The 70,082-nt window shown below is 42.4% G+C and overlaps 5 protein-coding genes and 1 long non-coding RNA gene across 10 annotated transcripts; 5 read left to right on the top strand and 1 right to left on the bottom strand.

The window, feature by feature from the left end:
* Positions 1 to 5,588: 5,588 nt before the first annotated feature.
* On the top strand, positions 5,589 to 16,440 carry LOC124011198 (sestrin-3-like). 2 transcript variants are annotated; one of them, XM_046324311.1, is made up of 9 exons: positions 5,589 to 5,789; positions 11,176 to 11,376; positions 11,656 to 11,838; positions 12,147 to 12,392; positions 12,513 to 12,627; positions 12,747 to 12,871; positions 13,102 to 13,268; positions 13,467 to 13,611; positions 13,792 to 16,440. In XM_046324311.1, the coding sequence occupies exons 1-9, from the start codon at positions 5,724 to 5,726 to the stop codon at positions 13,879 to 13,881; spliced, it is 1,338 nt and encodes a 445-aa protein (XP_046180267.1). In that variant the 5' UTR covers positions 5,589 to 5,723; the 3' UTR covers positions 13,882 to 16,440. The 2 variants fall into 2 exon arrangements, with proteins under 2 accessions (XP_046180267.1, XP_046180268.1); XM_046324312.1 differs by lacking the exon at positions 5,589 to 5,789 and adding an exon at positions 7,603 to 7,737.
* A 3,176-nt stretch (positions 16,441 to 19,616) lies between these two features.
* On the bottom strand, positions 19,617 to 28,992 carry LOC124011197 (forkhead box protein O4-like). The gene is made up of 3 exons (XM_046324310.1): positions 26,595 to 28,992; positions 24,521 to 25,987; positions 19,617 to 24,432 (listed from the first exon to the last, which is right to left on the bottom strand). The coding sequence occupies exons 1-2, from the start codon at positions 27,024 to 27,026 to the stop codon at positions 24,551 to 24,553; spliced, it is 1,869 nt and encodes a 622-aa protein (XP_046180266.1). The 5' UTR covers positions 27,027 to 28,992; the 3' UTR covers positions 19,617 to 24,432; positions 24,521 to 24,550.
* Positions 28,993 to 30,231: 1,239 nt separating this feature from the next.
* On the top strand, positions 30,232 to 36,517 carry LOC124010752 (sorting nexin-12-like). Of its 3 annotated transcripts, none has more exons than XM_046323396.1 (6): positions 30,232 to 30,629; positions 31,684 to 31,779; positions 31,908 to 32,032; positions 32,190 to 32,280; positions 34,240 to 34,250; positions 35,266 to 36,517. In XM_046323396.1, the coding sequence occupies exons 1-5, from the start codon at positions 30,465 to 30,467 to the stop codon at positions 34,243 to 34,245; spliced, it is 483 nt and encodes a 160-aa protein (XP_046179352.1). In that variant the 5' UTR covers positions 30,232 to 30,464; the 3' UTR covers positions 34,246 to 34,250; positions 35,266 to 36,517. The 3 variants fall into 3 exon arrangements, with proteins under 3 accessions (XP_046179352.1, XP_046179351.1, XP_046179350.1); XM_046323395.1 differs by having other exon boundaries at positions 35,263 to 36,517; XM_046323394.1 differs by lacking the exon at positions 34,240 to 34,250 and having other exon boundaries at positions 35,263 to 36,517.
* A 150-nt stretch (positions 36,518 to 36,667) lies between these two features.
* On the top strand, positions 36,668 to 49,446 carry LOC124010751 (cationic amino acid transporter 3-like). 2 transcript variants are annotated; one of them, XM_046323393.1, is made up of 12 exons: positions 36,668 to 37,038; positions 43,004 to 43,421; positions 43,839 to 44,000; positions 44,202 to 44,373; positions 44,666 to 44,784; positions 45,294 to 45,516; positions 45,870 to 46,009; positions 46,130 to 46,232; positions 47,903 to 48,138; positions 48,324 to 48,490; positions 48,745 to 48,853; positions 49,033 to 49,446. In XM_046323393.1, the coding sequence occupies exons 2-12, from the start codon at positions 43,055 to 43,057 to the stop codon at positions 49,173 to 49,175; spliced, it is 1,941 nt and encodes a 646-aa protein (XP_046179349.1). In that variant the 5' UTR covers positions 36,668 to 37,038; positions 43,004 to 43,054; the 3' UTR covers positions 49,176 to 49,446. The 2 variants fall into 2 exon arrangements, with proteins under 2 accessions (XP_046179349.1, XP_046179348.1); XM_046323392.1 differs by having other exon boundaries at positions 43,000 to 43,421.
* Positions 49,447 to 50,525: 1,079 nt separating this feature from the next.
* LOC124011020 lies at positions 50,526 to 52,867 on the top strand. The gene is made up of 2 exons (XR_006834535.1): positions 50,526 to 52,358; positions 52,403 to 52,867. It is a non-coding gene; the product is annotated as an uncharacterized LOC124011020 (long non-coding RNA).
* A 185-nt stretch (positions 52,868 to 53,052) lies between these two features.
* LOC124011128 (ubiquitin-like protein 3) lies at positions 53,053 to 61,385 on the top strand. Its single transcript, XM_046324187.1, has 5 exons — positions 53,053 to 53,984; positions 56,719 to 56,827; positions 57,187 to 57,273; positions 57,974 to 58,051; positions 59,424 to 61,385. Exons 1-5 carry the CDS (start codon positions 53,958 to 53,960, stop codon positions 59,474 to 59,476), a joined length of 354 nt encoding a protein of 117 aa, XP_046180143.1. The 5' UTR covers positions 53,053 to 53,957; the 3' UTR covers positions 59,477 to 61,385.
* Positions 61,386 to 70,082: the final 8,697 nt, after the last annotated feature.

Here is a 70,082-nt window from a genome sequence, read left to right as displayed (position 1 = left end):
CCGGACCACTTAAAACACGTCTTGACAGAAGTAAGAGCTGTGAGAGGGGCAGCAACTTGACCGAAATTACGAATGAAACGCCGATAGAAATTAGCGAAACCTAGAAAGCGCTGCAACTCGACACGTGACCTAGGAACGGGCCACTCACTGACAGCTTGGACCTTAGCGGGATCCATCTGAATGCCTTCAGCGGAAATAACAGAACCGAGAAAAGTAACGGAGGAGACATGAAAAGAGCACTTCTCTGCCTTTCACGTAGAGACAATTCTCTAAAAGGCGCTGGAGTACACGTCGAACGTGCTGAACATGAATCTCGAGTGACGGTGAAAAAATCAGGATATCGTCAAGGTAGACAAAAACAAAGATGTTCAGCATGTCTCTCAGAACATCATTAACTAATGCCTGAAAAACAGCTGGCGCATTGGCGAGACCAAACGGCAGAACCCGGTACTCAAAATGCCCTAACGGAGTGTTAAACGCCGTTTTCCACTCGTCCCCCTCTCTGATGCGCACGAGATGGTAAGCGTTACGAAGGTCCAACTTAGTAAAGCACCTGGCTCCCTGCAGAATCTCGAAGGCTGATGACATAAGGGGAAGCGGATAACGATTCTTAACCGTTATGTCATTCAGCCCTCGATAATCCACGCAGGGGCGCAGAGTACCGTCCTTCTTCTTAACAAAAAAACCCCGCCCCGGCCGGAGAGGAAGAAGGCACTACGGTACCGGCGTCAAGAGACACAGACAAATAATCCTCGAGAGCCTTACGTTCGGGAGCCGACAGAGAGTATAGTCTACCCCGAGGAGGAGTGGTCCCCGGAAGGAGATCAATACTACAATCATACGACCGGTGAGGAGGAAGGGAGTTGGCTCGGGACCGACTGAAGACCGTGCGCAGATCATGATATTCCTCCGGCACTCCTGTCAAATCGCCAGGTTCCTCCTGAGAAGTGGGGACAGAAGAAACGGGAGGGATAGCAGACATTAAACACTTCACATGACAAGAAACGTTCCAGGATAGGATAGAATTACTAGACCAATTAATAGAAGGATTATGACATACTAGCCAGGGATGACCCAAAACAACAGGTGTAAAAGGTGAACGAAAAATCAAAAAGGAAATAGTCTCACTGTGGTTACCAGATACTGTGAGGGTTAAAGGTAGTGTCTCATATCTGATACTGGGGAGATGACTACCATCTAAGGCGAACATGGGCGTAGGCTTCTCTAACTGTCTGAAAGGAATGTCATGTTTCCGAGCCCATGCTTCGTCCATAAAACAACCCTCAGCCCCAGAGTCTATCAAGGCACTGCATGTAGCACCCGAACCGGTCCAGCGTAGATGGACCGACATAGTAGTACAGGATCTTGATGGAGAGACCTGAGTAGTAGCGCTCACCAGTAGCGCTCCGCTTACTGATGAGCTCTGGCTTTTACTGGACATGAATTGACAAAATGTCCAGCAAGTCCTCAATAGAGGCACAGGCGGTTGGTGATCCTCCGTTCCCTCTCCTTAGTCGAGATGCGAATACCTCCCAGCTGCATGGGCTCAGTCTCTGAGCCAGAGGAGGGAGATGGTTGCGATGCGGAGCGGGGAAACACCGTTAACGCGAACTCTCTTCCACGAGCTTGGTGACGAAGATCTACCCGTCGTTCTATGCGGATGGCGAGAGCAATCAAAGAGTCCACACTGGAAGGAACCTCCCGGGAGAGAATCTCATCTTTAACCTCTGCGTGGAGTCCCTCCAGAAAACGAGCGAGGAGCGCCGGCTCGTTCCAGTCACTAGAGGCAGCAAGAGTGCGAAACTCTATAGAGTAATCCGTTATGGATCGATCACCTTGACATAGGGAAGCCAGGGCCCTAGAAGCCTCCCTACCAAAAACTGAACGGTCAAAAACCCGAATCATCTCCTCTTTAAAGTTCTGGTAATTGTTAGAACAATCAGCCCTTGCCTCCCAGATAGCTGTGCCCCACTCTCGAGCCCGGCCAGTAAGGAGTGATATGACGTAAGCAACCCGAGCTCTCTCTCTAGAGTATGTGTTGGGTTGGAGAGAGAACACAATATCACACTGGGTGAGAAAGGAGCGGCACTCCGTGGGCTGCCCGGAGTAACAAGGTGGGTTATTAACCCTAGGTTCCGGAGGCTCGGCAGTCCAGGAAGTAACAGGTGGCACGAGACGAAGACTCTGGAACTGTCCAGAGAGGTCGGAAACCTGAGCGGCCAGGTTCTCCACGGCATGACGAGCAGCAGACAATTCCTGCTCGTGTCTGCCGAGCATGGCTCCTTGGATCTCGACGGCAGTGTTACGAGCGTCTGTAGTCGCTGGGTCCATTCTTTGGTCGGATCCTTCTGTTATGCAGGTGAATGAGGACCCAAAAGCAACTTGGCGAAAACAGAGTCTTTATTCCAGTAAAGGAAATATGCAATACTCCTAGAGAAAACGGAGCGGTAAACAAAGCATAAAAAACTAATTCCACTCGTAGTGACGAGGACAGACTGGAGACTCGACCATAAACTGTAGGTTGCCTCGGGAAGGCACCGACCGTAGCAGACTCAGACACCTGCTCACACGCAGCATCTGAGGGAAACACGACACGACAGGGCGAGACAAAGACACAGCACGGTGAACAATATACAAGGATCCGACAGGACAGAAACGGAAAACAAGGGGAGAAATAGGGACTCTAATCAGAGGACAAGATAGGGAACAGGTGTGAAAAGATTCGATGATTGATTAGGGGAATAGGAACAGCTGGGAGCGGGAACGGAACGATAGAGAGAAGAGAGAGAGGGAGGGAGAGAGAAAAAAGGGAACGAACCTAATAAGACCAGCAGGGGGAAAACGAACAGAAGGGAAAGTAAAATGACAAGACAATATAAGACAAAACATGACAAGAAAGGCAGGGTAGGATAGATATAGGTCTGTAGCAGTTTGGGTCAAGAGTGTCCGCCCCTTTGAAGAGGGGGATGACCGCAGCTGCTTTCCAATCTTTGGGAATCTCAGATGACACGAAAGAGAGGTTGAACAGGCTAGTAATAGGGGTGGCAACAATTTCGGCAGATCATTTTAGAAAGAAAGGGTCCAGATTGTCTAGCCCGGCTGATTTGTAGGGGTCCAGATTTTGCAGCTCTTTGAGAACATCAGCTGACTGGATTTGGGAGAAGGAGAAATGGGGAATGCTTGGACGAGTTGCTGTGGGGGGTGCAGTGCTGTTGACCGGGGTAGGGGTAGCCAGGTGGAAAGCATGGCCAACCGTAGAAAAATGCTTATTGAAATTCTCAATTATAGTGGATTTATCAGTGGTGACAGTGTTTCCTATCTTCAGTGCAGTGGGCAGCTGGGAGGAGGTGTTTTTATTCTCCATGGTGTCCCAGAACTCTTTTGAGTTAGTGTTGCAGGAAGCAAATTTCTGCTTGATAAAGCTAGCCTTGGCTTTTCTAACTGCCTGTGTATAATGGTTTCTAGCTTCCCTGAAAAGCTGCATATCACGGGGGCTGTGCGATGCTAATGCAGAACGCCATAGGATGTTTTTTGTGTTGGTTAAGGGCAGTCAGGTCTGGGGAAAACCAAGGGCTATATCTGTTCCTGGTTCTAAATTTCTTAAATGGGGCATGCTTATTTAAGATGGTTAAGAAGGCATTTAAAAAAAATAACCAGGCATCCTCTAATGACGGGATGAGATCAATATCCTTCCAGGATACCCCGGCCAGGTTGATTAGAAAGGCCTGCTCGCTGAAGTGTTTCAGGGAGCATTTGACAGTTGTTGCGTTAGGAATAGCCACGTAGATTGGAGAGGAGGCAGCACACACGTTAAACTTTTCTGAATAAACTAGGCCTGCCTGGAGCGTATGTGGCCACATTATTATAGGACGATCTGGGAGAAGGATGATCTACAAAAGACATCTCAGTATCAGAAGTTAAAACAATACACAGACTGGTCTACTACAGTGCCTTTCTAGACTGTATAAACTGTCGAGAGTAGATCCACAACTGATCCAAATTGAATTAAACATTTAAATCACAGGGAATTTGCGCCGTTATTCAAAAGACAGTTTCACTACAGCCTAGAGTAGAATTTTGTACTCGCTTGAAAATAATAATGCAATTATTCATTGCATTTTGGTGTTGTAGGCTAGTCTAGGTAATTGTATTTTCACTAAACAATATCAATAGGGGAGTTTGTTGAGCAGCGTGTCTCATGTCTTCACTGTTCTTTCATGCACAATGATGCACCTGGCCTCTCCGCTCCCTATCAGCTATTCCTATGTGTTCTTGTGGATTCATATTTAAAAATGATGCAGTTTTGAATTATTTTATGTGTGGTATGATTGTTAGTTAGCCTATTGCAGACCTGGACAAACGATCTACCTACCACTATTGTCACTATGAATGGTGGATAGTGGACAGTTAGACTGGTAGACTATATCGACCTGTGATATAGTAAAAGTTAGCTCTCAGAAAAGCACAGTGCAACTGGCTGGTAAAACATGCCTGGACATGTTTTACCAAAGTAAAATATATGAATAAGTATAGAGAGAAGAAAAGTGTTTTAGCTCAAATTTCTTTGAGCCCATTCAATTTTAACATAGTAATAGTCTAAGAAGACAAGTTAACATGTAAAAGAAAGTAGTGGAGAAATTGATAATGCCTGTCATTGTACTTTTCTTACGGAATTTCAGGTTAATTGAACTTTTCTATGATATCTGATGCATGCAAATGTTCCTTTTTTATGACAATCTTCTGTTCCCTCTATTTCGTGCCCCATATCCACTGAGTGGAGGCTGCTGAGGGGAGGATTAATGGCATATTAATGGCTGTAATAGAGCAAATGGAATGGCATGAAACACATGTAAACCATGTGTTTCATACCATTCCATTAATTCCAGTCCAGCCATTACTAGGAGCCCGTCCTTCCCAATTAAGGTGCCACCAACCTCCTGTGATACTACTATGAATCGTGTATCTGGAGTGAAATATAGGGAATGTTATCTAGTGGAGGCTGCTGAGGGGAGGACGGCTGATAATAATGGCTGTAATAGAGCTAATGGAATGGCATGAAACACATATAAACCATGTGTTTGATACCATTCCATGAACTCCGGTTCAGTCATTACCACGAGCCCATCCTTTCCAAATAAGGTGCCACCAACCTCCTGAGATACTAGTGCATATAGGGAATGTGTATCTGGATTGACATATAAGGAATGTTATCTAGTTCCTCAACACTATCACCTGCACACATACACAATCTATTGTTCTCTATTGCGTGCTCTTTCTCTTGCGTGCTCTTTCTCTCTCATATACCAACCTATAAACACACCTGCTGATGCCCTGCTGGGTATGCATATATGGATTGTGTAATAAAGAAAAATACACTGCAAATTGACTTAAAAGTTGAATAGATCAACAATAACAAAATCCACCATATCATAGCAGTGACTGACTTTCATATCAACCTTTCAGTCAAAGCATTGAAGCCTAAAATGCCATCTCTGTAAGTTGATTGGTCTTTAGAATTTGCACAGCCTCTTTACTCCGCCCCCATATTCTTTGATTGGGCACACTGTTACTGGAGCAGTTGGCAATGTACTGCAAGTTTTTTTTTTTACCTCTAGCTAAATGCCCAGACATGTAGCTTGATTTTGTAGCGGATCCGCATTGTTAACTGGGTAGGTGAACATCAAGAGAGATAGAGCCGTATCCATGCACTAACTTGTTGGAAAATGATCATCTGTACGAAAAAAATGGATTACCCCCTCGGAACCCAATGTCAGCGCGTCCAGAACCAGGTATTTTTCTTGCTACTAAAAAGCCAGTCAACATTCAAATGTACGATTAGCTAGCTGGCTAGTAATGAAGTTAAGTCGACTGTGTCGTTCATTCATTTGCCCAGAAAAAAACTTGAGGCAGATATTGTCTCCTTTCACGAAACTAATGTACAACTAACGTTAACTACAATAGTACGTTAGATGGCTGCAGTCAGAACCCCTTCATATGGTGTTGGTTTTATGCTCGAGCTAAACTTTTACTTTATCTAGCTGGCTAGCGGTAATTATTTAAATTTCCTAGATGACTGTCTTGCTAACCCAGAAAACTGAATTGATAACTAACGATAGATGACAGTTGACCAGGGGCAGGTGAGCAGCTAACTATCTAGTGGCTCGTATTTTAGCTAGTCTGCCAATTAATATGAGCGAGGTATTAACTTTGCTCTAGTTTACTACTAACGTTACCTAGTGACTTATTGTTTCTCGTCTCTGAAATAACATAGCTAAGGTAGTTAACAATGGCCATACATTGTCAGTATGGCTAGGTAACTAGCTTACTTGAGGGAAATATACGATTTTAAAAATGTTCTCAGTCAATGAATGGGAAGTTGCTGTTGACAAATGGTTTAGTCAAAAAGCTTGCTAATCAGTTAAGCGAAATGTCAACATTATGTGGACAGGACATACCCATTCAACTAAATTTAATGGGATTGAGTGGTTACCTAGAATGTAGCTAGCCAAAATGGATTGGCAACTAACATCTGTTAATACGCTAACTATAATACCCTTCATCCTGATTTCTTTGCATTATAATCGTATTTTTCCAGGCCAGGTTTGATATGCAGTGCTATCAGCCGCCTACTCTTTTTCTCTTTTTGTGGAAGAACGTGATAATGACATTATCTCTAGAGCTTTGCTCGTGCAGAAAAGTGTCTGCTAATACAATGTCATTCTATAATTATGGCGTCAGTCTCTTATGACGGTTTACAAAGAATCTCGCTAGCTAACGAACAAAGGTTGTCGTTGACAATCAGAATTCGAGGAGCTGATTTTTCTGTTGTTTCAATCGGCCTAATGCATTGTCCTCTGCCGTAATGTAACACGTTTGGTAAATATATTTGTTTTGTGTGTCTTTTTTTTCACTAAGATGTTGACTTCTTTGTGCGCTGTGATGCTGGGTGCACTGCCAATCAAATTTGTTTTTCTCTTTTCCATGCTGTTTTTACCATGTACAGCCGAAAGGGGGCAGTGCGGATAGGATAACTTGTTTACTGCAATTCAACATTCAGAAGTTGCTAGAACAATAGAGGAATGTGATCAGTGACATGAATTCCTTAATATTTGATATGAAGATAAACTTGACCAATACCTATGCTTTGTCTACAAGTGCACTTGCAAGTAGGGGTTTAAAGAACTATGTTCAATGCAATTCATGTACATGTCAGGTGCATCACTTTTATGTCCTGCAGCAAACCTGTCTTAATTTTTTTTTTAAATTATGATAAATACCTTAAGAGATTTGTACAAGGCGTTTGCAGATTTGACTAGACAGGAGCAATATGCTGATCATGTTTATGTGAGGTGTATATATCTCATTTGAATAAATAAGATGTTTACAGTTTGGACATTTGTTGCCGCACTGGTGAAAAAACAACCGGCATATTGTTGCACCATGTATTTGGGTGTTCTCTCTTTGCGCAGAATCAAAAACATCACATCATAAATAAGCTTGCTGCAAAGTGCGCACACTGGCCCAAAGTAGGGTCCCCTTCTAGACTTGCTCCCCTTATCTCCTCTCAATTAAAGTGCCACAGATAAATGGCAGGTGGCGAAAACGGTCTTATCTGCTGCCATGCATATGCATTGGCCATTCTTAGGCATGGTTTTAGTTTGAAAAAGAAGCAAGTCGGAGAGAGGGTTGAAAGGGGGGGATTATGAATGTGTACCTAACCAGGTTACAACAGATAAAGTAAGTAAAGTAACCTGATATTCTCAAATACCTTGTGTGCATTAGGACTTGTGTTTCTAGTCTTTATTTTCAGCTCTATGTAGGTTGGCAAGAGTACAGGTTTGTTTGTGTTTGTTATCCTGTCTTTTTATGTAGGCACCATATAATCTTGCTTTACCTGTCTGTCGCCTTTATCTGAAGTTTTGTTTTGTTATACAAGTTTGCCTGTGTCTCCATATGAATTCTGGCATGTTTGTGTTGGTGGTCTATGGCTGCTGTCCTGCCCAGCTCCCCCCTCCTCTCCCCCTACGGGCTGCAGCTGGCTGTTTTGCACTCCTCCCTGGGTTCAGGTTGCAGAGCCAAAAACAGGTCTCGCCGTTTGTGTTTCTGGTGAAGAGGGACGAGTCTGTTAAAGGCAGGCAGCTGGGACACTAGCAGAGCAGCACATGACAAGGACGGACCCCTTCAGCCTCACTCAGAATGCAGATTGAATATCCACTCTCTCCTCCTCCATCTGCAGCTGACCCCCTCCCCTGTAGCCCCCTGCACTACCTCATCCGCTCCCTCACTCCCTCCCTCTCACATTTACCCTTGGAACGACTACTGGCATAATTTTTCTACTCGTCTTTGTTCTCATCTCTGCATACCTCTCATTTCCTCATTCGTACTCAACAATTTATAGGCCATTGTTGTCTGTTTCCTTAACCCCTTTTCCCATCTTTGTTTGTTTCTTCTACATCTTTCCCTCCCACCCCCTCACCACTGACACTTTCATGTTCATCTTGTTTATACCCTGTGATGTTCTCTTATCAGTAAACAAATGTATGGATGTATGTAGAACTGACGTAAATTGTAATTTCCTGTCTGGGACTGATGCTGTTTCAATTTGAATAGGCAACTTTTTTATATTGGAACATGTCCAAACATGTTGGAGATTAATATCCCTATTAGAGCATACCTAAATGTTCAATTAATCTACCCAGCCCTTATAGAAAATGTAGGCCAAATGTATGCCGGTGTGATAGTTTGAAGTATCTGGGATTTTTCTGGTCTGGTTTGATTCATTAGTGACCCATTTTTAAATAATGCCGACAACAATGAACAGAAAGACTAGTTCCATGTCTTCAGAATCAGACCACTCATCGTGCCTTTTAAATGGTGACTGACCTGTTGAGCGTGCCTAACGTATTTGTCTTGACTGCGGCTCTGGGAGCCTGTTTTTCTGGGTCAGCCGCGAGGTGGGGTGTCGTCAGGCTTGGTTATCAGGCCCTGCTGAAATGGGATATATTTACAGGGGGAGTGGGGCATGGAGTCTCAAGCTCAGAGCGTCTTGGTTTGGAATGGGGTTCTATCTGGGACACTGACTGGTCTGGAGCTTTGTCATTCCAGCTTTAACGCAACGATTGGACATAGAATATTAATAAAACACATTAATATGGTGTCATGGCCACAGCACCATGGCAGGGTTTATAAAGCCTGGGGAGAGCCCTGCCACGATTCCCCACCCACTGAAATTAAACTCGGAAGTGTTTTATTCGCTTGTATGGAACTTGATTCTCAGAAAGTTCCTCAATCTTCTTGGAGGCTTGGTTGGAGTTCTTCGTGGGAGTTTCTTGAGGCTTGTTTATTGATGCCTGTTGAAGCCAGAGAGAACCCCATCAAGGAGTGTGGGGCCACAAATCAGTTGTGTGCACGTGCGCAGACGCATGTCTGTAGGGTTGTGAGTAACAAACGCCTGTGCCAGAGATATTGGTATTAGACAGGCGAGGCCACAGTCAGAGTTGAGTTCCCATTTTACTTGAAAGCGGGTCGGGGTCCAAGTCAGCGTGTCAGAGCTTTCACTCCTGTTTGCTATGCTCTCCGTCACTGAATCTCCTCATCTTCTCGCTCTCCAAAGGCCTCCACACATCCATACCGTGCATGCTCTATATAGGCCTACCATCAGATTGCCAGGCAATAGCTGTTGCGTTGTGAACGAGCACTCATACTTGAAGGACATGGAATACAACATTTAATCATTGAGGCAATGAATTCCATGGACTGATTAAACCCCCTATGCCTACCTGTTCCCCCTCTTGACATCCACCAGCATGTTGTATTCAGTTTATATTGGAAGGCTTTGTACCTAATGCTGGAGGAAGAGCAGCGCCACCTGCTGGTTATGGCACAAAGTGTTATTTATATTTTTTATATGAAACTGCGAAGCCAGTGAGATATGTTAACATGATGGTCAAATGCCAAGGAGTTATTCCATAAGGCAGTGGAACTAAATAACGACTACTGATATAGCTTTGGTATGACAGGGGTCATAACTCTCCACAGTGGTGGGTTACTGAAAACACTAGGCTCTGCCAGCAGAGGTTGCTGAGCCACTTGGCCCCTAGGTAAGCTGGCCTGGCCTCTCACATTTCACACACTGGGGAACAGACTCAAGACCTGTTCTCGCTCTCTCTCGCTCTCTCTCTCTCGCTCTCTCTCGCTCTCTCTCGCTCTCTCTCGCTCTCTCTCGCTCTCTCTCGCTCTCTCTCGCTCTCTCTCGCTCTCTCTCGCTCTCTCTCGCTCTCTCTCTCTCGCTCTCTCTCGCTCTCTCTCTCTCGCTCTCTCTCGCTCTCTCTCGCTCTCTCTCTCCCAAGCGCTAACAACTTTTCCTAGAAGCTGTTGTGTGTGAGAGAGGTAATAAATGTCTTTAGCCTTTACAAAACCAGGCCCGTCCAGTCCATATTTCTCTTGGCCGATGTCTCTCCTCCCCAGCCAGTCTCTCGCTCTTTATTCCTCCTTCATTGCTGTGTTTCTTCCCTCATTGAGGCCTCATCCAGTTCCAGTCTGGTAATTTCCCCATACACCCGAGTTCCTCTGCTCTAATCTACTCAGGTTATCAGCTCCTCTCAATTTAAAATGGAGGGTTTTGAGCACTTTTGGCATTATTCAGGGTACCACTTTTAATTCACTGTAGTCTCTTTGCATCCTCCTATGACTATTGATCTGTTTGTCTTTTGGTATATCCTCCCTGGTACTGTGAATGTGTGGGATGCCGGGCTCTTTTTTTCCTTTACCGGCAGGTCTTTCTCTGCCTGAAAAGTGTGCAGAGTGGCCTTGTTTGTGTTTTGCAGGGGAATATTGTGAGGAATGTCTAGTGGTACAAAATCTCTGCTGCTGTTACAAGAAGGCTCCTGTCGATGGATTGATTCAAAGTTCATAACCCACAGCTCAGTCCTGACGTGCCTGAGATGCACAGACTGAGTGTAGGTTGACACCACAGGGACCTTCAAAACAGAGGCTGTCAGCCTGCTTGTGAAAAATCCTGCCATTTTTTTATTTTCCATCTTGTTATCAACATTGATTTTGACCTGGCAAGGAGGAAGATGCATAGACCTTGTTGGCACTTGCTGTGTGCGTTCAGTCGGTGACATATTGTCTCTGCCACCTGTCTCACCATCCTATTCCTCTGGTCCTGTCCAGGTGATGAAGGTGAACGCCGAGAAGGAGCGGGCGTCGCTGCGGTGCATGAAGGCTCTGGCCAGCAGGGGGTGTGTGGACGCCGTGTCCCAGCAGATGGCCTCTCACCCCCAGTACCTGGAGAGCTTCCTCCGTACCCAGCACTACATCCTCCACATGGACGGCCCCCTGCCCCTGCAGTACCGCCACTACATCGCCATCATGGTGAGGCCATTGGAACCACGCATGATGCACAGAAATGCATCTTGTATCTGCACCAATCATGCACACCCACACGTAGTTGCATACACTTGCACAGACATGTAAACACCTCATTCCGCCCACACTCAAGGACACCAAAGCACTTTCATATACATAAACAGTCACCCGTACTCGGCTTGGCCCACCCACGCACAATGACAGAAACACTGTCAACATGCTGGAGACGAGGCTGTTACTGTTCTAGATGTACTTGTATTTAAGTCCTCTCCCCATCTCTCCCAGGCTGCAGCACGGCATCACTGTGGCTACCTGGTGTCTCTGCACTCTGCCCATTTCCTCAGGGTGGGGGGCGACCCGCTGTGGCTACAGGGGCTGGAGGCCGTCCCTCCTCGCCTACAACACCTTGACCAACTCAACAAGGTTCTTGCCCACCAACCCTGGCTCACCGCCCACTCACACATACAGGTACCACAGGAACCAGCTATTATAAAGAATATGTAACATTCCTACAGATCAGATATTTGGATGTCAGCTTTGTGCTTTTAGTGTTATATCCCTGATCAGTACACTTACATTCTAGTCATTTAGCAGACACTCTTATCCAGAGCAACTTACATCAGTAATTTAGGGTTAAGTGCCTTGCTCACGGGCACATCAGCAGATTTTCACCTAGTCTGCTTTGGGATTCGAACCAGCAACCTTACGGTTACTGGACCAACACTGTCTAATCTCCACCATGAGGCCTACTCTCTGCTGTGTCCTTCCCCCACCAGGCGTTGCTGAAGACGGGAGAGCAGTGCTGGTCTCTGGCTGAGCTGGTTCAGGCTGTAGTGCTCCTGGCCCACTGCCACTCCCTCTGTAGCTTTGTTTTTGGCTCGGGCACTGACACCGACCCCGTCCCCCTACCCAGAGCCCCCAACGGCACCCCCCCGGGCTACTGCCTCTGTGACGCTGCCAACGGCAACGTTAGCGTGCCACAGCCTCTCACCTCACCCTCAGACCACACAACACGACGACGGGTAAGTGTTGTGTGCCGTATCAGACTGAATATGACGTCCGAGCTATTCCACAACAGATCGTTGCCTGAAACCACAGTCACATGTCTCTTCACTCTATTGTCTCTCTCCTTCTCTTGGCAGTCTCTGGACTCCAGTTGTGAGATGGTGTGTTTGAAAGAGAGGATCCAGAAATCCCAGGAGGAGAAAGAGAGGAGGGGGGAGCATCTTTTACACACCCAGACACTGCAGCACACAGGTACACTGTTCCCCCTCACGTTCACACCCGATGCTGTGAGAGCTAAACTCATGGGTGAACATTGAGTGACGGATCCCTCCTCAACTATGTTTATTAACCCTCTCACTGTCACCTCCCAGATGTGGAAGATGAGGAGGAGATTACCTACTCTGCAGACCCCTCTCGTTTCATAACAGACCCTGAGTTTGGCTACCAGGAGTTTGCCCGTAGAGAGGAAGACCACTTCCAAGTGTTCCGGGTGCAGGTAAGTACACAGCTGATATTATATACGGCTTATATTCTATGTTGGAATATGTGACACCCTTCTGGGAGGCGACAGGTGTCCATGTCAGTAAAGTAGTGAATCAGCCCTCATAGAATATGAGTACAATATACTGTCTCATATGTCTATGGGTCTATAGTTAGATGAGGTGTAACAGGAACCATGTGAGTATTTCAGGTTTGTTTGACTGTGTGTGTTTTCTGTCTGGAAAGGACTACTCCTGGGAGGACCACGGCTTCTCCCTGGTCAACCGGCTGTACTCGGACATCGGGCACCTGCTGGACGACCGTTTCCGCAGCGTCACGGCCCTCCCCTCGTCCCACGGGCCTGACCTGAAGAGAGCCACCTGGAACTACATCCATTGCATGTTGGGGATTAGGTGAGATCACGCTACCAGTCTGCACACACACACAAGCGCACGTCAGACATACACACACAGCATTCACAGAGAGTTATTGTAAAGTGAGATGCTATCGTAATCAAATGCATTGCAGCCAGGTTGGTCCTAGGATTCAATGTTTGTGATTCGCTGCAAAGGACCCGCTTGATTCTCATTCACGTTTGTGTGTGCGCGCAGGTATGACGATTATGACTATGGGGAGGTAAACCAGTTGCTGGAGAAGGAGCTGAAGCTTTATATCAAGTCTGTGGCCTGCTTCCCTGATGCCACCAAGACCCCACTGTGTCCCCTGCCCTGGGCACCACTCAAACCTTCTGAGAGGGTACGCACCCCAACTCATACCAATACACCCTGCGTCCATATACAGCTGAACTATATACTGGAAGTAAATCTACCGCATCAAATGCAAAGCGGTAGTTTGTGTTCTCTGTTTCACCCTCCACCACATTCCGTCTCTTCCAGCTCTCTAATGATATGATCCTCTTTTTTTTCTCTCTCTTAGATCCATGTGAACTTGCTTATAATGGAGGCTCGGTTACAGGCTGAGCTTCTGTATGCTCTGAGAGCCATCACCCAGTATATGATAGCTTAGGTCAGTTGGTGAGAGGGAGAGGCACAAAGTTACAATCACCAACGGTACAGAAAGACCCAGTTAGGAGGCCTCAGGGTTGGGAACCACTTTACAGCAGGCAGGGATATGGGGAAGAGACTGGCAATTATGAGGGAGAAAGAGCAGCATGCAATGCAGCCATATCCTGCAAATGTGCGACTCTGTCCTATTTCGCAGTAAAAACTAGGGAAATATATATAATGCAATCATTTAAGCTCTATTTGCGCGATATGCACACTGCAGTGGAAAGCTCTTTGCCAAAGTCGAAGCAATCCTTCTCTTCCCCTCTCTCTGCCTTCTCATTTTCCATTCTGCGGGGTTGGTCTGTCCACTTCATTTGATGTATTTTCCTCTTATCAAACATATCTGCTCTTGATGGTTAATGTGCAATTATATTACTATTATAATAGATATTCATTATTTTCATTTTTAGTAATGTATTGTTTAGCTATGTCTCGATTATGATGACTGTGATGAAAGCAGATGGTTGGTTCTGCAGTGTAGCAAGGAGATGTGTACCCATGGCCAACACAATACCCTCTTTCTTGGTTTGGGATTATTTTTGTCTTTTCAACATTGCATTTGTTCAAAACCAATTGTTTATCCTTTTTTATTGGATTGAGTGAATGTTTTGGTGAGATATTGCCATAGTTTGTCTTGTTACAGTCCTTGTTGGTGTAGGTAGGTGGTAAAGGTGATGGACAATTGTTCATCGTAGCTCCCTTAACGTTTCACATTTTTACTGAAGGTTCAAGAACAAAACCCAAACACTGCAAGATGATATCAAACAACTATAGTTCCTTTTTTTAAAAGCACTTTTTAGATATATAGATATATATTGTAGGTAGCGCAGAGATGGAGATCCATGTTGGTCTGTCTTTTCTTTCCACTGTATGGTGTCTAATAATAATTATAAACTGGGCGGTTCGAGCCCTAAAATGCTGATTGGCTGACAGCTGTGGTATATCAGACCATATACCACAGGTATGACAAAACATTTATTTTCACTGCTCTAATCACATTGGTAACCAGCTTATAATAGCAATAAGAACAGCCCTTAGCCATGGTATATTGGCCATATACCACATCCCCTTGGGCCTCATTGCTTAATGATCCTGAGGCTGCTTCTTGGGTCCCTCTGTGTTCTGATCAGCTGATCTCCACTCCTAGTCACCCTGTAACCCTAGTCGTCTTGTGTATGTGGAGTAGTGCAGGGACTCACGTGGTCCTGACAGGAGATCAGAACTCACTTCAGTATCTTCGATAAATCTGCAATCGCTACGATTATTTAAACATATTTTAACTTTAAGAAACGCAAAGAGGTGGCTAAAGTAATGTTTTGTAGAGTGAAAAATAAGCTCAGCCATATGAATGTCAATTTTTATATTGATGTGCTCTGGCATAGATCAAATGAAGGAATCTCCATTTCAAAGAAAACCATCTCTAAAACTGCATTGATGCATTTAAGTGGTTGTTGAAGGTCTGTAGAACTCTGAACTGGAATATTGCAACATAAAAGTCCCTGCAAGTGACCTGCATTGAGTTTGAATTGATGTTAAGCATACTCTACTATGCTACAGAAGATGTAGACTAAGGATAAAATGTCATCAATGGTCTGTGTACGATCTTATGCATGTGAAAAGTAGGTCTGTCTTTTTCAATTATTTATTTGGCAAGCTTTATGACCTAAATTAAAAATGCTGATTCATGGTACAATTTGCAGAACAGCGTGGGTAGGTACTGCAAACTAGATTTTTAAAATGCAATTATATCCTTTTTTTGTTTTACACTTTTTTTGTCAACTTTGCATTACAGTACTATAATTGTTGAGTTCTTGATGTTGCTTCTGGGTTCGCTGCTATATCCTGCCTGTTGCGCTGCATCCTGAATATTTTAGAGGCAGCAGGGTGGAAGACCCTTTTCAATAGGCTCGACCGTTTTGAAACGACAGGAGAGAAGAGAAAAGTGCATATCAACAGAAGTGCTTTTTAGTGCAGGTGCCTTTAGGCCAAACTGGACTGGTGCTTGAGTGGGCAGACATGACTACTCTGGGCTAAGTGAGAGCCTTGCTAGATAGAGCAGACTGCCCCGACGGCTCCTCAGGAACAGTGTTCTGTGGCCCATATAGAACGGCCAGTGCCATAACCACTGGATACAAGTATGCACAGTGGCTCGTCTGCTACCCACCTTTTTGCGGGAAAATGCATTGAAATGAGTTGACGTAGATGTACTGTAGCGCAAAAGAGCACTACAGTCCTCATTGGCTGCTCGTCAACACCTCTATGACATCGTTATGGCTCCAAATGCAGGAGCGAAAGAGTCTGTTCCTGTCTGAAGCTTCCGACCACCAGGCCAAGGAACCAAAACGATAAGAGCCACTGACACAGAGATGGATGTTACAGTTGTTCAATATTTACCACGTAAATGAATGGACAATAAAATAAACAAAAAAATGGTTAAACATAAGTAAAAAAAAAAAAAAAAAAAAACTGTTTTTGAAAATGTGAAGACTTATTTTTTCTATAAAGATGTTCTATCAAGCGAGTGTGTCCACTTCTTTTCTTTTTACTGGGGTTACCTAATTGTGATTTCACATTTGCCATATGCTGCACTCCTCTCATATTCAAATCTAAATCAACAGTGTACAACTGAAGGACTCGACTACAGTAGTACCTCAGGGAAACCAGTTTAGTCATACCATTCACAGTACTATTGTAATAAGATACATTCAGAAATGTAAACAGCACATATTTCCCAAAAATATAATACAACGCGGGAGTCCTTACAGTTAAAAGGATGGTTGTCTTAGATCATTGAGGAGGAGTAAGGATGAGGCAAGCCTGGATCCATAACAGAATCTGAGACAGACTGCATCATGATTTGAGCATGCCTGAAATCAACTCAACACGCATTCCCAACCATTGGCCGAGTTCCCTTCTGATCCCTCACCCCTGTGATCATCTTTACTGAGAAATCCACATCTAACCTATCATGATGATGTGCAATAAGGAACAACCACACAGTTGTGCTCATATTGCTAACAGTTGATATGTCTGTCACTAACATCGGCAAAGTCAGTGACATCTGCACATTGATCTGATACTAGTACTCCCTGTATATAGCTTCGTTCTTGTTACCATTTGTCATTTTTAACGGCTTTGTTGATTTGATTGCTTTTGAGGGACTAACTGATGCCGGTTTTAAGTGACAGGATGAAAGATGAATGAACTTGGTTCAGCTCTTTTCTTATTCTATTCTCCATTCCACTCACACCAGTGTCCTCACATGCTCCTATTTTCTGATTCTCGGAAACAAAGGCCAACAGGTTGCTACAGAGGCCTGAATGAATTCATATGGTAATTTCCTACATATATTTGAAAGACCTCCATCCCTTGTGACAACATGATTAAACCATGGCAGTTTATTGGATAACGTCAGAACATGTTAATGCATTAGTAGTTCCTCAGAAATGTGGGGATGGAGGTGCACCGGAGAAAACTTTTCTATACACTTAGACCCTCTAGTGGAAGATATTAAGCATTGTGCATTAATGTTAAAGGCCCAGTGCAGTCAAAAACGTGATTTCCTTTGTTTTATAAATCAAATTAAAGTTTATTGGTTGCGTACACAGTTTAGCAGATGTTATAGCGGGTGCAGTGAAATGCTTGCATTACTAGCGCCTAACAGTGCAGTAAAATGCTACTCTGGGAGTAGACCAATAAGAGCGTTCCAATAACAGTTTTCAGTTTTCCCCTCCCCACTCAAACCACTCCCAGACAGTCTAAGCAACATTCTTCTTGAGAAATTGCTCTTTGCTAAGAATCTATTTTTGTTTCTTTGTAACCATTTTCAAACAGTCACAGTAACCTTAATTGTTACCCAGAAAATATTTGATATTGAGATAAAAATGGCTGTATTGGACCTTTAAAACGTGAAAAACATCCCACTGTTATATTCGTTGATATCATGAAGTTCATGAACAATATAAATGTGAATACTGGTGAGCCAATAAAATAATAAAGAACGATTTGGCTAATATGGTTAAACAGATTACGTTTATTTCCACTTTCCAGAACTGTTTCCAATGCCGTCTTTGGCTGACTTTAAAATATGTAAAGTAAGATTGAGAGAGAAATAAGACAAAAAGTATCAAAATAAAGTAATTAACACATATTGGCTAGGCACAACTCATCAACCCCTCTGATAACCCCCACCCCTTCTAAAAACCAAACAAAAATATTTACTGTCCACATACTAAAATACTGTATTATCAAAGTGGGCCATTTAAAAAAATAAAGTTTTTAAAGGAGATTACTAACAGCTACTTTTATCATGAGAAAATTAGTATTAAAGAAATTGAAGAAAAATATTAAGAAAGGAAATGTTACTGGGACTAGGGGATAAAAAGTCAAAAGACCACAATTGTAGTTGACAGTGGGGGGAAACTCCAGCAGATTATTCAAGGTCAAGGACCCAGCAAATACAGCCTATGGGAAGGATGTCCCCTATACACTGTGCTTTTAAACACGGCCATCACACTTTCAGTCAACACTTAAAACAGTTACACCACTGTCCAACAATGACACATTCCCTTTCATTCGGTCACTCCTATCAAACACTCACACCTACCCTAAGATGCATAAGGAGAGGACATCTCTCAAAGACCCAGCCAATAATATTAATAGTATGACCATATAAATAGAATGGGCTTGGAACCTCTAACCCTGGCAATTTGACATTGGTACACTCGCAACAGCTGCCTGGTATTGTGATGCAATATTTTCCATGGTAATGTATTTTTTCTAATGTCAGTTAAGTTGAATCAACAAATTACAGCACATATTGATTTACTTCCTGCATGGCTCCTATGTGTACACACAATGGCTGCCAGTCCACCCATTATGCCATCATTGACTTGAGTATCACTGCAGAATCCATCACAGCAACCAAAATTATTTGCTGTTTATCAATGGGACTTTCATACATGCTTATTAAAATACCTCAAACTACACGGTATTCACTTTTATTTCAAATCTATTTAAGTGACAAAGTTTGGGGATCACTATATATATATATATATATATATATATATATATATAAAACAAAAATAATAATAAAGGTTTGTTTCTTTAAAGGCCCAGTGCAGTAAATAACTAATAAGATTTGTACCTTGTCAGCTCGGGTGGTTTGAACTTGCAACCTTCCGGTTACTAGTCCAATGTTTTATAAATATTTCTACACTATGAGGTTGTGATATACCCTTTCAGTGTAAAAGCTGTTTGAAAATATTTGAATGACTGCCTCTTGGTGGGATGGGGTTTTGGCCTGCCTGGTGACATTAGTATACACCAATAAGAAAGAGAGTTCCAAACTCAAACTCTGCCAATAACAGCTAGTTTTCCCCTCCCCACCACTCACAGATGGTCCTGGCAAAATTCTTGCTTGAGAAATTGCTCTTTGCTAAGAAGCTATTTTTGTACATTTTTTTGTACATTTTTTACTGTTTTCATTGAAAAGAAAATAATCACAGTAAGGTACTTAATTGTAAATGGCTGCATTGGACCTTTAACTAATCAATACCTTTATACTCACTCAAGATCTGTGTGATGCATACAAATGATTCAAGGCCCTAAAGTGATCTAAACATGCACCCATTACATTATGGCCCTCTTAAGGTATGTCATAAATTACAACTAGCACTGATCAATAGGAACATCTTTGTGAGAAAAGGGTGCTTTATAAAAATGAAATAAAAGCTAATGTATTCACATGGTTACAGTGACATTATTAACAATCATGTAAAACTCCATCTGGGATGCATTTCAGATGAAAAACTGGTCAACACAACAACAAAAAACTTTACAATAAACGAAAACATTTTTTCTGACATGAACAAAGAATTAAATACAAACTTCCGCCTAACACAAAACACATCTTCAAAAGGAAAGACAAAAATGTGGAAAATTACATGGTGCAACTTGCTATTGAGTAACATGTTCTAGTGTTCAATATTGGCAGTTTAACAACCTCGAACGAGACTATGATTATGATATACGACCAAAGATATCTTGTGTACTTCCGTCTGACAGTAAAATTAGAATTTCTATTTTAAAGTGTTAAATTGAAAGTGGCTTGAATCCAAGACACTTGTGTCAAGGATGCCATACTCAAGAAAACAGCAGAACATGAGGGGCTGTTGGTTTCCAGTCTTCTATTTTAACAAAGAAATTCACCTTAAATGTTGTTATTCTGATGATTATCCGATTACCCCCTTAACGAAGATGTTTCCATTGTTATTATTTTTGAATGACCCTGAGAGATCACTGCTGAAAGCAAAATGTCCTCCATTGTGTAAATTCCATGTGAGGTTTTTATTTGGATTTAAATTTCACAATAGTCAAGTCAAATGAACTAAATAAGTGGCAAGTCAATTTGAAAAATCAAGTTATACCGGTCCACGGATGCACTTTGCCTCACCTCACCTACCATGTCATTTGTTAAAATGACAGGTCTTTGAACAGGCTCCACTTGCAAAGCTTATCTGCACTGATATACATTGTCCCAAGCACCCCCTTATCTGCCATGCAATTCTTAGTGTTCCTTTGGTTATGTATAAAAACTACATGCATCTCATCTTTTACAAAAATAAAAGAATATATAGAAAATGACTGTTAAAAATGATCTTTGAAATAGTTTTTCCAAATGTTTTTTTTTCTTCTTCTGATTAGTAATATATTAATATCTGTTAATATTTCACTTATAACCTCCATTTAAATTGTATATTAAACTAGTCAAATATATGTCTTTTTTTTTAAACTTCACACATTGTATTAATTTCATTTAAAAAACGGTTAGTAATGTATAACAAAGTGTAATTAGTGAGAAATGATTCCCACATGAAGCCCCGGTTTCCCTTACTTAAAGCGATATAACATTTAAGGAAAACATTAAATAGCAAAACCCTTCAAAAGGAGATCTTAATTTCCTTCAAGACTTATTTTTAGTTCTCCTGATTGATCTGCATAGCATGTCATGTCTATGTGCATAGCACGTATACAACCTTCCTCCTCTGATGAAATGATTCAACCTAACTTGGATTTCAGCTCTTCTTTTGCCATTTGAGTATGCTTGCCACCTGACAGGAATACTCCCAAGTGCCTTGAAACACAACATGTAAAACCTTCAAGTGGCCCATACAGCAGTGGAGGAATACTGCTTTCAATGATATAACACTTGGCCAACCAAATCAATTGTTGGCAAATAAAATTACCTTTAAATGCCCCCTGTAAAAAGTTCACAATTCACATTTCTTCATATTGTTGGTGAAATTGCACATTAGGAAAGCAAAAAAATACTCCCTCAAAGGTATTTCCACCCTGCTCTTTAGCACACACTGAGCAGAGTCACGAATGCCAAACTGTGAATGCATATCACATATGTGGCCGGGACGATAGCAGTGTCGCAATATTCTTCCTATGGCAAAAATAAAAACACGAAGCAGACCAACTTGTTGGTCCTTTAAAAACCTGCTGTATGTAAAATATTGTGTGCTTTAGCTTGGAAAATAAATACATGTGACCCTGGATGACAACATAATGATAGTTTTGATAAAGAAGTTCAATCTGCTTTGTGTTTTATTTCCTTGCCACGATACTAAGGAGTATTGCGATACTGGTGTCGTCCTGGCCCTAATCACATACCCCGCACTGTTCAATTACCACTGAAATAACTCCTAGTTACCTTGTAGCTCCAGTCTCTTCAATGAAAAATAAACAAAAAGCACATGTTTCGTACCATCAAGCGACCAAACGCTCAACTAAGTTTGGTCAACCTGCAGAGTCCAATGTCAAATCGTGCATCCTTAACTCAGTCTCATCCAATGACCTTTAACATCTTCTCACTTTGCCCGCGTCATACAGGTTGGCTGACGTCACGAAAATGACGCACAATGGGGCCAGAAGCTGAGCTTTGTTATGATTCTGAATGGTCAGATGGCTAGTAACAATGACAAGAAGTTGCCATGTGAGGAATCGTAGGTGGCTCATTTCAGCTAGTTTTATCTTGTTCTTGATACCGTGTCTTGTTTTAATGTGTTTTGACTGATTTCATGTCAATGCTAATATGGCTAAAATGAGCTAGCTAATCAACAACTTTAACGATCTATGAGACAAGCGCTCATTGTGCAAATGTATTTATGTTTTCAATAAACATTGAGATTAAATATAGTTTACATGTTGTCAACAATCTAAGCCAACCATGCAGTAGTGCAGCCAGAAATGAATTGGTTCCCCCCTAATTTACGGCTATTCTATTTATTTTGTCATGAGGCAGAGAGAAAAATGAGCATTTTTAAAACTCATATACGTGTATTGACTGTGATAAAGGCACTGAATTATGAGCGGTCTTGTTTGCTAAATGAACAAAGTAGGCAGTGGTATGGTGCATTTATATAGTGCATATAGTCATAGAAGCACAGTGACATATGCCTCAATGCGGTCATATTCATGGCTTATTGGGAGTGTGGCTTTCAGTTAGTTATTTTTGGCCACCCATCCCATGAGAGTGAATGTCATTCCAGTTCATCTGAATGTTATTCCAGTGCACTTCTTGTAGGGATGTTAACGGTTAATTGGTTAGCCGAAAATACATTTGACCAGTCATGCTTATCGGTCTATAGGTTCATTTGCATAATTTTGTGAAATTAAATTGGTGTGTGTATTTTTGTTAGTCGTCATGCATCTTAGTTATCACAAGCACAGCATACAGTCTAGTTTGAGGAGCAGAATAGCCTACCACCTGTCAGACAGCGCGAGAGTAGCTCCTCAAAAAGCTGGTACTAGAGTGAAATATTATTTTATAAGCCCAGTCATTGCGTGTTAACTGTTTTGATGGCCACAGCTAAAAATATCAATTTTTATTTCTCAAATTCAAATAATAATTCAAGTGCACCTCCCATTCGCCATGAGTGCATATGCTATAGTCAACGGTAGGCAGGCTATCAGCGTGTCACCCACCACTTTACAATGTGAGCTTGAGGCAGCATAATTGTTTGAAACCTGATCATTTTACTTTACCTTAAATAACGAGGCATGTCTTACCTTGCTTCAAAGTAGCCTTGCCAAAATCCAACCATAGAAACATGGAGGAAAATAATATTTAATAAAGATTTCCTCATGCCATTAACCATCATTTTCTACTGCTCTATTGGTTTTCATATCTTTCTTTCGTTATCCAGAACCTAAAGACACAATCGTAGTCATATTAGCAAACCATCTTAGTTGTTGCTATTAGATTCCCCATCATTCTAAGTTTCATATCTGTCACATATGGAACCGTTTGCATTAGGTGTGCTGTTTATAATGATGTTTTCCCGTGAATTGCATTTTGGCAAATGTTTGAAATGGAGGTTTTATTAACTGCTTCATTACAGGAGTTGAACGTTCAATAATAGACATTATAGCCTTTTGACTGTAAGACGATAGGCTTGCTGTTGTTGCATGTTTCCATTAAGTTCACAATGAAACATGTCCGTTCCTTGTATGCATGCATAGTAAGATATTGTCTGTTGGTCATGTCATTTTACTGTTTGGGAAAAATGTAACCATTTGTTGACCGGTTAATGAGGGTTAGCTAGTCGGCAACAAAACTGACCGAAAATGGCTTGCTATGAATTCTATCTAATGGTGTTTGCATGTTTAGGTAAAAATACGATTACTATCATTTATTTTTTCGCTCAATCTGATTGGATGGACCTGGGCCCACGCAGCTGCAGCCCTTTCTGTTTTGCCCGTTGGTTTTGTTGCCACACAACCAACCCGTCCATAGTCCAGCTGCAACTTCTCAATATTTTCATTGGGGAAGGTACAGAGGAGTGTTTTTGTGTTTGAACCACATTCCCTCCATATATACAGATGCAGCAGCTTCATTTTATGTCTAAGTTGGTGGTGGTCGGTAATCGTTTACCACCTACAATTTATACGAAAACTGGCCATGTTTTCCTGTGTGCCCTGTCCATTTTACCTTCAATATCAAAGACATCAATGACGTGTACCATATCAATCCTTAAACTACTTTGGTATAGTAATAATATTCATTGTTATATTAACTCCAAGTAGTTTAGAGTTGTTTGTTTTGTTTTGTCTTTTTACTCTAAATCAATTCTGTCATACTTCTCTCAAAAACACTCCAAGAAAATACATACGGCAAACTCCCCAAAAGTTGCAAGTGTTACTAGAGTGTCTGGGGGGGGGTGTCTCATGTATGGTGGATCTCCTGACCATCCACTTGTATTGGCACGTGACATGGATGTCTGAGGTCTTGTTTCGTCCTTAAATCCGAAGAAAACTCAAAAGTACAAACGCAAAGGTTAAAAATATTGCTTCGGATCTTCAGCCAATAGGGAGACGAGGAATGGGAATGCGCCAGGTGTGATCTTTGTTGTGAGTGTCGTTGAGTTTTTGTGTGATTGGGATCCTTACCCGCAACAAAGAGTCAAAGACAAATGTTGACTTCATGATGTTCTTGATTAATCTCCTGCACAAACCAAAAGATACAGGTAGTGAGTGAAGGTGAGAGGAAAACAAGGGTATAGTTAGAACCTGAAAGTATAATTTCAGCGTACCTGGCTAACACTGCAAGGGTTGCTGGGAAGTTAGCTGGGTACCCAGTTGTGGGCGGAGCTCTGCGTGGTCGCAGGGCCGGAGTAGCTTTGCCCTCCCTGGATTATGGGGTCAAAGTTGAAATCGATGCCCTCTCCATCCATGAGGTCGCTGTTGATGATGTAGTCAACGTCACAGTCCAAGTTCTCTGTGAACATCTCGATATCCAAGTCGGTGGGCAAGCGGTCTTGACTGGGCAGGAAGCAGCTCGGCGTACCGAACTGGCCCATCCCTGGCAGACCTCCTCCTGCATTGGCGGAGAGGCCCCCTCCGTGGTGAAGCCCCATACCTGGCAGCTGTGCATGCTGGGCTTTGAGGCCGGAGAACTGTGGAGAGTCCTGGGCCATGCCTGACAGGCTCATGCCCAGCTGAGAGTGATGCTGCTGGAGCTGGGACTGGAGTTGAGATTGCATCCCCATGGGTGCCACAGTGTTGGGCTCAAGCCCCTTCCCCAGCAACAGCTGGTTGGGCTTGGCCCGCCCTCCCACCATGGGCCCCCCCATGCCCATCATCCCCACTCCACCCGGACTGGGCATCAGCGGATCCACCTGCGTCATCATGACATCACTGGGAGGCGGGGAGTCCGAAGTGAGCAATGCCTCCAAGCTGGAGCCTACATGGGTGCCATAGTGACCAGTCCCATGGGAGCCGGGGGTAGGCATAGGGTTGAAGAGGGAGTTGCCATAGTTTGAGGGTTTGGAGTTATTATTGTTGCCAGATTGTGTGCCTGAGGACTGTCCCCCAATCTGGTTGGTGGCCTGGGAGAGGTTGGGTGGCTGCAGCTGACGGAATGTGGGGAACCCGGACCCCCGGGGAAGCAAGGTGGAAGCGGAGGGCAGAGGGGTGGGGGGCACCATGGGTGCCGTGCTGGGACTACCCCTTCCTTGCTGCTCTGTCATCAGCGTCAGGCCATCAATCAGGTCCAGCTCCTCCATGAGTGTCTCGGTGAGGGTTGGCGGCAGGTTGCCCGTGGAGTAGCCCAGTAGACCTTCCTCAGGCAGGTCATCCTCATCTTCCTGGCCGGGACCAATGGGGGACAGCCGGCCACTCAGGGTGCTGGCGTTGGAGCTGGTGCGTGGACGGAAACTGGTCCACATGTCAGGGTCGTCTAGGCTACCGCGGGATGAGGGGCTGCCGCTGTTCACCCCCCATTTGGGGAACTGCTGGGAGGAGTTGGGACTGTCTGTGACGCCATCGCCGTCTCCCCCGGTGGTCCCGCCCAAGCCTGCTGCTGCCTTCTTGGTCTGCTTGGCCCGCATCCGGCTCTTTAGCAGTTTGCTGCTGTTGTCCATGGAGGCAGCACGGCGCCGGGGAGCTTTCCCAGTCTTGCCCCCCTCTGGGTTGAGCATCCACCAGGAACTTTTGCCTGTGGACTCATTGTGGACTCTCAGGAACTTGTTGTGGAGTGATAAATTGTGGCGAATTGAATTCTGAGGTATCGGGAAGGGAAAAGAAAAAGGGTTTTGTTTAACATTGGCGCCTTGTAACTTAGGAAATTATTAAACTTCATTTGATCAAAAATATATATATATATATATTTGTCACATACACATGGTTAGCAGATGTCAATGCGAGTGTAGCGAAATGCTTGTGCTTCTAGTTCCGACAATGCAGTAATATCCAACGAGTAATCTAACCTAACAATTTCACAACAATTACCTTATGCACACACAAGTGTAAAGGAATGAATAAGTATATTTACATTTAAAAAATATATGAATGAGTGATGGTATAAAACGGCATAGGCAAGATGCAGTGGATGGTATAGAGTGCAGTATATACATATGAGATGAGTAATGTAGGGTATGTAAACATTATATGAAGTGGCATTGTTTAAAGTGGCTAGTGATACATCTATTACATCAATTTTTCCATTATGATGACCATAGATTTCAAGTAATTACTTATATGATTCACTAACTAATGCAGTGTAATAATGTATCATGTGACCACATCAAATGGGTCTATATAACATAGTTATAACAATGTGTATAACAATAATGAAGTGCATTAAGGTAAACATAATTTTATTTTTACCTTCCACCCTGCTGAGCTGTTGCTATCTCCTTTATCTTTGAAGTAAGGCACGGTTTTCACCATCCAGTCATATATCTGTGCCAACGTTAAGCGCTTCTCTGGAGCGTTCTCAATAGCCTGGCTAATCAGGTCCGCGTAGGAATGGTTCCCCCATGCATTGCGCCGGGATGATCCCTTTCGGGGCGTGGCTCCACCCACTCCGGCTACAACTCCTCCCTCTGAGACCACAACTTTCTCAGACTCACATACGATTTGCTGTTGCTCTTGCTTATCCTCGTCGGCGGGCGGGGTTCCCGCAGCGGATTCAGGTCCGTCTGCCCCCTCCGGTTTAACAGCTGAGATGTCGGGTCTGGGGAGCGGCCATGTGCACGACCTAGGTCTGCTTTGCGGCTCAAAATCTGGGTCAATCTTGGGTACCTTTGAATCCTCCATTGTAAGAGATTTTCCACAAAAGATGTGCTTCACTTCTGAACTATTCTAAATGTTGACTACTAAGAAATAATACTTAAAATATAAACGTCCAAATAAATAAGACTGAAAAATCTCTACTAAATAAAAATAAAACAAATATATAATCTGGGGAGGTTTGTCAACACGTGTTTGTAAAAGGCACACCAAAATGTAGGCCTATTAAATCAAATCAAATGTAATTGGTCACATACACATATTTAGCAGGTGTTATTGCCGGTGTAGCGAAATGCTTGTTATTATTATCTGATGAGTCTATGTTCAAACTAGATTGTCTAATAAAATTATTGTATAACCAAAAGTTCAATATAAACTTAAACTATCTACAAAAAATGCCATTTTCCATCCTCTATTAAGGGGACTCATAGAAGAAAGACACACTCTGGATACACCAATATAGCGTCTGTTAATCCTGAGATTGGAGATTAGGGGACCCAAATAATCTCCTTAATAGTAACTATTATAAACCTTCCTATTTACATTGAGTAAAGAAAGGCTGTGATGAGGGTTCCTTTGTTTGTATAAAAGAACAAAGGGAACTCAGGGAGGAATGCACACCAAAACATCTGGATTGCAATCAGAATACCAAGCAATTGATGGCCCACATAACGTGTTATGGTAAAACGTTGCTGTGGGGTATATATTTATATATCAAATTTAAAAACTTCTCAGTTTAGTTTTGGTAGTTTGTTGGAGACAATGTAAATCTATGCGAAGTTTGTGAAAAGGTGAGCTAATTAAAGGGAAAGTAGCTATACAATTATAACTATAAATTGAAATGTTTATTTATTGTGTCTTCCTTTAAAAGAAAATCGCCATTTGAGTTAAAATAGAGTCGCCCTCAAGAACATATACTTGAAAAGAACTCACAAATTAGGATTACACAGTGGGTCACTGTCACAAAAGAGCGTTCGTTACAAATGGTCAACTAGCTCAATTTAACGATACCTCGGTCTGCCCTTGTAAACAACGTGCCGTCTCGCTCCTTCGCACGTAGAAATAACCTCGCGCTCCAATAGAATACTTGAGCCGATAAAAAGTTACAATATTTATTTCACAATTCTAATTGTGATATATATATATATATGTAAACAACAACTAATTGATAACAAAATGCACAATACACCTAGCCGTCACTCATACCTGTGAAACAATGTCACTTTGTGGATTCATGGAGCTATAGCAATAAGATGATCAATATTTCAAGTAAAAACTATGCTATATTTGATTATCTAACCAATGCCACGTTTACTGCTGAAAATAAGTCAAAACAGTAATGTTATGCTGGATGTCGTTTCTTTCCGCTACAGCATTATTACTTGCTAGTTTAGTAATTTAAGTCGACCGACAAAAATAAATGTTGAGAGCAAAACCTTACTGAACAGTTTGATCATGATGGTCTGTAACAAGAATTTGAGGAAAACAATCGATCAGAAAGTCCGTGGTTTTCTGATTCAGGTTTGCACTCTCCTCCACATTGTGGGCAAGCGCGTGTCGCCATCTGCCATGTTTCTCTACACCGAGGAGCGGCAGCACACGATGCTCACGCGGGCACAAACCTTCAGAATGTGCCTAACTTGAATCAGTCCTCGTCCCCTGGATACGTTAAAGCACGGTTCTGAATCCACGGTTTCTTGAAGTTTACTCTCTTACACATCGGCTGCACTCTCGACACACCAAACGTAGTTGTGGAAATAGCGTAATAGCCACCTAGCTAGCTGGCTAACTCCAGTTATTTCGGAGTTTAAAATCCTTTCAAAAGTTGGAAAATGCCTTCAGTACCTTCCTTTGGAATTTGCCCCTTTCAGTAGATAGTTTTGCTCGACTTGTGTCCATTATGGATGTCAAAATATTCAGTCATCGTATATATTTTTTGTTTTGTTTTGACTTGAGGCGAAGACTCCCCTCTGACGTCTGTTTACCACTGCCAGACAACTTGTACTGCGCTTGCGTGTTGTGGATTGCTGGGAAATGCAGTCAGTCATGTGACGATTCAAAGCACAAGAATAAACAACGAAGGACTGGGGAGCTAAAATAGGTACTTCGGCGCTGAAAATGATTATGCATCACTTCGTAAAGTGTAAGCACCACCTAAGCCAAAACTGGAAAGTTACCGGTGAATTATCGTAAATCAGATTTCAGTTGACCAAGTAGTAGCGCAGACTTCTAGGTTTAGGCTACAGATCTATTCAGCCCCAATCTCGTGTTGAAGCACATGCATCCCTCTTTCATTTGACGTGCAAACTTTCAGCAATAGTCCCGGTGTGTCCGTGTACAGTGCATGGTCTTTAAAAAGTAGGTTGTCGACAGGTTACTTTAAGGTTGCCATTGTTGTACAGTTACATTCAAAAATAATTATTTGTGTGCCTCGGACGATCTGTGAAGAAGATTCATTTCAGTATGATAACATTTTTTAAGAATATCAGTGCCAACATAGAAAAGCATAGAAATACAATATTTGTTCATTTAACGACATTTTGAAGATCAGCCTAAATCTCATGGTGTGTTTATTTTAACAATAATCTGAGTGTGCACAATAACTACAATTCCCAGTATATTTTACAGTAGAACTTTGTTTGGGGAGTGGTTGGCCGAATAACCTTTTGGCGAATGCAGCGCGTGATGTAAACAGAATAAAAAGCTATACAGTAGAGATAGATCTATCTACAGCGAACATATACATCTGGTCTGATTTACTTTAAATCTTTATTCTGGAAACGTATACCTTTTTTGCAATAGTATAAGCCGTTCTGTAGATTTGTAAGACTTTCAAATCCCATTTTGTCAGCATGATTATTGTTTCACACTTGTTTAATTTTGGCACAATTGTTTCATTCTCTGCTATTGGTCAAAATAAACCACGATAAATGCGTTTGCTCTGCTTCGATTGGCTGCGGAACAAGAACCTTCACCACCAGTTTGCCTTTCCACTAGCTTCTATAGCCACAAAGTCAGATTCCACAGCCAAAACTAGGTGAAAATTCTGTCAATGTACTCTTCAGCAAGGCACTTAACCCGAATTCCTCCTGCAAATCGCTCTTGACAAGAGCGTCTGATAAGTGACTAAAATGTTAGGTTTAAAATCAAATTTTAAGATCAATTGTATAAATGGGCGGGGTTAATGACTTGGCCATAGACGAACGCCCCAATTTCTGTCTTTCCACTACATAACACAGCTACAAAGTCAGATTCCAAAGAGACAGTCTAAATTGGCTACAAACAAATTAGCATTTTGGTCTTAATTTAAGGTTAGGCATAATGTTAACAGTGTACTTGAAAATCAGATTTTAAGAAGATCAATTTTAGAAATGGGCGGAGTTTATCCATAATTAAGACTTTGTGGTTGTGTTAACTAGTGACGATCCCAGTTTATCGACTCGAGATTAGCAGCAGAAACCGAAAATGTCGGATCCCACGGTTGCAGACACTCGCCGATTAAACTCTAAACCACAGGATCTTACAGATGCGTATGGCCCCCCAAGCAATTTTCTTGAAATCGACGTTTATGACCCACAAACTATTGGAGTCGGCCGGAACCGATTTACTACTTATGAAGTGAGAATGCAGGTGAGGAGCGCCAGTATTGAAATCGAGGCCGGTGATTTTGGCGGGGCCTAGTGTAGGTGACGCTAGTATGTTGTGGGAACATGGGTTGGGACATATTTTTGGAGAGACTCGACTTTTTTGCTTTTCAAATGATTAGCCTTTCACTTTGTCATGTTAAATAATAATTTCATCCAAATTCCTCATGCAGTCGTTACTAATATGGCTACCACAAACATTACATAGCCAGCATGTGAAAGGTTGTCAGGTTAGGTAGTGTTTCTGCAGGTAGCCTTTGCTAGTCAGTATGTTAGGCTATAGCTAGGTCGTTTATTCAATTATGTAGGATGTGCAGGCTTTTTCTCCAACCCAGAAGAAAACCCTGCCCACCCTTGGAATCCCCAGGCTCGATATTGAAGAATATTGGGACAGTTAGTACTGTGGTTATCAATCACATGTATTTATAAAGCACTTCTTACATCAGCTGATGTCACAACGTGAAACCCAGCCTAAAACCCCAAACGGCAAGCAATGCAGGTGTAGAAGCACAGTGGAAGAAACCAGGCTATGAGGGGTGTTATGAGATGAGCAGACCGCCACTGGGGTGTTAAACCTTCATTGTATAGAAAGGTGTTTGAACATGAGCTAGTCTCTCAAATCCTAGGGCATGCTTCAACATTGGTACATTGTGGGAGACAACCTGTCTGTCTAGCAGGGTTGTCAAACTCATTCCATGGGCCTAGTGTCTGTTTTTTTTAACTTCAATTAAGACCTATACAACCAGGTGATGGGAGTTCCTTCCTAATTAGTGACATTAAGTCATCAAGTACAAGGGAGAAGTGAAAACCCAGACACTAGGCCAGCATTTCCTAAAATCTGTGCACTTTTTAGTGTTTTTGCCCTAACACTGCACAGCTGATTAAAATGATAAACATGTCATGATTATTTGAATCAGCTGTGAAGTGCTAGGGCAAAAACAAAAACATGCACAGAGTTAGACATTCTGTACTGGAAATGCCCCCAATCTGTATTTCTGTCATTTTAATGTAGTGATTAATATAATTGTTATCACGTGCAGACAAACCTTCCCATCTTCAAACTTAAGGACTCTGTTGTGCGAAGAAGGTACAGTGATTTTGAGTGGCTGAAGAATGAGCTGGAGAGAGACAGTAAGGTAGGCTCTCACACTGCATAACTAACTGCCTGTATGTCTCACCAGTATAATGGCAATTTATTTTTGTTGGAATTCCTGTGTTTGTTTCTAAGTAACTAATTTACTGATAAGGGGTGCCCTTTCTACAGATTGTGGTGCCCCCTCTCCCTGGCAAAGCTTTGAAGAGACAGCTGCCCTTCCGAGGAGATGAGGGCATCTTTGAGGACTCCTTCATTGAGGAGCGGAGGGTAGGCTTGGAACAGTTTATCAACAGGTGTGTAATGTTTCTGCCAATGGTATTTCTCTCTCTCTCTGTATGGCTGTCTCCATTTCAATGCATTGTCAAATTAACTCTCAGCCTTTTGACTCTACTAATAAGCAATTATAATTGCTAATTACCTGAAACTTACTTCTTTCTCCACTATCACCAGACTCGCAGGTCATCCCCTGGCCCAGAATGAGCGCTGTCTTCACATGTTCCTTCAGGATGAGTCCATTGACCGGAACTACATTCCTGGAAAAGTACGCCAGTAGGATGGGCAGGGTTGAGTTGCCATCTAGGGAAGAGAATTGCCAGGGACCTCACAATATGATATCACGATTCTTAGGTGCTGATATTTATTGCGATTTAATGTTACAAACATAGTGCTTATTATACACTGAGTATATAAAACATTAAGAACACCTGCTCTTTCCATTACATAAACTGACCAGGTGAATCCAGGTGAAAGCTATGACCCCTTATTGATGTCACTTGTTAAATCCACTTCAATCAGTGTAGATGAAGGGGAGGAGACAGGTAAAGAATGATTTTTAAGCCTAGAGACAATTGAGTTATGGATTGTGTATGTGTGCCATTCAGAGGGTGAATGGGCAAGAAAATATTTCTGTGCCTTTTTGAATGGGGTGTAGTGTTAGGTGCCAGGCGCAACACTGTTGGGTATTTCCATGCTCAACAGTTTCCCGTGTGTATCAAGAATGGTCCACCACCCAAAGGACTTCCAGCCATCTTGACTGTGGAAAGCATTGGAGTCAACTTGGGCCAGCATCCCTGTGGAACGCTTTCGACACCTTGTAGAGTCCATGGAAAACTCAATATTAGGAAGGTGTTCCTAATTTTGGATATACTCAATGCAGAGAGACAAGATGCAGCATGAGAGAATGAGTTTTGATCAGTCAGGGAAATATAAGTGCTGACAAAAAAAGGAGAACAAGCTAAAGGATGAAAAATACCTGCGTTTTGGCACAGATACAGCCAACTTGCGCTAGCTGACAGGGTGGCTGTGTTGGAGAGGGGTGTGGCAGTAGGTGGGGTGTGCTGGCTGTTCCTTAGCGGTTTCCATCTCTCTCCCAGCAAGGGAATAGCATTTTATTTGTACACTAAATTATATATAACACACACACACTATGACCTCCGCTATCAAGTATTGACTTACCTAGTACACTAATTTTGTGCTTACAAGAAGCATAATCGGGTGAAATTATATAAGAACTTTGTATAACCTAAATGCATATTTATTGTGTAAATGTGTCTGTAACAGATTTTCATCCAACATTTACACGTGAGTGAAGTACATCAAATATCAGGGCTGATGAAAATGGCAAATATGTCTGGAAAATGTCCAAATATCTACAAAAATACACTAGACAAGGTGGGCTCTTTTTGTATTGGTAAAATTAATGATGTGAGAAATGGCGGTGGAAACGCCTTTGTAATAACCATCTTGGAGTCACCCGACGCTGTTGTGTGGTCCTCCCACTACGACTCTGGGAAAGCTTGCAGTTCATTAGGCTACAGATGAAATAAGTTATGATGCACTTCACTGGGAGCTGAAAGTGCACGGTGATGAGCTTGATGCTCCTTTCAGATAAATACAGAGTCTTATTCTGGTGACGTGATGATCAATGCTTGGCTGCTGTTTGACAAATACAAATCTCAGTCTTATCCATAATAATGTAAGTAGCCTCCCCGCGCTGTATCTGCAAGGTGTTGGTTAGAGCACACGTGCCAAGACCAGAGTTGGCACATTTGCTGTAAAATGCAACCTTTTATTTTACAAAACCACCAGTAGAGTTGAAAAAGCGATGGAAACCCATTCAACTTCTATATTTATTTTTACATGGGAATTTAACAGTAAAAGTCATCTTTATGTGCACTCCTTCATCACGCACAGCTTTTTATCCGCAACAGGTCAATATGATAAACGCATCTCTGGTGGGATGTGTATTGTTTTTAAGCAGATTTTAGAATATTCGCATGAGAATCTGTCGCCAATTGGATGGAAACCTGGCTGGTGATGACTGTTTCTCATAATTTTAAATGTGAATATTAAGAAGCTATAGCTTAGCAAAGGGACAAAAGGATTATGTTCTGTAATGTCAGATTACATTTTACAGTGGTTTAAGGAACCTGAACATACAGAGAACAGTATCAGAGGTTTTTGTGTCTTACAATGTCCCCCCCCTTCTTTTTTTTTTTAGGTGTGAATAAAGTAAGTTTGGTTATGCTTTTTATTCATATTAATACAATTGTGATCATTTTCCAACCGCTTTTGTGTGTGTCAATTCAGATTTGGTTTAGCGGGTTACCAATAATACATTAATGCATTTACGCTCATATCTCTTCGCTTCCCTCTTTTTCAATCAACCACTTATTCCTTTTTAAATTTTCCTTGAGTAAGTGTAACTGTTGCCATGATATGGTTGCATGCATGCATGGGGTAATATTTACAGTTCATCTTTAGTAAAATACATTACTTCCCCTTTTGGCTTAAAGGGAAATGTCACTGTTTTTCAACTTTATATTTTATATATCTACAGCACTGCAACATATTTGAAAATGATGCTTTTTTTGTAGTTAAAAAAACAGTAAGTGTTTCTGATGACGTTATCGGTATGCGTCATGTGATTTTAATCCATTTATGAGTAGGAATATGAAGTTGAACATTTTCGGATTGTCCCTTTAAACCAGTCATGCAGGCTTTCATGGCGGCAGTAACTGAGACCTAGAGAGCAGTATCTAACATACATTATATGAATGTATGGCTAGACCTTGCTATTGTTTTTTAATGACAGATTACATGCAGTTAAGATTTGAATTACCAGTTTACATCAAAATGCTCTCATCTCCAGCTCCCTAAAATCTGTCGGATGCTGTATGCTGACACTGGTAACACATTGACCAGTTTTTCAATTGTGATGAAAAGGAAGTCTTGATTTCAAACCTATTATTTAGCAATAATGGAACATACCCTTGAGATCATATAAAAACATGTTTTTTTTTAAAGGAAGATTCCATTAACCTAGCCATTGTATCAGAGCCTAGAACTAACCTTTTTTTGATAGTAGTAACTATGTTATAGACATTGTAGAACAGTAAAGGTCTATATGCCTTTTGTTTAGACTTTAAAGTCTTGGTCTACATAAGTGTAGTGAGACTGGCAACACTAATCCTCAGATGCTAATAAGTCCATGAATACCTGTGATTTGTTTTCCTTTCTATAGCAGCCCCAGAGATGAAAATGATGTCTACCCATCTTCTCAACCCTACACCCCCTGACTGTTTGGCTTTATCACTAGAGCCCACGCTGTCTCTTCCATAGGTGGCCCATCCTCCTAGACAACTGCATCTGCTGGAACTCTCTGTAAATACTGTGTACATATATACATATCTTATTTGTAGTTTGTCTGGGGAAGCTCTGGGGGTATTCACATGCAGAGCATTTAACTTGTAGCAGAAGCCTGAGGGTGGGGAAGGTGAATTTATAAAATGATTGAGTTAGTAAGTTACCTTTATGAAACAACATGAATTTTCTGGAGTTAAACTTGAGGCTTATTAAGTAAGTAGGCGTTGGTAATAATTACAACACTTAATTTTTGGAATGAGAAAATATTGTTTTAGTAACACAAGTTGGCTTCCTAACTCATGAATTCTGCTTGGTGAAATATAATGTGATGTGAAAATGAGTCTGCCGAAAAGACTTTCCCCTTAGCAACCAGTTTCTCAGTTAAAGATCGATCTCCGAAGGGAAACCTGGCCAACCTGACTCACCAACACAAAGCATTCTATTACTTTCCATTAAGATTATTTTTACATTACTTGACAACTTATTTATGAATCTTGATAGAGGAATGATTCCATAGTGTAATAGAAAAAATGGACAAGTATCAGGATCAAGTCTTGGGGACAAATATTCATTCGTACCACCTCAATGGTCATCAGACTCCATTGCACTTGATGTAATAGTAGGGATCTTAACCCCAATGTGTTGGGAAAACTCCCAACCTAGATTCTCGCCACCGTGGTCACAATCATTTCCAACCTCTCTCCTCTACTGCAACACTATTGTAGGTTGATGTAAATGAGAGTATTTGATACATTTTCCTGGTAAAATAAAGCTCAATCAATAACAAGAATGTCCAGCAGGATACTTATTTTTCTTACACTCGCAGATACAGGGTTGTCTTAGAAGGAAATATTATTCGGTATTTAGGTGCTTCTGTTTAATGTGTGGGGTGAGGCTCATGCAGCCGGAAATGTCTGTAAGCAAGCACCAAAGACAGTTTCTGCTTCATTGTGATATGTTTCCTGAAACATCCTCGGCCTCACCTCAACTAAACTGATGGCTAGTTGCCAACCATTTCATTGCTGTTTAATGTTCATGTGTTTTTGACCATTCAAATACATAAAGGCTGTTTTTTCTGATTTAAATTTGTTGACCACAATGTACTGTTAGTTTATTAAACCACTGAAAATCTATCAAAGGTGGTTGTCTCCTCATTTAAAAAATATTCTGTTATTATGGCCCAATAATCTCTCACCAATTTAGTGGAAATAGCTTTCCTCAGTTATCTTTCAAACCATTGGCCAAGAAGAGTACAAGGCAAGAAAGCCACCAGACCAGATGGAAATAGCCATACCTGGTGTAATAGTGACTTTAAAAAAAGGAACTGAATGTACTACTACACTGTAGTAGATAATTAGACGTCCGTTCTATTAAAATGTAATTAGTTCGATGTGGACATTTGACCTTTGTACCTTTAAAAGGTATTGACGTTGCTTACATTCCAATGCCGTCTGACAAACGACAATCTGTCTATTTCCCCGGATGACAACCAATGAGAGTTGAGTAGAGGCGGGATGTTTACACTGTTAGCCAAATAAAATACATTGGTTGTGCCACTTAGAGTAGTCATATTCTAGTCACACCTTTTACAGACTGTAAAGACAGATGTTCCATCTGATCGCAGAATTTATTTCTGTGCCCATCAATTCCTCAGGTATGTAGCTATAAGTTATTTACCAAAGGCATCGAATGTAAATTGAATTAGCTAGCTATGTGAACCAAATGCGACTGCTCACCGATAGGAATCAATGAACTCAGTCATTCAAGATAGGGAGATGTATAGTGAATAGCAGTAGCTGGAACGAATGTGGCAGTTGTTGGTTGGTCTGCTGGACATTTTCGCGATGCCCAGCATGGCTACCACAATCCACGCGCTACTACGTTTTGTGCCAGGCTACAAGACTCGCGTGCTCTGACTCGCATCGTCAGCAATAGCTAGCTGAACCCAAACGTAAATCAGACTGTCGTTGTTTTATGTAGTTAGCTAGATTCATATTTGAGTGTCGACCATTATGTATTTGGCTAGAAGTACCCCTGGAATCAGGTTGGTGGCTGTTTACTTTGTTCCTTGTAAAAACACTGACCTCTGCATTACTCTGTGCAAGTCTGTAGTCCGTTCACTCTTGAATGTATTAATCTTGCCTAGCTAGGTAATAATGTCCCTCAAACTACAATATATTTCAACCAAATATAGCCTTTGATATCCTATTGCTGCTTAATCTGCAAACGCAGTACTGACCGTTTCTATTGTGGAATGGTTGGCTCTATGTTAATGGTTTGCATAACTATGTTCATATTTACCTGCTGAGGCATGTCTTCCCGGTGTCAAAAATTTCTGTAGGGTTTTTTTTTTTTTTTCAGCCAAGAAACCTAGCCACCACACCTACCTTCTGTTGGGATTCCAAGTAATGTTTGCGTATTTTAGTAAGAACTGTGACTGGAAAGACTAGTGTGAAAGAGCCCTGCTGAGAGATTCCCAGGCTGAGTAAATTTCATCTGCTTGAGACCTGTGAGTGCTCCCGGGCTGAGAGGATGGTGTGTGGTGTTGATAGGGTGATGAGGTAAACAGTTCTCTTGGAAGTGATCAAATGAATGATATAAGCCTACTATAAGAGTTAACCATGTATAGAATGGGCACTCTGGAAGATCTTTCAGCCTTTTGGTGAATTGCATTATTGTGGAGACATGGGCACGTTAATAAAAAGGTGGCTGCTGATGCTCTGTTGTCATCATGGCCCATAATTAGATTGCCCTTTTGGAGGAAAGGATCTGATGAATAGCAAATGCAGTGTGCACCAACTGGTGTCATTTCAGATGAAGTGAAGCGAGGTAACCATGGAAACACCCGTCCTGGATTCCAGGACCTGCAAATTGAACATTATGCCCTGCCTCATTCCTTAGCAAACATAGGAAAGGATTCCATTGTCATATGATGCTTGGTCTTCTGAAAGTGGCTTGTTAACTTGTTTAAATTTAATCATGAACTGTAGAACTTATTTTTCTTTATTTACTAAAACTCTTTGTGAGCATGGAACAACTTTTTGTAGTCATGGCAAGACAACAATGTAGCGTTGTTGAACTCGGAAATGTCCTGGCACCTAGGCCAGATTTTCTGTTATAAATTCGGTTTACAATGGTTGTTATATCTTTTACAATTGTATTGAGAATAAACCTGCTTATACATGACCAGAACGACTCATTATTTCAGCTCCCACAACCTATTTCTAAGACTTCGGTTAGTGTAGCCCACACACTACGCCATACTCTTTCTAGGCTACACAAACAGTGCTCTCTCTATTCAATCCGCATCATTTAAATTCAGTTTTACAGCGTGATTGAGATTTAAAAGCAATGTTCCCACTTCAGCAGAGACCTCATTCACGGTAAACGCTGCATATGTCGGCTCAGAGGGAAATTACCTTTACATTTCTAGCGCGGAATCTGTAACGCTTTACAGCTTGAATAGAGCCCATAGAAATGGCAAATTTATTTCAGAGAAGGTTAAGTTTACGTAACGTTGACGATTTTCCTCTTAATGGAGGAGAAAGGCCAACTCTATGCTTGATTTAGGCCTAGTTGTGATTGCAGAGTCTGGCTGGCTCAACTTCTCCTGGCTAGTATGTCAGCCTACTGATTCTAGTAGATTGAAACAAGCAGACCTTGCAATCCCATTGACTGTATCCCTATTGTCAGCCTAAAGTCAGCCATATGTTACTGTTCAAATGGTTAGCAAATGGTAAGTGCCGTGTGTGTAGTAACTGGTGACTGAGTTATGCATATTTGTTGCATTCATAGTCTATAGTCTATACACTACAGATTGAGAACAACGACCTGAGATATGAATGTGTGTATGCTATGCAGTCACCTGTGTAGTCTGTGTTCCCTGTCGGCGTTATCTTCCGTCAACCAAACAGAGTTGACATAGACGCTCTCTTCCTCCTGATAAGGTGTATTTCCCAGACTCGACCTTATTAAACTTGCATGGCCTCTCCGGTGTGTGTGTGCGCCTAGGATCAACCTGAAGCCATCGCCAGAAAGGAGAGCTTTATTATGTCCAACCATGGCGCCCTAACAGTCGGCTTAGACAGCTAGATTACTCCTTCCTGTTTAACGGTAGCTGTTTTGGGCACCGTTGGATGTGGCGATTCTATTTTTCTTATGCTTCTTTAAAATTTAAATCGGTCTGGTGTGTCAAGTCAGAGGCCCTTCATCAGGTTTTTCCATTCCCCTGTCTCTCTCTCCCATGCTTTCTTTGCCAACGTTGCTGCCATTCCTCCTATTTCCCCCCCCTTTCTCCCTCTTCTCTTTTCTTATTTCTTTTCTTTGTTCTCCTATTTTAGTTTTTCTTCTGGCTGCAAATGAATGGGGTTCTTAAATCTCTCCCTTAGCTAGTGTTTCAGATTCACTATGGTCTCTGCCAAGGTCAGGGTACTGGTCAGCACTACTGCATGGCTTTCTTCCCGTGAGGGACCACCAGCCAGAGGTCGGGACAGAGCTGTCACTGTCTATGCCTAAATGGCTGCCTGCCATTATTCACTATTCAGCCAGCCTGCCTTTAGAAGCAGGTTATCCTAGTATCGGGTGGAGATCTGTAGAGAGAATGGGGTTTTACACAGGACGCATATGGGCAATTCCACGTTAACAGAATGACGCTGAACCTCCTAATTTTCGCTTTAAACGTATGACAAACAAAAACAATTGATTGCAAAATTAAACAAACCATACAACTCTAAGCACAATGACTACTTTTAACAGTTCCCACTGAAAATTTTTCAAAAACACATTTAATTAAAGAACAGTGCAGATGTCAAATTGGGAAACAGAGTTTTTGAAAAATCTCCTTCTACTTTTTTATGTGACCATGTTTTCCAAAAGCTCAGTTAAATATCTGCCTCAAATTAAGATTCAAAGATGTCAGAAAGAATGGTGTGTCAGCTACAACATGACACCTTGAGTTTGAAAAAATCTCTTTTGGTTATTGAACTACTAAGTGAAGTAGATTAACACCCGGTAACAGAATGACATCATGGGTCCCTGTTCTGTACAGAAATGCATAATTATGAATGTCATTCTCTTCATGGTGATGTATCCTGAACAGGTACACAAAGGTAGAAAAATGTAATATCCTCCTTTGCATGTTTGGATATTATTCTACACACTGGCTTTTATTCTAATGAGCTCTGCTCCCAGGTACAGATCTGTACCAATCAGGTTTGTTTCTGGATCAAAAATGGTCTTAGATGGTTGTCATGGTAGTGGAGAGTGCCAATGAGCTCGGTTGGCCGTTGTCGTGGCAAAATCTGACATTTTAGCATTTTTAGGCCAATTCCTTTTCTTTTTTTTTTGTTGTCTTAAATCGAATTTCCTGCGATTCTACATATTCTGCCATGGAGCTGAGATTTATTTTGTTGTTGCCGTTTTAAAGCTAGTTTACTGCAATTCTATGATATTTGCCATGGATAATGTTCTTTTTTGCTCAAAAATAACAAAATGCTAAATTCATTTAGTTTTAAAAAAATTCTCCCTGACTGTCTATCTTTTATTTCGATTGGATCTGAAATAGTAATGACCCTGTGTGAAAAAGTAATTTCTGCCTTACACTCAATAACTGGTTGTGCCACCTTTTAGCTACAATGACTTCAACCAAACGCTTCCTGTAGTTGTTGATCAGTCTCTCACATCGCTGTGGAGGAATTTTGGCCCACTCTTACATGCAGAACTGCTTTAACTCAGCGACATGTATGGGTTTTCAAGCATGAACTGCTCGTTTTCAAGCAACAAATGTGAAGTTTTGGAATGGCCTAGTCAAAGTCCAGACCTAATTCCAATTTGAGAAGTTGTAACAGGACTTGGAATGAGCAGTTCATGCTTGAAAACCCACAAATGTCGCTGAGTTAAAGCAGTTCTTCATCCATGATTGGGCCGTGATAAACTCTTCAGTGTCTGGGCTTGTCCTTCAATATCACTCCTGTTGTGTGTGTGCGTGTGCGTGTGTGTGTGTGCGTGTGTGTGTGTGTGTGTGTGTGTGTGTGTGTGTGTGTGTGTGTGTGTGTGTGTGTGTGAGCTGTCTTCTTGGGTATGATGATACAAGCTTGGCACACCTGTATTTGGGGAGTTTCTCCTGTTCTTCTCTGCAGATCGTCTCAAGCTCTGTCAGGTTGGATGGGGAGTGTTGCCACACAGCTATTTTGAGTTCTCTTCAGAGATGTTTGATCGGGTTCAAGTCCTGGCTCTGGCTGGGCCACTCAATGACATTCAGAGACTTGTCCCGAAGCCATTCCAGCGTTGTCTTGGCTGTGTGCTTAGGGTCGTTGTGCTGTTGGAAGGTGAACCTTCGCCCTAGTCTGAGGTCCTGAGCGCTCTGGAGCAGGTTTTCATCAAGGGTCTCTCTCTACTTTATTCCGTTCATTTTTCCCTCGGTCCTGACTAGTCTCCCAGTCCCTGCCGCTGAAAAACATCCCCACAGCATGCTGCTGCCACCACCATGCTTCACCATAGGGATGGTGCCATGTTTCCTCCAGACGTGACACTTGCCATTCAGGCCAAAGAGTTAAATCTTGGTTTCGTCAGACCAGAGAATCTTGTTTCTCATGGTCTGAGAGTCCTTTTAGGTGCCTTTTTGGCAAACTCCCAAGTGGCTGTCATGTGCCTTTTGCTGAGGAGTGGCTTCCATCTGGCCACTCTACCATAAAGGCCTGATTGGTGGAGTGCTGCAAAGATGGTTGACCTTCTGGAAGGTTCTCCCATCTCCACAGAGGAACTCTGGAGCTCTGTCAGAGTGACCATCGGGTTCTTGTTCACCTTCCTGACTGAGGCCCTTGTCCCCAGATTGCACAGTTTGGCCGGACGGCCAGCTCTAGGAAGAGTCTTGGTGGTTCCAAACTTCTTCCATTTAATAATGATGGAGGCCACCGTGTTCTTGGGGACCTTCAATGCTGCAGAAATGTTTTGTTACCCTTCCCCAGATATGTGCTTCGACACAATCATGTCTGAGATCTAAGAACCATTCCTTCGACCTCGTGGCTTTATTTTTTTTGCTCTGACATGCACTGCCAACTGTGGGACCTTTTATATAGACAGGTGTGTGCCTTTTCCAAATCATGACCAATAAATAGAATTTACCACAGTTGGATTCCAATCAAGTGATTGAAACATCTCAAGGATGATCAATGGAAACAGGATGCACCTGAGCTCAATTTCAAGTCTCATAGCATGGGGTGGCAGGTGGCCTAGTGGTTAGAGCTTTGGACTTGTAACCAAAAGGTTGCAAGATCGAATCCCTGAGCTGACAAGAATCTGTTGTTCTGCCCCTGAACAAGGTAGTTAACCTACTGTTCCAAGGCCGTCATTGAAAATACGAATTTGTTCTTAACTGACTTGCCTAGTTAAATACATTTTTTTGTAAATTTTTTATCAAAATCATAAATATGATATTTAAGTTTTTTATTTTAAATAAATTTGTAAAACATTCTAATAACCTGTTTTTGCTTGTCATTATGGGGGATTTTGTGTGTGTGGATTGATGAGGGGAAATAAGGCTGTAATGTAAAGAAGAATTGAAAAAAGTAAAGGGGTCTGAATGCAGCGTATTTTATTTATTTCTCCTCCTCCCCAGCCAGCTGTAAGAAGATCCTTCATCTCCTCTTGACTTGGTGACCTGCTGTCCTACCATGGCTGAGAAGCTAGCCTCCTTTGGTAAGATGCTGCTCAGGCGGCGAGCGCTGGACTGTAACCAGGAAGAGAGCCACTTTGCCCGCTGCCTGAGCACACTGGACCTGATAGCCCTGGGGGTGGGCTCCACTCTGGGGGCCGGCGTCTATTTGCTGGCTGGAGAGGTGGCCAGAGAGAAGGCCGGCCCAGCCATCGTGCTCTGCTTCCTCATCGCAGCGCTCTCCTCCGTCCTTGCTGGTCTGTGTTATGCTGAGTTTGGTGCCCGTGTGCCAAAGACTGGTTCAGCCTACATGTACAGCTATGTGACAGTGGGGGAGATCTGGGCCTTCATCACTGGTTGGAACCTCATCCTCTCCTATGTCATAGGTGAGTCAGAAGTGGGAGTTAGAGAAAATTAGGGATTTTTGAGATTAAGAAGGGATGCGATTCAAAATGGGGGGAGGGAACGTTTGATTTGTTTGTATCTTATAAAGTTGCAAGAAACACATTTGAGGTTGAAACAGGGTATGAGAGGTGCAATGATAAATCTCTTGAAATTTTTCCTCATAACTCTAAGCAAGGATATTACTGCAATACCCAAGACAGTCAATTGAGATGATCAGCAATTCTGAGAAGCTGAATAATTAAGATTCTGTTGAGGACTTGAGCTGAAGCGGTTTTACAGGCAGATTGGTCCTCTAGAAGGATTGCCTCTTGACAGAAGGGCCCTTGAAAGTGTGACTCCAACTTCTGTCATTATAAATCTTTTCCTCTCGCTCCCTTCCTCTTCTCTCCCTCTTTCAGGCACAGCCAGTGTTTCTCGGGCCTGGAGCTCCACCTTTGACAACCTGGTTGAACAGAAGATCTCAAACTTCTTCAGAGCCTCCATGTCCATCAAGGTCCCTGGGAAGATTCTGGCTGAATACCCAGACCTCTTCGCCCTCATCCTGATCTTGCTGCTCACTGGTGAGGCTCTCATTTAACATAACTCTGAAGACATTTGAAAGCATTATACACACCCTCAGCGAAAATACAGCCACAATAATAGGGCTCTTCATTCCTGCCTTAGGGCATGCGAAGATTTCCCATTCAGTGTAGCATTATGATTGGCTGTGCTTGGTCGCTGCCCACGTCTGTGGCCCTGACACTTTGCCAACACCCACACAGGCCTGCTGGCGTTTGGCGTGAGTGAGTCGGCCCTGGTGAACAAGATCTTCACGGGGGTCAACCTGGTGGTGCTGGGCTTCGTCATCATCTCAGGACTGGTGAAGGGAGACCGTACTAACTGGAACCTCACTGTCGAGTACTTTGTCAACACGTCCAACATCACTGATACAGAGTGAGTCACCAATCAGCCGGCAGACAGACAGAAGAGTTCATGAGGAGTGGTTTATTAGGCAGGAATGTTTTTTTTAAATCAGCCCAAGGGAGTAGTTGAATATATGAGCCTGTTTACAAAAATATATTAACTCCTTTAGAGACATCAACCATTAGGGATACCAGTTCTCTTCCTGAAGACTGAATATGAAATTATTAACTTTCTCTTTGCTGTTTTTTTTTATTTTCCAGGCTACTTCAATAACTTTATTAAACAATAATTATAACCAGTCCCCTGCTCTTTCTTTGTCCAGGATCATTAAAGAGAAGTTTGGCAATGGGGGTTTTGCTCCATTCGGCTTCAGTGGAGTCCTTTCTGGTGCAGCAACTTGCTTCTATGCCTTTGTGGGCTTCGACTGCATCGCAACCACAAGTAAGCAATTTCCTCTCGTCTCTTGACACCAATGATTTACACACAACATTAAGAACCCCGTAATATTGAGTGTCACGGCACCCCCTGCTTTTGCCTTCAGAACAGCCTCAATTCGTCAGGGCATGGACTCTACTAGGTGTTGAAAGTGTTCCACAGGGATGCTGGCCCATTTTGACTCCAATGCTTTCCACAGTTGTGTCAAGTTGGCTGGATGTGCTTTGGGTGGTGGACCATTCTTGATACACACAGGAAACTGTTGTGTGAACCCCAGCAGCGATGCAGTTCTTGACACACAAACTGGTGCGCCTGGCACCGACCATCATACCCCGTTCAAAGGCACTTAAATATTTTGTCTTTTGTCAGGGTTGTGGGTTTGATTCCCACGGGGGACCCGTATGAAAATGTATTCTCTGGATAAGAGTGTCCCCCTTAATGGCTAAAAAATCCATGTAAAATGTACCTGTGGTTGACGACTGTCAAATCTAAACCGTCTCAATCTTTTTCCACAGGTGAAGAGGCCAAGAACCCCATGCGTTCCATCCCCATCGGTATCGTGGCTTCTCTGCTCATCTGTTTCTTTGCCTACTTCGGGGTGTCTGCAGCCCTCACTCTCATGATGCCCTACTACCTGCTGAACAAAGAGAGCCCGCTGCCAGAGGCCTTCAAGTATGTGCACTGGGACCCTGCCCGCTACATCGTGGCTGTGGGCTCCCTCTGTGCACTCTCCACCAGGTGACTGACAGACAGTTTCCCATAGAGACTTCCTCATGGCCTTGTGTGCACTTCTATCAAAGGTTGAAAGGCACCCAGATGGCAGGCTATTTTTGGTTAGATATTTATTTCTGGGTTTGACCAGATGTTTATTTTCATATACTGTGCTTTCAATTCATTTTTTGTTTAATTATTTGCAGGCAAAGGAACGGACACAAATTATGATGTGGAATATATGAACCCAAAAGTGTTTGTTTCATGTTTTAACTTATATTTCGGGGTCATTCAGTGTCTGTGGACTGTCCAGCGACATGGCTGGCCTCTGTGTGATGGCGACTACTGTGTCTGAGTCTTTCTCTCTTTTCCCTGTCCAGTTTACTGGGCTCAATGTTCCCCATGCCCCGTGTAATCTATGCCATGGCTGAGGACGGCCTGCTCTTCCGTTTCCTCTCAAAGATGAACATCAAAACCAAGACCCCCCTGTTAGCCACCATCGTGTCGGGTATTGTAGCAGGTAAGCTTAGCTCATGCTTTACTAAGTATCTCCTTTGTGCACCAACATTTTGTTTTCTGTCAACTGTTTAGCTGCTACTCTATGCTGCTTAGAATTTAAACGTATTCTTTCTTTCGGCAGCCCTGATGGCATTCCTGTTTGATCTGGCAGCCCTGGTGGACCTGATGTCGATAGGAACTCTCCTGGCATACACACTAGTGGCTGTGTGCGTGCTTATCCTCAGGTTAGCACAGAGGATTTTAGCTAACACACTTTTTTCTTATTTTTTAAGAGTCAGGAACAAACACATTTGATTCCTCAAATATCCAACTCTTTGCTGAAATGAAAATGTTCTCAGTCAACGTAACTAGTAAAGTAAGGGTTGACTGAATTCTACCTACAGTTGAAGTCGGAAGTTTACATCCACTTAGGTTGGAATCATTCAAACTTATTTTTCAACCACTCCACAAATTTCTTGTTAACAAACTATAGTTTTGGCAAGTTGGTTAGGACATCTACTTTGTGCATGACACAAGTCATTTTTCCAACAATTGTTTACAGACAGATTATTTCACTTATAATTCCCTGTATCACAATTCCAGTGGGTCAGAAGTTTGCATACATTAAGTTGACTGTGCCTTTAAACAGCTTGGAAAATTCCAGAAAATTATGTCATGGCTTTAGAAGCTTTTGATAGGCAAATTGACATAATTTGAGTCAATAGGAGGTGTACCTGTGGATTTATTTCAAGGCCTACCTTCAAACTCAGTGCTTCTTTGCTTGACATCATGGAAAAATCAAAAGAAATCAGCCAAGACCTCAGGGGAAAAAAGTAGACCTCCACAACTCTGGTTCATCCTTGGGATCAATTTCCAAACACCTGAAGGTACCACGTTCATCTGTACAAACAATAGTATGCAAGTATAAACACCATGGGACCACGCAGCCATCATACCGCTCAGGAAGGAGACGCATTCTGTCTCCTAGAGATGAACGTACTGTGGTGCGAAATGTGCAAATCAATCCCAGAACAACAGCAAAGGACCATGTGAAGATGCTGGAGGAAACGGGTACAAAAGTAGCTATATCCACAGTAAAAAGAGTCCTATATCGACATAACCTGAAAGGCCGCTCAGCAAGGAAGAAGCCACCTCTCCAAAACCGCCATAAAAAAGCCAGACTACGGTTTGCAACTGCATATAGGAGCAAAGATTTTACTTTTTGGAGAAATGTCCTCTGGTCTGATGAAACAAAAATCGAACTGTTTGGCCATAATGACCATTGTTATGTTTGGAGGAAAAAGGGGGAGGCTTGCAAGCCGAAGAATACCATCCAAACCGTGAAGCACGGGGTGGCAGCATCATGTTGTGGGGTTGCTTTGCTGCAGGAGGGACTGGTGCACTTCACAAAATAGATGGCATCATGAGGGAGGAAAATTATGTGGATATATTGAAGCAACATCTCAAAACATCAGTCTGGAAGTTAAAGCTTGGTCGCAAATGGGTCTTCCAAATGGACAATGACCCCAAGCACTCACTCAGTTCCACCAGCTCTGTCAGGAGGAATGGGCCAAAATTCGCCCAACTTATTGGGGGAAACTTGTGGAAGGCTACTTGAAACATTTCACCCAAGTTAAACCATTTAAAGCCAATGCTACCAAATACTAATTGAGTGTATGTAAACTTCTGACCTACTGGGAATGCGATGAAATAAATAAACGCTGAAATAAATTATTCTCTCTACTATTATTCTGACATTTCACATTCTTAAAATAATTTGGTGATCCTAACTGACCAAAGACAGGGAATTTTTACAAGGATTAAATGTCTGGAATTGTGAAGAACTGAGTTTAAATATATTTGGGAAAGGTCTATGTAAACTTCTGACTTTAACTGTATGTGTATTTGTTCTCAGGTACCAACCGGGCACCCTGGGTGTCAGTGGTGCCAGTGAGAAGCTGGTGGAGCTGGTGGGTCTGCAGAAGGCAGCCATGGCAGAGGGGGACAGTGGGGATGAGTTTGGCCAGGAGAGTGAGGGGGAGACCAGGCCCCTCAGGGAGCGGTTCATCTTCAAGATGCTGCTGGTGCCCAGCTGTGACGTCCCAACCAAGACCTCCGGGCTCATCGTCTACATCACTACCGCTGTCATCTGTGAGTCTCCCCCTTTTGACAGAGTGAAGTGTTGATGGTGTTTAAAGCTATATTTAAGTGAGCCGTTTTTGAGAGGATTGGCATACTGAAAGCAGCTGTCTGATAATGCAAATGAGAGAATATATTGAAATGATTTAATAAGATTCCACTATACATGCTAAGTTAACAATCTCTTCTCTCTTTAGCTGTGGTGTTCACCCTGCTGTGCATAGTGCTGTCTGTGTGTGGGATAGAGGTGGTGAGTGGCCACCCAGTGTGGGTCACCATATGTGCGATACTGGCCGCCTTCTCCTTCCTGTGTGTGGTCATCATATGGAGACAGCCCCCGAGCAGACAGTCACTCACCTTTAAGGTATGATGGGAGTTTTCAGTCACATGACTCATTTCACGTACTTTTTCTTGAGAAACCAGTTCCCGTTTACTAAAGTTTTCCTCATTCTCCTGGTAACCAATTGGTCTGTCTGTACTTGGATCATCAGCTCTTCGCATAAAAGTGAATTAGAAAATATTTTGTAGTTAGACTTAAATATGTCCAGTGTGTGGTTAGACTTGAATATGTCCAGTGTGTGGTTTAATGTACAAAATACACATATTGATTCCCTTCAGGTACCCCTACTCCCAGTGTTGCCATTGGTCAGTATCTTTGTCAACATTTACCTCATGATGCAGCTGGATGGGCCAACGTGGTGTCGCTTTGCAGTGTGGATGACTATTGGTTAGTGAGATTGCCACCCCTATTATTTATTTGCCTCTTGCGCCTATCTGTGTTGTTACACAACTTTGTGTTACGCAAGTACAGTGCGTCTGTAAGGTTTACCTTTGGCATGCTGTGGTTTATCACTGTTTAAATCAGTTTTTCTTCCTTCCTTCTTCCTTCTTCCCTCTCTCTACTAGGTTTTATCATCTACTTTGGTTACGGGATTAAGAACAGCTCAGAGGCCACACCCAACCGCGGTAAATTTGAGCCAGTCCTCCGATCAAAGAGCCCCAACTTCCTGGCAGAGGATGACAATGAGGTGGAAGGAATGATGCCTTAGAGGAGAATAGTGGTAGAGTAGATGGTATTTGCCCCAACGACATATGACGCAAGCCTTGAACAGGAGCACATTCTTATCTGTTTGTTTTTTAACTGTCTGGGAATTGTGCCACAATAGACTCTTAACTTTCTGTCTTATTCTTCTTCTGAAATGGATTAAATGAATGTTTTCCCTCATCAATCTACACACAATAATGAAAAGGGCAAAAACATATTTTTAGAAATGTTTTGCAAATTTATGAAAAAATATTTTTAATATACCTTATTTCGGAATTGAGCTCAGGTGCATCCCTTTTCCATTGATCATCGTTGAGATGTTTCTACAACTTGATTGGAGTCTACCTGTGGTAAATTCAATTGATTGGACATTATTTGGAAAAGCACACACCTGTCTATATAAGGTCCCACAGTTGACAGTGTGGAAGAAGTTTGGAACCACTTAGATCTTCCTAGATCTGGCCGACCGGCCAAACTGAGCAATCGGGGGAGAAGGGCCTTTATCGGGGAGGTGACCAAGAACCCGATGATCACTCTGACAGAGCTCCAGAGTTCCTCTGTGGAGATGGGAGAACCTTCCAGAAGGACAACAATCTCTGCAGCACTCCACCAATCAGGCCTTTATGGTAGAATGGCCAGATGGAAGCCAATCTTCAGTAAAAGGCACATGAAGTTTGCCTAAAGGCACCTAAAGAACTCTCAGACCATGAGAAACAAGATTCTCTGGTCTGATGAATCCAAGATTTAACTCTTTGGCCTGAATGCCAAGCGTCACGTCTGGAGGAAACCTGGCACCATCCCTACGGTGGAGCATTGTGGTGGCAGCTTCATGCTGTGAAGATGTTTTTCAGCAGCAGGGACTGGGAGACTAGTCAGGATTGAGGGAAAGATGAAGGGAGAAAAGTACAGGGAGATCCTTGACGAAAACCTGCTCCAGAGCGCTCATGACTTCAGACTGGGGCGAAGGTTCACCTTCCAAGAGAACAACGACCCTAAGCACACAGTCAAGACACCGCTGGAGTCGCTTCGGGACAAGTCTCTGAATGTCCTTGAGTGGCTAAGCCAGAGCCCGGACTTGAACCTGATCGAACATCTCTGGAGAGATCAGAAAATAGCTGTGCAGCGATACTCTCCATCCAACCTGACACAACTTGAGAGGATCTGCAGAGAAGAAAGGGAGAAACTCTCCAAATACAGGTGTGCCAAGCTTATAGCATCATACTCAAGAAGACGCAAAGCTGTAATCGCTGACAAAGGTGCTTCAACAAATTACTGAGTAAAGGGCCTGAATCCTTATGTAAATGTGATAATTATTTTACATTTTAGGAAAAAAAAGAGAGAAAAAAATTAAACCTGTTTTGGCTTTGTCATTATGTGGTATTGAGGGGATAATTTATTTTAAATCCATTTTAGAATAAGGATGTAACGATGTGGAGAAGGTCAAGGGGTCCGAATACTTTCCGAATGCACTGTATATACTCTGTCAACATGAACTTGCCACATTTCTGCATATCTAAATGTTGAAAGGGTTCTTTGTATCAATGAAGATGTCATTTAGGTGGTACAAATGGTAAGGATACAGAGTTTCTCCACTTTAACATGTTATTCTAGTGCCTGGTTGTTTCTGCCTCAATTCAGCCATTTTCCCCCAAATGACATCTGATCTCTAGTGTCTTTGCCCTGTGAGTCAGTAAGCACATCAACAGTGTATGTGGTGTTGCGTGTCCTTCTGTCCATGTAGGTCAATCACTAAGGTTAAATTTGTGTTCTTTGAGGACAGGCAATACCAAGCAGAGTGTCAAACAACCCCAGAACTCACTGTCTGCACTATAGAGAGATGATTGACAATTCAATTAAATTGTCAGAATTGACAGTCCTTACCCAAAAGTTCAAATTTTGAATATTCTTTTGAACAATCATTTATATAATTTTGTTTAAATATTTATACAGAAACATGCATGTATATTTTTGTCAGATATATATTTATGTATGTTCAAATGTTTTTTATTTTTAAAAGCTGCCCAAATAATTATTCGGTTTAAAATGATTCTCTCAAAGGCTAAAAGGTAGAGATTGTGTTATGAGAGAAATAACTTATTTTTGTACCATGATGATATACAAACTCTACCAAATAGAGAGAGATGTCTGTAGGAAGGTACACTGAGGAGTGGGGGGGGTGAAAGGCAGAGAAGGGATTCCAATACATGAACCTAGTATAATTTCTAGAGTTGCATTAAAAGCCTTTGAGGTTACATTTCTGTTCGAAGGTCTTAGGCTTGTGGTACATGTTACCCACCTGACTGGTTCCCATGTATAATTGTGTCATTGAAAGAGGGGCCTGGGTTTTAATCGCTAACTCTGAGTGTCTAACTGAATGTAGTAATAACTTGAACTGAAAAGCCCACCAGCCTCAGTCAAGTTTTGTTTATAGAAACTTTGTGTGGTGTTGTTTACATCAACTTTGTGCTGTTTAACTATGTGCCTCAGTCTACGTTTCAGTTGCTCACTTCAAGGGTATGAAACTGTCATTTGTATTATATGCCTGTTTGATGTGAGAAATTGTCTCCACAGATTATCAATTACAATTGATATCCGCTATTATTGGTATCAAATGAAGATTTTAAGGTCAAGACAGTCCGGTCTTATTGAAAAATGGGCTAGAAAACAACCTACAAATAGCTTGCGTGAAAGTGGGGATATTTTCAGACTTTCATTGTCTCTAAAAAACAACTTTGAAAGGAGAGGTTATGTTTTCATTAACAATGAATATCGTTTGTGCTTGACTTTCTCCATTCTCTCTGTTTTGAGCTTTTACAATGTTATTTTGTCAGTTGAGCTGTTTACTTTCAAGTACATGTGTATAGCGGTTTGCGAATCCCTTTCAATTTCTAAGATATAAACTGGGTGATTGGAACCCTGAATGCTGATTGGCTGAAACTCATGGTATATCAGACTGTATACCATGGGTATGACGCAACTGCTCTAATTAAGTTGGCTTTTAATAGCAATAAGGCACCTCGGGGGGTTGTGCTATATTGCCAATATAATGTAACGACCCTGGGTTTATACGCGCGGAAATCGACTCTGCCGCATGAGCATGCTTTTGCGATACAGTCGATAGCGCGTCGGACCTCGGGCTCGAAGGTCGAGGGTTCAAGACCGGCGCCTTGCTGTTTGTACTTGGCCGGTGAGCGCGTTCCTGTAAGACGTAGAGTCACAAGCTAGCGCGAGGACGCGCTCTTTGAAAGGAGGGAGTAAGCGCGGAAATCGACTGTGCCACACGAGCATGCTTCTGCGGCAGAGTCGATAGCGCGCCGGACCTCGGGCTAGAAGGTCTAGGTTTCGAGGCCTGCTCCCTACCATGGCTAAGTGGTGCGAACCTCTGTCGTGAACATACCACAGGCCTTCTTGCTTAATTATACATTCTATTTCAAAGCTTGTTATCATGTTGCAAAAGTGTCTCTACAATGTTTTGTGGAGTAAGTTACAACATTATGTTTACAAACATAACCTTGTGGTCATCAGAACAGTATTTAACTAAATTAAATAGATTGTGTACTGACAGTTTCATGACCATTTGTATTCTTACACATGAGAACATGTACTATTTAAACTATTTTAGATCTGTAAATGTGTCAAGAGAATGTACTGTGTATAAATGTTTTGTAAGTAAATTTGAATCATCCAAAATGAAAACTGATTTCTGGCTTAATTTTCGACTTTCTGTAAAAGGTGGCTTCAACACAAATTATCCAAATGTATGTTGTTCATTGCCTTGGTGTCATAACTTGTTCAATCAAAATGGAATCTTATATCAAGACTTCAACTCCCAGACATACTTTGTTGTGGTGTATTTTCGTTTCCTATGTTGACAACCAGCTGATTTCCTGTGTCTTTAAATGTCCTGCCATTATTCTTCAACAAGCAGCAGCTAGGTTCGATGGTTTTCTACCCAAAATAAACCCTCGAACATTGGATACTTTTAACCATTGGGATGCGTAGCTAAATATTTAAGTACCTGTTTTATACTGGTACAGTCTTCGAAACTGTGAGGTTATTAGTAAGATTAAGAGTAGAGATATCGCTGTTTGTCTTTTCTGTTCCGCTTTTCTGCCGCAGTCCGATATTTTCAGCTAACCTTAGCTAGCTTTTTTGATTTTAGCCAGGTAACTAGCTAATACGTTAACTTTACCTTTCTGTCATGAGCTTCTTCACTCAAACGTAATCGTTAGTGAAGTATATGTTTTCTTCAAGAAACCAACCTTGTAAATTGCCACAACCCAGAAGTAACGTTAGCTAGTTAACTTAGCTCCTTGCTAGCTAGCCATGTTACTAGTTACATATTGTCAAGCAGTAGTGGAGGGTTTTCAGTAAAACTCGTCATTAAGGTTAAAGCAACGAGTTTCGAGCCATCTGTGTTTGTGACTGTAATAGCTAACTAAGTTTTCGTGTTGGCAAGCTACTGAAGCTAGCTAGCTCATTTCTAGCCAAACGCTAGCTAAATAGCGACTGTCTAGCAGTGAGTGTATGATTGCTAGACGGTGGTTGATTGGGCAGATAAGCTTCTAGCCTCCATCGTTCGCAGATATCACACGAACGGGCGAATATAGCAACCGATTTGTTCACGTTGACAGCGCGCTTGAGAAGGTGCTAGGCTGTTGAAAGCAGAGAAGGAAAGGGGTGAGAGTACTGAAACGCACACAGTGCTCTTTATGCCAGGGGGTTGGCCCGGTCTCAACCAGCGAAGCGCAGTACACTCGGTTCTGTTCAGATCGGCTTCAGAACCATGACAACTGCAAGGGATCTCGATATGGTGAGTTTGCAACCCAACACAATCCTTAGTGCATAAGATCCAATGCTGTGCCCCGTATGTCTATTAAAATGGTTACAATGCATGTTATGTTTTCCATGTTTAAATTGAACCTTGATTTAACTAGGCAAGTCAGTTAAGAACAAATTCTTATTTACAATGACAGCCTACACCGGCCAAACCCGGACACCACTGGGCCCATTGTGCGCTGCCCGGTGGGGCTCCCAATCACAGCCAGTTGTGATACAGCCTGGATTCAAACCACGGTGTCTGTAGTGACACCTCTAACACTGAGACTGACTGCTGTGCCACTGCGCCACTCAGGAGCCCAAATGTACAGCTATTCTCACAAACAGAATAGCTGTTTCTGTAATCACCATCTGTCAAACTACATTTTGAGATTGACCCACATTTATTCTAGAGGTGAGCCTTAATTGATTGTCTTCCTATCACAAAACCACCCATTTTGGATGCTGTTATTCTCCAAACAAACCCAGTTGACATGTGTAAAGGTAAAGGACCTTGTCCATGGCACTGTTGTGTTAAATCAGGGATGAAGAGGTGATTGATTGTAGGGACTGAGGAGAACCAGTCAATTTGAAATCACAAATGATCTCAAATCAATGAAATGGCTGGTAGGCTACTCTAGGCTGCCTGCCCTGTTGTACCAATGCCAGCTTGTAGTGCTCTAGAGTTATTTTCCACTTCTGCAAATATTTTGCTCATATTTACATTGATATTTTGGCAGACGCTATTATCCAGAGTGACTTAGTAGCAATACGGCCTTTAGTAGCAATACGGCCTTAGCAAAAAGTGCCTCTCTGTTTCCAATGCACACATGTGTTGCACAGACCTTTTCCGTTACTTCAAAGCTGAGTTTTTGAAGTTAATGTTTCTCTTGATTGGATAGTCTAAGAGGATATCCTTGATGGTTAAAAGAACCAAGGGCGGCTAGGCAGATTCGAGTTTGTTTTGTTTGGTTGAGGATAAAAGGGATGAAGGGAAGCTGGGGGGGGGCTTGTTAATGATGACTTTGGTATCTAACCCCACTCAGAGGTTATGCAGTGCATAGGGGGAGGGGCTTCCTCTGCTTAGTAGGGTTGGCGTGTTTGTAAACAGCTCAGTGTAGGACTATCCTTACGATACACCTTGTGGCACAGATTCTTTGTTCTGGCTTCCCCGATTTACCACCAGAAAGTTTAGGGACAAATTAACATATTTTATTATGTGGGGGAATTACCCATTCAATTTTTACCATAACTTTGATATTGGTATCCAAAATATGATGGTGTTTGGAATGGTAGGATATTTGTCATGATTTCCAAGCCATTTGTTGGCTTGTGGTGGGATACCAATATCTACTCTGAAGTTTGTGTGCGCAGCGTGTTACGATCTGTCAACTGATGGAGAGAATCAGAGGGGTGGAGTGTGGCTTCCGGCCATAGGCTAATGATGCTTCAGAACTTTTTTCACTATTAGAGGTCCTGACCTGAGGCTGCTGCCACCGCAGGAGGGAAGGCTATGAGCCAGGGGTCTCTTCCTGTGTAGGAGCTTACGTGTATGCTTAAGGCTACTTACTGGTAGCGGATATTTTATGATTGTTGAATTGATGACTTTATAATAGATGCCGTTTACATAGCCTACATGGAGCATCTGACAGTAACCTCTGAGTTGCACTACTTCATGTGAAATGCTGTTTCTTTCCCTATTTCCCAAATGGATTTCAATACCCAAACTTATTATTATTTTGGAGAAATCATAGTTCACCACATAATTAGTTGTGTGTGTGGGGGGGGGGGGGGGGGTTCTTTTATTCTCTGTGGCAATTGGGATTTGACTCATTGCAGAACCCTGAACAACCTGCCTTACCTTCATTTGTTGTCCTCATTTGGTTTTCAATGAGAGCATTTATTCCCAGCCAAACTCTGCGCAAACACCATGTTGATGATGTAATCCTTAAACCAAGGAGCGATTGAAATCTATGAAAGAAAATGCAATTACCCAAGTCTCCTAAAAATAAACTTCCTTTTGGATTCTGTAAATGACTGACTAACAGATGAAATGGTCCCTTTTTTTTCTTTTTTTGGCCCTTTTAAGGCTAAGATGTTGTAAGTTGCAAGTACAATTAGTGCAACAGCATGGCCAACACATTTTTGCTTCACTTTATTTTAAATGGGTTCATTTAGTGAACTGGGTGGGTACAAAGAAGAGCAGGGAAAACTCCCCAGCTCCCTCCCTCCTTCACACACACCACTATGCCCCTGGGTTACGCATTGGCCATGTAAATTTAATAACGGGGCCCAGGGCTGTCTGGGACACCTGGGGTTATCGCATTAGGCCGACAGCCCAGAGAGAGGAGCTGCCCACAGCGCTGAAGGCCCACTTCACCCCCCCCCCTCAGCTCCACCCTTATCTGTGCATTGTTCTGCTATAGGGACTCACTTCACAACGAGCTCAGTCCTTTCTGAAGGAAGCAGCCCAGTCAAACGGGGCAGAGATCTGCACCAGAGAAATCTAATTAGACAGGAATGTCAATTTCGGTGCAGGCTTCCGAGGGTCATCTCATGTCATTTGAGGTGAGAGAAAACGGAAGGATTCCATGTGATTAGGCTAAGCTACATGCTTCTCATTGCTCGACGGGGTGGAAGTGTAGACTGTATAATTCTGAAATTTTGTGGGATTTTTGTAGAGCCATGTGTAAGATTATTAAGATGTTTTATTTTGTTTTTTTTTTCAGGTGAATCTGCGTCTGATCCTGGTCAGTGGGAAGACACAAGACTTCATCTTCTCCCCCAACGACTCGGCCATGGACATCGCCAAGCACGTCTTTGATAACTGGCCCTTGGGTGAGTTTGTGCATTTTGGGACGTGAATCAGGGAACAACCACAACACTGTCTTTTTATATTGAGTTGTATTGCAGAATTAATCAGGTAAATTTGCAACTTTCTTAATTGTTCTTAATCTGGGTCGGATTTAAAAACATGCTTTCTGTCTCTTGTCACGGGGACCACATTCCAGTTATTATAGGGACAGTTGTTACACAATGCCTTGGCTCTCCACACTCCACCTTCAAACCACTGACGATGGCAGCCATGTTTGTGTGTTCAACCACTGCAGGAAGTCTATGTCTGGGTGGCTGTCTGGCGCTAGTGATATTAGACTGCTTCTGAGTGTTGCTCTGATGTTGTCTCATCTGTGCATCAGGATGGGAGGAGGAGCAGGTGGGCAGTGCCAGCATCCTGCGCCTCATCTTCCAGGGACGCTTCCTGCATGGCAGCGTCACACTTGGCGGTACTTGATGGACCCTCCTTTAAAAAAAAATATATATACACACACACACACACACACACCATCCTACCGGGCTAAAATACACTAGGTAATACTGTATGTCCTTTGAAATGAAGTCTGATTTAAAACATGCCACAGTTGAGGACATGTCATCAAAGATTAAAAAAAAAAAATTAAAGTTTAAATTTTACCCAATTTAGTGGTATCCAATTGTTAGTAACTATGTTGTCTCATCGTTACAACTCCTGCTCTGGAGAGTCGAAGGTCGAAAGCCATGCGTCCTCCGAAACACAACCCAACTAAGCCGCACTGCTTCTTAACACAGCACGCATCCAACCCGGAAGCCAGCCAATGTGTCGGGAGGAAACACGTGACCTGGTCAGCGTGCACTGCACCCAGCCCGCCACAGGAGTCGCTAGTGCGCGATGAGACAAGGATATCCCTACCGGCCAAACCCTCCCTAACCCGGACGACGCTAGGCCGATTGTGCGTCACCCCATGGACCTCCCGGTCGCGGCCGGCTGCGACAGAGCCTGGGCTCGAACCCAGAGTCTCTGGTGGCCTTAGACCACTGCGCCACCCGGGAGGCCCCTAGAATGGACATTCTGAGCATGCTTACTATTTCCAAAATTAAAGAGGATTATCTTGTGATTATATATTCTGCATATGAATTGTTCATTGTCTGTCCTTTTTGTTTTCAAAGCTTTAAAGCTGCCCCCTGGCCGAACAACTGTCATGCACTTGGTTGCCAGAGAGACCCTGCCAGAACCTAACTCCCATGGTGAGAACCTTTCTCTCGCACTCTCTGGTTGTCTGACTCATCTCATCACCTAGCTGTCATGGACCAGTGGTGGGAAAACGTACCCAATTGTCTACTTAAGTAAAAATGCCTTAATATAAAATGACACAACTGAAAGTCACCCAGTAAAATACAAATACAACTGACTTGTTTCTAGTCATCCCTCCTCCTTCTAGTTTTTTTCTTCTCTTGACTTTATATTGCGATTGGCAACTTTCATAAATTAGGTGCATTACCGCCACTGACCTCATTCGTCTTTCAGTCACCCACGTGGGTAAAACCAGTATGGAGATGGCACCTGGGTACCTGCTTCTATAAACCAATGAGGAGATGGGAGAGGCAGGTCTTGCAGCGTGATCTGTGTCACAAATAGAACTGACTTCTATTTTAGCCCTTGGCCACACAGACGCTCGTGAGCAGTGTGGGTGCAATCATTGAATAATATAGATTTCTAAATATATTTTGCAGTGCATGTAATGCGAGCGGTGTATTTGGTTTTAAATAAACTTAAGTATCAAAAGTAAATGTAATTAGTGAAATATACATAAGTATAAAAAGTCTAAATCATTTCAAATTTGTTATATTAAGCAAACCAGATGGCACCATTTTCTAAATTTACAGATAGCCAGGGGCATACTCCAACACTCAGACATAATTAGTCACTTTACCTCTACCTACATGTACATATTACCTCAACTAACCGGTGCCTCCGCACATTGACTCTGTACCGGTACCCCCTGTATATAGTCGTGTTATTGTATTGTTGCTCTTTAATGATTTATTATTCTTTAAAAAAAAAATGTTTTACTTCAGTTTGAGTAAATACTTTCTTAACACTTATTTTTCTTAACGGCAGTGTTGGTTAAGGGCTTGTAAAGGAAGCATTTCCCTAAGCATTTCACCCGTTGTATTCGGCGCATGTCACATACGATTTGATAATTTGCAAACGAAGTATGTGTGTGTAGTGAGTCTGCCAGTTCAGAGGAGATAGGGATGACCAGGGATGTTCTGTTGATAAGTGCTTGAATTGGACCATTTTCCTGTCCTACTAAGCATTCAAAATGTAATTTTTGGATGTCAGGGAATTTACGGAGTAAAAAGTACATTCTTTTCTTTAGGAATGTAGTGAACTAAATTGTAAAAAATAATAAATGTACAGATACCAAAAAAATACTACTTAAGTAGTAATTTAAAGTATTTTTTACTTAAGTACTTTACACCAGTGTCAGGGACACTGTTGAGCTGTAATTGCTACAGCGGTAGGCCTTATTGTCCCTTTAAACCTGAAAGCCTGGTGTGATATTTTCTCTTTCGTTGTCTGATGTCAAGTTTCTTTGTATCGTCCTCTTTGTAGGTCAGCGTAACCGGGAGAAGATCACAGAGAGCAACTGCTGTCTGCTCTTGTAAAAACAACAAACAACAATCCTTTCACTCCCCTCCCCCACATTCATCCTATGCTCGGCTTCTGTCTGCCCGTCAACCCTGGATTTGGGGAGATCACAGGAAGATGGGTCACAGAGCTGTCAGCGGGTGGTCTGTTGCACGTGTTTGTTGCACTCTGGCCCAATCCGTGGCTTAGGAATTATGTAGGTTTTTTCATGCCAATTTATTCAAAACGATTTTCTTTTGTTCACCCTTTTGCCAAATTTTGCCTTTCCTTCTCTCTGCTGTAAAATCATGTTAAGAATTTGTACATATAATATCTGTGGTTACCCAGGAGGAGCATATATCCTGTGTAGCCAGGGGGGGGGGATATACAGGTTTTGAAGACTCACCTTACAAAGCAACACTAACAAACTCTTTGGAACTTTGACCCGTACTGTGCATACAGTTGTTTGCATTACCCCTGAAGACTCGGCATAGTTTGCTCCATGTGTCTTTCTGCTAATGAAATGGAAGTTCCCACGGGTTTGGCACTTAACTGGGTTGTTTATTTGAAAGTGTGTCTTTGTAACTTTTATGTATGGTCTTAATCTTCCCGTCTTAGAGGAAGAGATTCATTTCCTACTGTTATACAAAGTGCCGTCCCCCCCACCCGATGTAGACTGTGTACAGTAGTTGCCTCATACTGGCAGGGAGTGTTTAGTCTGCCATAACACCAGTGGACTGGAGTGGTGTATCTTTCTGTGCCATGGGCCACACGTGTTCGTTCCTGGACCAACACAGAGGAAGAGTTCAAAATTGTAAATGGACAGCTGTGTCAACACCTGAGTGGATGTGTGTGACATTGTCATGTTGGATCACCTCCTTGAGGATGAACTGGTTTAGCAAGAAGAAGAATATAAACTAACTCCTACATGTCCTCCCCCTGGTTGTAAAAGCCTTTCTTTTTTTTCTTTTTTTAAAACTGAGTGAAAATATTTTGAAGGAGTGCTTCTGAGTGACCATTTTGTGTCATTCTGAATGGCTTTACGTTTCTGATCAACATGACCGTTTAGACTGTACCACACCCAGTCTCATGAGGAAGCCCTGTATCCTCGCCACTCCCCGTCTGACCTGAGTGAGGAGTAAGGGAATCGACGCCAGGAGCCAGTCAACCGTGAGGTGGTGGTGGGAGGGTTTCCTACAGGACATAAGGGCTAGAGGCATGGGAGGGAGCAACTGGAAAATGAGGAAATTATGTATTTTTACCACCTTTGTTTGGATGCTGTCTGTTTTTGCCTTTTTGATTTATTCTGTAATCATATTAATATTGTATTTTTAAAAATCTTGTATTGTTTATTGTGTTTTTGTCTGACTCCTGTTAATTGAATTATTTTTGTTCCAGGGGTTGTATGTATATGTCTGGGAATGTAGATCATGTTCTGTGTGTTAGTGGATGGGCTGGGGAAATGTCTGTGTAGTGCGACAGTATGGCTGTGTTTACACAGGCAGCCCAATTCGGATATATATATTTCAGTTATTGGCCTTGGTATTTTTTGACCGAAAAGCTCTGAAAAATATCTTATGTGAAAGGTCAAAAGACCAGTTAGTGGAGAAAAAAATATCAGAAATAGGATGCCTACGTAAACCCAGCCTTAGTGTGTTTTAGAGTGAGTAATGGGTGTGTGTTTTGTCAGGTGTGTGCTCGTGCGCCTAAATACTGAGTGAGTGTGTGGGTGAGAACTGTGGGATAGTTATGTAGGAGGGCAGATTGGTCTTGGGTGGCTGTGGTTTCCATGGAAACAGTGTGGTTCCTTCCTTTGAGTGAGTCTTTTGGTTAGTGTTTGTCAACCAATGTCACTGCTATGAAATTTATCTCAATGTGAATAAATGTAAAAAATAAAAAGTGATCTGCTTTAAGGTATTGTAAATTAATAAACATCTTTAAATATTACTTGTTTTTTTATTTAAAGGAACAGGGGAGTAGAAATCAAGTTTGTTAAGCAGTGTTGGGGAGTAATGAACTACATGTAGTTCAACTAGTAATTTAATTACATTTTGCAGTAGCTTGGTGGTAGTTGAACTAAATTCTAATCTAGGTAGTGTGTTCAATAGTTTGTTACTTTTTTTGCCGTGTAGCTAACTACTGGAACAACACTACCTTTTAGCTAAAACATGGGTGAAGTAGGCAATCACTTCCTTTAATTTGTCGTCAGACCTGCCTTTATTCTCATTTGAAACATTTTCTTAACGTAAGACCCCAAGGTGATCTGTTCTTGCAATTTGTAGTCTGACGGTTCAGATTTTTTTTCAGGAAATAGTTTGGCTGTATTGAACTACCTTTTTCAAAGTAATATCTAAAAAGTCAACCATATTTCTAAAGGGTAACTTAAATTCTTTCAGTGAGAAGTAATTGGTAGCTTGAATTATGTTTTCAGAGTATCTTCCCCAACACTGTAGTTAAGCATGTGGCTTGCCTCTGGGTGGCAGTGTTGTGTAGATACTCAATATTCTCGCTGTGTCCTTCTGGGCTGAGGCATATTACTCTTCCAACATCTGGTTAAATTCCATACTGGTAAGATTAATACCTCTTTTGCCATCCTATAAGGGCAAAATGTTGATGTTGGCTGTTCTATAAACAGTTTTCCTCTGACTAATAATGATTGACTGGCGTTATCTATTATTCAGAGGTTCTGATAGTCGTAGACTGATAGTTACTCTCTGGTATCACATAAATGACATTAACAAAGGATAAGTACGAGTGACTGATGGATCACTGTATGTGGACTTGGATAACTAAAATGTAATCGGTCACCAGATTGGTTTTAGAATGTGTTCAAAGGGTCATATTAATGTTGCTTCCGGCGTTGGAAATAAGTTTGGGCCTCTTGGATTCTGTCTGAGACTTAGACCCCATATAAAATGCTTTGCATGTCGTGATGATTGAGTCGTAACATTTGGTTGAGCTGTTATTATTCGATATGTTCTCTCCCGTCTGTTTTGGAAAAATCTGGTTATGACGCATAGCCAAGGGAACTCCAGGTTTCCAGTTAACGTTGGCGATAAATGTCAAGCCCCCGGAATTATTCTAAAACCTAGTGCCGTTCTTAATCTTTTTAAATCAAACTACTTGTCCTTCCATGCATCTGCTCATGTCTCTGTCTGGCAGCTTCTAGTTTTGTGTCTGGCAGTGGATTTAGTAAGAACACACAGAGGGAAGACGAGCAAGATGGTCATGAGAGGGGTCTGAACTGTGAGGTGATAACCAGAAACTGACCTGGACACAGGGAAGCAGCATCTGTTGAAAGCATTGCTACTCAAAACTGTTTCAGGATGAATAACTATGCGGTATTGCATGAGCCGGGGCACGTGCAGTCAGTCGGTCGAGTGTGTTAGAGTGGGCCCCGATCCAGGGTTAACAACCAAGAGAAACGGAACCACACGGTTCAGCTGGGCCATCTCTTGGGGTGTTGTGCTATGCTGCTGTGGTGGTGGTAATGGGGAGGGGGGAGTCTAGCTGCCGTACCCAGCTTCCTCTGACATTGGCTGGGGACGCTTTGCAGGGAAGCTGTGATGTGGCGCAGCGGAGGACTGTCTTTCTAGAGATTTCTGAGGCCCTGGGAGAGCCATCTCTCTTTTCCCCTCTGCCTGGGCTCTATCTGTTTCTCACACTCCTCCTCCTGCCTTTCTCCCTCTCTCTCTCAGAGGCCCTCTGCAGGCACTCTGGGTAATAGGTGTGTCAACATCATAAAAGTGATAGATGTGTAAGGCTGTTCACCGGCAGGGGGGTTGTGACTTAGAAATGTTTTTTTCCTCTGTTTTTTAAGCCTACCAGAATCCCTTTCCCCCTTCTTGCTTCTGGCTAGTGCAGAGCCTTTTTGCCTTGTCAGTCCCACTTATATTAAAACCAGCTGTGAATGCACACAAACACACACACATACATACACACACACACAGTTGAGCATAAGCTGAGGACAGGCTACTGATGCCACAGACTCTGGGCTCGTCCATTTTTAAATGTTTTAATCTGTCAGCCTTTATGTACAGTCTGGTTAGTCAGACAGTAGTGGGAGAAAGCCAGATGGGATGTGTCGCTGTCTGTGTGAAAGTGGTTGTACACTCGTGCCTATTTGTTAAGGTGTGTGCATTTATTTGTCTGTTTTTTTCTATAAATCAGAAACCCACTGAGAGTGGAGTTATGAGAGTTCAGTAGGCCAATATGAAAACACACACATCCACCACACACCCACACACACGGCAGGGTGTCAATGAGGGAATGAGTGTTCACACACTGACTTCAGTAGTCTTTCTCCTCTCTTCACTCCCATCTCCAATCATCCCCTCTCCTCCTAATTGGAAAAATTACTTCAGTTCGTATGACTCCTTCATTCCACATGAACAGACCGACACTAGACAGAAGTCAGGGACAGGACGTGGAGTTTGTCCGGGCGTGTGAAGGGGGAAGGGTATGGCAATCAACATAGTCCTACTGTTTTCACAGCCAATAAGCAACGGCACCACTGTAGAACTGTCAAACACAAGGCAGCATTTCGCTACATCATTTTTTCCTTTGGCCGTTGATTTTACCAGATGGTCCCTTGTGCTCTATAGCATGCCACTGTAAAAAGGGGCAGGCCAGAGCAGGGGGGCTTGACAACAATATAGCCTCTGTACCTCACAAAGCAGGGGTGACCAGGTGAGAATGAGAGAGAGTAGTCTAAAGAGAGCAAATACCGAGGAGGGGAGCCCCGCCTGAGGCATCCTGAGATTTAATCTGTTGCTCCCACAGGTTTCTAGACCGATTAATCAACAGTAAAGCGAGTATAAACCATTATGTACGCTTGCTTCCTTGTGGTCTCTTCTGTTTCAATCTCACAGTCTTCTGTCTTCCTGCCTCAGACACACTCTCATACACAACAACACATTTAGATCCTCTCATATCACATCATTCGGTCCTGCTTATGTACAGCACTAATGTACAAACATGCTTTTAAATGAAATTCCTTTACTCTGCTGTTAGGGATTTTCTTCTTAGTCTTGAACCCCAACCAGCGTATTAAGAGTATTATAAAACAGGTGGTTCGAGCCCTGAATGCTGATTGGCTGACAGCCGTGGTATATCAGACCTTATACCAAGGATATGACAAAGCATTTCTTTTTACTTCTCTAATTACGTTGGTAACCAGTTTATAATAGCAATAAGGCATCTCGGGGGTTTGTGATATATGGCCAATATACCATGGCTAAGGGCTGAGTCCACAAGAACAGCCCTTCACTGCATATATCACACCACCTTGGGCCTTTTTGCTTAACTATCATCCATCCCATTGACAGTAACCCCCACCACACACACATGTGCATAGGAAAGTAGAAATGAACAGAGGAAAGGAAGATATGTGGTAGGTTAAACGGATAGCAATACAGTGCATTCAAAAAGTATTCAGACCCCTTCCCTTTTTCCAAGACTGATCAATGGAAACAGGATGCACCTGGGCTCAATTTCAAGTTTCATAGCAAAGGGTCTGAATACTTGTGTAAATAAGGTATTTCTGTCTTTAATTTTTTATAAATTTGCAAAAATGTCTAAAAACCTGTTTTTTCTTTGTCATTATGGGGTATTGTGTGTAGATTGACGAGGGGGGAAAAAACTATTTAATCCATTTTAGAATAAGGCTGAAACATAACAAAATGTGGAAAAAGTCAAGGGGTCTGAGGGGTCTGAATACTTTTTGAATGCACAATGTGTCATGGCCAGGATAAGAGCCACGTCAAGACTCTTTGGATGAATGGATCTGCTGAAGATAATAAATTAGCGCTGGTGTTAGTGGAAGTATGACTATTAGCAGTGGTATTAGTGATCATTTGAGATTGAATAGTAATCTCTGCCAAGACAAGAGTCCTCTATGGGTTCCCCACCTCACTTGGGACTGGCGATGAAAATACAAATAGGGCCGGTTGATGTTTTTCTACAGTAACATTTTTCCAGAGATTTGTTTGGATTATTTGGCTTGGCTCTCTGTATGCTCATTGTTAGAGCAGGGTGAGCGGTCACTTTGGGGGACTGGTTTCTAGCCAAACTCTTTCTCTGGCTTCCCTTGAAATGAAAGGATTAAAAAAAAGATAGGAGGGAAAAACATTCTAAAGATTTTTTTTTTAAAGAGGAGCTGGGCCAAAACTTGTTGACTGCATGCCTTCCAGAGTGGTTCAGAATGATAAATGATCAGTTCCCTCTGACAGCTTTACTTATTGACCATCTTTGTGTTTGATTATACTTTAGTTATCGACGTTGAATTATTTAGCTTAATCAAAACAGTTCAGCAGTTTTGGTCAACCGTGAATTGTAAATGTATCCATTGTCGGTTTTAGAAGCCTACCAATGGATGCTTGTTATGGTTCTGCTCCACCAAACAGCCATGATCTTTCAATATAAGGACAGTATACATTTTCAGTATAGATATTCTGACAGCTGTTGTTGTTGGTTTACATAAATCTTACCACAAAAGAACATTGTTTAATGCTGATTTATGACAAGTCATATTTCTCTCCAGCTTTGATTATATGACATTCGTTACATCTCTGGTTTGCTGTCATGAATATGTATCTTTAATGGCTTCCATTTGGTTCATATTTGCATTTTCTCATCCCTCTGTTCTCCTTTCGTGATGGTGATGATGATTTATTAATGGGTGGCTTTGGTTTCTGCATCTCCTCAGTGGCTCAGACACTCAACTCCCGAGGTACCTGAAAGATGAGTAGTATTGGTAAGGCGTTGTTTGTTTGAAGTTTGGTGTCCATATCATGTCTAGGACTGTTTAGTAGATGTGCTAATTGTGTTTTGGATCAATGGACTCAAAGGGGATGAGAAGTGACCTAATCTGGGCATGTGCCCATCTCTTTAATACCTTCCTCATCCACTGACCTACACAGTGGTGCTGTGAGACCCGACTGGACCATAGACATATATGAAACTGGACTCAAACCGCCTGGCCAAAATAGTCTATGACACCATTCCAACCAACTAATCCCAGTTGCGTGAGTATTTGAGAGTGTTTCCAAATACTGTGAAATTGGGTGTGTTCTGTGTGTGTGAGAAAGTGGGTGTCTCCCTCCAGTATGTAATTAAATACATGTTTTTATGTGTTTATGGGTGTTTGCACAGTATCTGCAAACATTGATGCTGTATTTCATTTCTATTGATTGCCTTTATCTAAGTGAGAGATCATAAGGGGTTCGCTGTCAGGTGGGGGTAGGATCCGGAGGTCTGCCCATTGCCCAACCATTTTACACTACATTACTGCTCTTATCCACACTAATGGGCTCTCTTGGTGGGATTCCCAATGGTGATGGGGATTTAAATACCTGGCCCCTCGCCCACCACAGCTGTGCATGGATACATTTTGGCTGCATGTCTGCTGTAGGCATTATGATGCCATTTATCAAGTTGTTCCATCAAACTCCAAACCGGCATGAGAGTACCAATGAATCAAACTCCCCCTGTTCATTTTAAATGGGATTCCCATCCAATGTACAGTGTATGGGGATTGACTTGAGTTCAATGATGAACCCTTATGGATCCACAATGGATTTGTCTGGTTGTGTGTGGTCTGACTATGCAGTGACTGACCTTATTGGTTGCATAGGGTCAACACAGAGTCAAGACATGGGCCGGCCTAACCTTGGCCAAGTTGAATCTGACATCTCAGCATCTCCATCAGAGGGTATAATTTCACTGTTAGTCTACACCTGTTGTTTATGACACGTGACAAATAAAAACCTGCATTGATTCAGATGAGGGAGTGTAGGGAGCCAGCGGGTTTCAGGACAAGGTTGGACGGTACTGAGATCCACCCGGCTTCACTAAGGTCCTGTGTTGCATTGTTGAATATCCTCTGCAGTTTCCTGGTGTTACAGCCAAAGAAAAGGGCAAAAACAACACTTGGAAGATGAATAAAGAAAACGAAAGGGTAGAGGGTGGAAAGCGTCCCAAAAGAGAAAAGAGTGCGAAAAAGAGAGGGTGGGAAAGGTGAGGATCAGGGGAGAGCGCTGAGAGTTGCTGCATCTCATTACTGAGTAAAGGGAGAAGACACTGTCCCTGAGGGGTTTGGTCTCTATTCTTCATCTGTGTGCTATGCTGATTCCCTGTGCCTGGGTCTCTGGGCTGGGAAGGCTGATTCAGGGACGGCTCTCCATGGCTCAGCAAGAGGCCCATCTGTCTGTCACGTGGAGTCTGTGCGACTCATGAAAAGAAACATCAATATCTAACAACACGGAGCCAGCTGAAGTGAATTCAGCCGTCCCTCGTTCCAGGACCACCACATAAAACTCCCTCTTGCTTGTTCCGTGTACTGTTTACTCCAGAGCTATTTGTTATTCTGTTTGATGCTGTGTCTCTCCAACCAGTCTCTCTGTTTACATCCGTTTGCTCAGCATTATTTATGACATCAACAGATGGATTTGATAAAGCAGAGGGGATTTGTTAGAGTACTTCAATTGGAACTATGTTGTAGTCAATGAAGCAATACATACTGACCTCCATGTGAACTAGCAGTGAGTGTTCATACCTCTTGTCTCTGTCGGTCTGTCTGAGGGTTCTGTCCTGCTGGGCCTCAGAGGCTGGGAAGCCAACAGCGGGTGCAGGGAAGCAGGAGCCAGTGGTGCTGATAGCAGCAACAAGTAAAGGTCACGTTGACTGTATATTTCTGCCGAGCTGTGGATATTATGATTTAATGACAGCAGGTTTGTGTTTGGGTTCTTCACAGGTCTCCGTTTATGGAGACTGAGAGAGAGGATGAACCAGATCCATCCCTGTTTTTGTCTGTTCTCTCAGAGTGTGTGTTGTGGGTGAAAGGACATCTGGGAATTGTTGGTGGAGTAAATTGAGTTAAACATGGTGGATCTGGTGAACCAACACTCTTTTTAAGCAAGCACACCAGTCAAGTTCTTCCACAGGCCGATCTCGACAAAATATTTCTGTATGCTTCTCGCTTCGTGCGCAGGGGGCATTGTCCACAAACCGTTGCCACAAATTTGGAAGCACAGAATTGTCTAGAATGTCATTGTATGCTGTAGCATTAAGATGTTCCTTCACTGGAACTAAGTACCCTGATCCATGAAAAACAGCCCCAGACCATTATTCCTTCTCCACCAATCTTTACAGTGGGCACTATGCATTGGGACAGGTAGCGTTCTCCTGGCATCCGTCAATCCCAGATTCTTCTGTCGGACTGATACAGTATATGGTGAAGGGTGATTCATCACTCCAGAGAACACGTTTACACTGCTCCAGAGTCCGGCGAGCTTTACACCACTCCAGCCAATGGAAACCCATGTCATGAAGCTTCAGACGAACAGTTATTGTGCTGATGTTGCTTCCAGAGGCAGTTTGGAACTCGGTGGTGAGTGTTACAGATGCGCTTCAGCACTCAGCGGTCACGTTTTGTGAGCTTGTGCTGTCTACCCCTTCGAGGCTAGGCAGGGCATAATTTGAACAAACTGACATGTTGGAAAGGTGGCATACTATGACGGTGCCACGTTGAAAGTGACACTTCAGTAAGGCCATTCTACTGCCAATGTTTTGTCTATGGAGATTGCATGGCTGTGTGCTCAATTTTATACACCTGTCAGCATCGGGTGTGGCTGAAATAGCCGAATCCACTAATGTGAAGGGGTGACCACATACGTTTGTATATATAGTGTAACTTAATAACATCTTATTCCAACTTGTGCTCAGAATAGGAAAACAGAAATTATGCACATCCACATGTGGCACCAACCTGGTCTCAGAGCATTTCGTATTATTCTGTACGTAAATCCAAGACACTCCATTTGGTATGATATGTGATGTTTAGTATGGTTAGATAAGACAGATGGTTAATTAAGGCAAAAACAAAAGGAGGGTGGATGGGTGGGCGTATATTACGCGTGTAACCTAAGTAACCTACTGTCTTTATCAGTGATTGAAATGCACTGTATACAAAATTGTGTACAATGTCCATAGGCACAATTTATTTATGAAAAGGTTGAAGTCAAAAGTGTAACAACATAACACATTCTTTCATCTTGTACTGCTTCTCTAATCTTGTACTGTTCAAACCATTTTAATTTTGGTTACTTAAGACAGAAACGAGGGAGATTGGTCAGGAAGGAAGAATGGGCGTATAATGCAAATGTATAGCAACCCAAAGGTTGTGTGTTTGAATCTCATAACAGATAACTTTAGCATTTTCGCTAAATAGCGACATTGCAACTACTTACTAATTTTTAGCTACTTTGCAATTAGCGAACCATTCTACCAAACCATAACCTTAACCCCTTTAACCTAACTCCTAAACTTAACCCTAACCCGAAGCCTAGCAAACGTTAGCCACCTAGCTAGAATTCGTAACATATCATACGTTTTGCAAATTCATAACATATTGTACGTTTTGAAAATCTGGACATATCATACTAATTATAATTCGTAACATATTTTACGAAATGGGTGATGGACATCCACAAAATAATTTATATCATACTAAATGGAGTATTTCGGATTTATGTACAGAATAATACGACATGCTCTGAGACCAGGTTGGTGGCACGGGAGCTGAGCGAAAAGAAAAGCTAGTCAAAATATACAATACTCACAAAAGAAAGCAGACATTCACTTTCT

The sequence above is a fragment of the Oncorhynchus gorbuscha genome, linkage group LG23 (assembly GCF_021184085.1).
Source record: "Oncorhynchus gorbuscha isolate QuinsamMale2020 ecotype Even-year linkage group LG23, OgorEven_v1.0, whole genome shotgun sequence".
Classification (NCBI taxonomy): domain Eukaryota; kingdom Metazoa; phylum Chordata; class Actinopteri; order Salmoniformes; family Salmonidae; genus Oncorhynchus; species Oncorhynchus gorbuscha.
Note: the sequence above shows the minus strand (reverse complement) of the source record. Positions and strands in the feature narration are given on the sequence as shown.

Coding starts and splice junctions, on each gene's coding strand:
- LOC124011198 (XM_046324311.1), top strand. CDS start 5,724: ATGATCATCTGTACGAAAAAAATGGATTACCCCCTCGGAACCCAATGT. Junction 11,839..12,146: donor CCGCCCACTCACACATACAG/GTACCACAGGAA, acceptor TTCCCCCACCAG/GCGTTGCTGAAGACGGGAGA. Junction 12,393..12,512: donor ACCACACAACACGACGACGG/GTAAGTGTTGTG, acceptor TTCTCTTGGCAG/TCTCTGGACTCCAGTTGTGA.
- LOC124011197 (XM_046324310.1), bottom strand. CDS start 27,026: ATGGAGGATTCAAAGGTACCCAAGATTGACCCAGATTTTGAGCCGCAA. Junction 25,988..26,594: donor ACAGCTCAGCAGGGTGGAAG/GTAAAAATAAAA, acceptor CCGATACCTCAG/AATTCAATTCGCCACAATTT.
- LOC124010752 (XM_046323394.1), top strand. CDS start 30,465: ATGTCGGATCCCACGGTTGCAGACACTCGCCGATTAAACTCTAAACCA. Junction 30,630..31,683: donor CTTATGAAGTGAGAATGCAG/GTGAGGAGCGCC, acceptor TATCACGTGCAG/ACAAACCTTCCCATCTTCAA. Junction 32,033..32,189: donor TTGGAACAGTTTATCAACAG/GTGTGTAATGTT, acceptor CACTATCACCAG/ACTCGCAGGTCATCCCCTGG.
- LOC124010751 (XM_046323393.1), top strand. CDS start 43,055: ATGGCTGAGAAGCTAGCCTCCTTTGGTAAGATGCTGCTCAGGCGGCGA. Junction 44,001..44,201: donor CCTGATCTTGCTGCTCACTG/GTGAGGCTCTCA, acceptor ACACCCACACAG/GCCTGCTGGCGTTTGGCGTG. Junction 48,139..48,323: donor CATCACTACCGCTGTCATCT/GTGAGTCTCCCC, acceptor TTCTCTCTTTAG/CTGTGGTGTTCACCCTGCTG.
- LOC124011128 (XM_046324187.1), top strand. CDS start 53,958: ATGACAACTGCAAGGGATCTCGATATG. Junction 53,985..56,718: donor CTGCAAGGGATCTCGATATG/GTGAGTTTGCAA, acceptor TTTTTTTTTCAG/GTGAATCTGCGTCTGATCCT. Junction 56,828..57,186: donor CTTTGATAACTGGCCCTTGG/GTGAGTTTGTGC, acceptor TCTGTGCATCAG/GATGGGAGGAGGAGCAGGTG.